The 70,898-nt window shown below is 48.9% G+C and overlaps 2 protein-coding genes and 1 pseudogene across 3 annotated transcripts; all 3 read right to left on the reverse strand.

Annotated features, from left to right (window-relative positions):
- Positions 1 to 12,732: 12,732 nt before the first annotated feature.
- Positions 12,733 to 15,037, reverse strand: LOC101685067 (putative MORF4 family-associated protein 1-like protein UPP). The gene is made up of 2 exons (XM_004770521.3): positions 14,147 to 15,037; positions 12,733 to 13,412 (listed from the first exon to the last, which is right to left on the reverse strand). The coding sequence occupies exon 1, from the start codon at positions 14,507 to 14,509 to the stop codon at positions 14,162 to 14,164; it is 348 nt and encodes a 115-aa protein (XP_004770578.1). The 5' UTR covers positions 14,510 to 15,037; the 3' UTR covers positions 12,733 to 13,412; positions 14,147 to 14,161.
- Positions 15,038 to 39,204: 24,167 nt separating this feature from the next.
- On the reverse strand, positions 39,205 to 41,257 carry MRFAP1 (Morf4 family associated protein 1). 2 transcript variants are annotated; one of them, XM_045075443.1, is made up of 3 exons: positions 41,156 to 41,257; positions 40,605 to 41,037; positions 39,205 to 40,216 (listed from the first exon to the last, which is right to left on the reverse strand). In XM_045075443.1, exon 2 carries the CDS (start codon positions 40,999 to 41,001, stop codon positions 40,618 to 40,620), a length of 384 nt encoding a protein of 127 aa, XP_044931378.1. In that variant the 5' UTR covers positions 41,002 to 41,037; positions 41,156 to 41,257; the 3' UTR covers positions 39,205 to 40,216; positions 40,605 to 40,617. The 2 variants fall into 2 exon arrangements, with proteins under 2 accessions (XP_044931378.1, XP_044931382.1); XM_045075447.1 differs by having other exon boundaries at positions 40,605 to 41,034; positions 41,156 to 41,244.
- Positions 41,258 to 53,520: 12,263 nt separating this feature from the next.
- LOC106003579 lies at positions 53,521 to 56,265 on the reverse strand (annotated as a pseudogene).
- Positions 56,266 to 70,898: the final 14,633 nt, after the last annotated feature.

The raw sequence follows: 70,898 nt of genomic DNA on the forward strand, positions 1-70,898 counted from the left end.
AGCCCCGTAAGATTTAGTGATGAGTGTGTGGTTTTTTCCCTCCCAACTTTGTCTTTTCAAACTTGTTGCAGAAGTCAAAGTAAGGCCACTCAAAGACCTCTCCTGGTGGAGATCTTTATAGGGATTAAAAAAAAAGTGGGGGTGCCTCGGTGGCTCAGGGCAGCATCCCTGGTCCTGTTAGGCTCCCTGCTGAGCGGGTAGTCTGCTTCTCCCTTTCCCTCCCCTTGTTCATTCTCTCTCTCAAATAAATAAAATCTTTAAAAAAAAAGGAGGGGGTTAGATGATCCCAGGTTGAGTGAGCACAGGAGAGAATGCCTGATTAAAGGTCACTAAGATCTTGATGTAGGTAACATGGGGGTAGGCAGCTAAATTCCCAGACCAGTTCTTAACTCTTAAACATTTAATAGAAACCTCTGTTAAAAAGGACTCAGTGGGTTAAGAGATCCTGGGATGGAGTCTCCCATTGGGCTTTCTGCCCAGCAGGAAGCCTGCTTACCCCGTCTCTCTGCCTGCCTCTCTGCCTACTTGTGATTTCTCTCTCTCTGTCAAATAAATAAATAAAATCTTAAAAAAAGAAAAAAAAGAAAAACTACCCACAGCCCACTGACTTCAAGTCCTGGAAACAGGCAGAGTGACATTCCTCTAGGGACTCAGCTGTCCCGTTGTTAATGCTTTACTAGAGCAAAAGGCAATCCTTTAGCCAGAGCCCCAGGATCCTGTGAGTCTACCTTAACCTATAAAAATTCCTTTGGAAACTTGCTTTATCTCTGCCCCCCAAGATATATGTTGGCAAACATTCCCCAAGCGTCTGACCCACCGATACCCATCTGAAGGGTCTCATGACTCAGGTTTTATTAGACTACCATGACCTTTTCCCAACAGCAGCTAGTCCCCTCAAAGTCTTGGAAGCCTTGCTTCCAAAATTCCTTAGAGACTTATGCTCTCACTAACCACCTCCCAACTTGAAAGTATATAATGGGTCCTCATGACCCCAGTGCAATTTGTTCTGCCTGTGGGTCGGTCCTGTCCTCCTGATTTAAAGATTTTTTAATTTATTTATTTGACAGAGAGAGATCACAGGTAGGCAGAGAGAGAGAGGAGGAAGCAGGCTCCCCACGGAGCAGAGAGCCAGATGCAGGCCAATCCCAGGACCCTGGGATCATGACCTGAGCCGAAGGCAGAGGCTTTAACCCACTGAGCCACCCAGGTGCCCCATGTCCTCCTGATTTAATAAAACCATTTTGCACTGAACATGTGTCAAGAGTTTTTTCTTGGCTGTCGGCTTCAAACCCTAACATTTCCTATATCAAAATCACAGGCCCAAATTGGTGTCACTGGCCGAGTCCACAACCTGGCCCTTCATAGCTAATCTAGCTACAGTTCCAACCGCCCCCAGAAACCCTAGTCCTAGCCCGTCAGGAATGCTCTGAGCAGCCCAATAAAGGAGCTGGGCTGTCGTCTAACTGGCACGAGACCCCTTGTCCTCCTCCTCCCAAAGTCAAGTGTGCTCATCTAGAAGAACCTTTACTTTTGCTAATAACATCTCCCTGTACCCTCTTTCGTAGGAAGACCTTTCATTTTGCACAGCTCCTGGGAGCTCCCCTCAGCTGGCTTGCTACCTGGGTGCTGTCTGGTTCCTGAATCATTTAACAAAGCCAGTTTGAGCTTCAAATGCACTGGGTTGGATTTTGTTTTTTAACCCTGCATTTATCTGGAAAGGTGAATTCCCAAAAGGAGATGGTGAGTTGCATCATGCAGAAACCCCCTTCTGACCCTGACCAGGTCAGGGTGATTTTTCTTCCCAGCCTCCAGACCCTACGCGCCCTAAGATCCCTGGTGCCTGGGCCTCCTTTACAGCATGGGGATTCGGTGGTGGAGGAGGGTAACAGGAATATCAGCAAGGAAGCAGACACCCAGGGATTATGGATCTGGGAGACTGCGTCTGTGTGGGGCCAGCCCCCAGCTTGCTGGGAAGGGACAAGCAGGTCTCTTCTGAGCCTCTGAGCCAGCTGAGCTGGGAGAGAAAAGCGTTCCTGCCTCAGCACAAATCCCCACCCACCACCCCCATGCCCTTCTCATGCTCCCCCATAATCTGCTGACAGTGGGGAAGGGTACTGGGTCGCCAGCCACCATCCACGGCCAGCCACCCACAGTTCACCACCCGGCAGGCTGGGCCAGACCTCTGCATGCATGTGGGCCCTCCCGCGTCCAGCACCGGAGGCCAGAAGAAGTGGAATTACGACCTTCCTACACGCCATGCAGGGCAAAGAGGAACCACCGAAAGACCAAGGGGCCCAGGTAACCATCACCAGGAAGCCGCCAGAAGCCCAGGACATTGCCCCAGTTCTAAGGCGGATGGGCAGTCAGGAAATGTCTCTGTGGGTTAGGGAGCTTTGGGTTGGGGAAGGCAAGGCGTGGTCTGCGGGTGGGAACAGTTTGCTAGACTCTGGAAGTCTGGATCACTCTGAGAAGGACGTCTGTGCTCAGCAAACACGACCAAGGCCCCTCCTGTGTGGCCCCAGGTCAGCACAGACCAGCCAGGCACAGGCCCCAGACCAAACCATGTTGGTGCAATGAGTTCTTCTGAGCAAACCCCTCACCCAAACCCGGGCCCTAGCCCCGGGAGGCAAACCCTGACCTCTGGAGTGCCTGGCCAGACAGGGGCCTTTGAGGGAGAGGCAGAGAGCACAGGGGCAAGGGGCCCCGGGCCAGGGAGCAGCCCGATGAGGAAGGGAAGTCTGCAGGTGGGACCAGAGGGAAGGGGAGTGCAACAAAGAACAGAGGCAGGAAGAACTGTGGCTCTGGAGAGCTGGGAAGTTTGTGGGGGGTGGTTGGAGGTTGGAGGGGCAGGAAAGGCTCTGCAGGCCCACCTCCTTGGGAGCGTGTCTCACAGCCCTTCAGGCACCGCAGAATTCCTGAGGGACTATAAAGGCCAGCTGTCAGGGCCCCACTTCCCCAGAGCTGCACTGGCCCAAAGCTTCCCAGCTGACCCTGCCCAGCAGCCGGCTGGAGACCACTGGTCCGGAGGGGTTTCCGCTGGGAAGAGACATGGTCGGATTTACCTTTTAGGCGACCCCAGCTGCTGGTAGGACAGTCAGATGAGGAGGGTGAGGCTGGAGGCAGGGAGGCGGGGGAGGAGGCTGCAGAGTAAGGAACCCTCCAGGCACACAGGCTCAGGGGTCCTACAGCCGTAGCCCAAAGCACACCTGGGGATGGGTGAAGGCCTCAACAGGGTGCAGAGATGAGAAGGAAGATGCTGGCCTCACCATCTGATCCATGCTTTGTAGAAGGGGAAATTGAGGCTTAGGGCGAGGACATGGGTGAGCAACCCCAGGTCCCCCTCCACTCTCATTGTTCAAACAGCTCCCAGGCTGAACTGATTTTGTCCTTGGTGATGTATCTGACAAATATTTGCTGAGGGAGGAGGTTGAGAGAGTGGAGGAAATGAGTTATTGTTTTGTTTTGTTTTGTTAAGATTTTGTTTCTTTGACAGAGAGAGATTGAGAGAGAGGGAACAAAAGCAGGGGGAGTGAGAGAGGGAGAAGCAGCCTTCCCCTTGAGCAGGAAGCCTGATGTGGGGCTAGATCCCAGGACCCAGGGATCATAACCTGAGCCGAAGGCACACACTTAAGGGCTGAGTCACCCAAGCGCCCCATGGAGGAAATGAGTTTCTCAGGAACCCCAGGTGTCAGGGGTCCTGTACCACATAGCTGTGGGGGCAGGGGCCTGGTCTCAAGCCTAGGCACGTGGCTCCTGGGGAAGGCGGTGACCAGCCCTGCGCCCCGGGCAGCTGCCTATAAACCCCCTTCTCCAGTCCAGAAAGCCAAACTCCATCTGCTATCCCTGCTTGCCTTCTTCTGAAGCCTGGAAGTGATGCCTGGAGCAGCGGCAGCCATACTGCCACCACGTGGATGAGGCTAGAATGGGTTCTTGGTGCTTGTTTTGTGGAGCTGCTGTGACCCACAACCACAGACAATAGAAACTGCCACTCTCACAGATCTGCGAGCCCAAAATCAAGGTGTGAGCAGGGCTGCTCCTTCTTGGGGCCTCTGAGGGAGACCATTGCCTGCCTCTTGCCTGGCTTTTGGCGACGGCTTGAAATCCTTGGCTTTCCTGGGTGTGCAGCCACCGAACCCTGCTCCTGCCTGTGTTAAATGCTGCCAAAGGGCCTTGATGGAGAGAAAAAATCCCACCCTCCTGGCCATCTCCGAGTGCCTGGAGACCCACAGCCTCCAGATCGGGGCATAGAGGGCTCCCCTCTGGTCTCCTCCAGAGCCACGCCTTAGGAAACTTGGCTGTTTTCTTCTGCGAGTCAAGACTTGCAGGTGATAGGTATGGGAAAACCCGTGACAGTCTGCTCAGAATCAAAGTCTAGGCTGGCGGTGGCAGAGGGGACTAGGGTCACGTTTCCATGTCTTCAAACCCAGGCCTGGCTGACTCAAATTAATGTGTTCATGTCCTTCAGATGGCTCTCCCAGGACCCCCTGATGCTAGTGTGAATTTTGCCCCGTGATCTGTCTTAAGCAGAAGCACTGGGGGTTCTGGGACATGTGTGAGGGGCGGCAGGAACCTGGCTCCCGCCCATGGCGAGGGGCTGCCTGGGGCAGGGCACCTGGGGCCTACCTGGCCTTGACCTTGCCGGGCCGCTGACCTGCTCAGTGACTCTGGTGAGTCCCTTCTCCTTTCAGGACTACTTTTCTCACCTGTAAAATGAGGGGTGCAGATTAGACCCGCTCCAGGACTCTGAGCTCCCGAATCTCATGTTCTCAGCCAAGGTGCCTGTTACCCTTGGGGTACAGTGTGTGCTGAGGGTACTCAGACCACCAGGATTTACAAAGTGTTTCTCTTGGGATGGAGAAACTCACAGAAATGTTCAAACTAAAGCAGGAGCCTTGTGGTGAACACCTGTGGTTTCCATCCCTGGGGCCCATTCAGCCTGTCCTAGTAGCCCTGCCAGCCAGCTGTGGGGTCGCGCCCCCTGACCCGTGTGAGCTGGGCTCCAGTCCCCTCCTCTAGCCGGGTCCTGAGTGACCACAGGGGAGTGCTGGTTTGAGCACACCAGGAAAAAGGAGCTGAGAGTCGGAGGAGGCTGTGATCTCACTGATGTGCCAGGGCACTTGAATCCGTAAGCCCTGCATTTCCAGGCTGTCTGTCCCCCACTCAGCACTTCCTAGCCCCACAGAGCTGAGTGTCCAGTTCTGGGCCAAGTCCTCTGGTGTGAGGTGGGGGAGCTAAGGCCTGGGTCAGACCGGGCTGGGTTTAAGTCTCAGGGAGAACGTTGCTGGGGGTTCCCAGCACACCCCTCTGTCCTCCAGCAAGCACTAGTGTTCCGTGCATGGGCACTGCAGGGGATCACATGAATGCCTGTTCTGTGTCTCATTGTGCCTTTCCCCTCTGTTAACCTGCCAACGGGTGAACCGCATTCCTGGACTGAGGCTGAGCACCTGGGAGGCCCCATGGTCTACTGAGCACAGCCGTCACCAAGGGCTGCCCTCCCGTGGGCAGAAGGGACGGTACGGATCTGCTGATGTGCTCTACACTGACACACTCTGCAGTGAACTCCAGACTGACCGTGGCACCTCTGGGTCAGTCCAGGGCTGACCTGCCTGCACATCTCACCAGCACAAGGCACCTGCTGGGTAGCATTCAGGGCAGGTCACAGCCTGAGCCTGCTGAATGCTGAATGATAAAGCCTCTGGACTGTCGGCAGAGCGCTGCCCAGGGGCTGGGGGTAGTGGAGTGGTGGTGAGCTCAGCACCACCACCAGGAACCAGGTGAGTGGCTGTTCCACCAGAAAGCCACAACCCTGCCATCTTGTGGTGGCTTTTCAGGTCACCTTCCCAGGAAAGCTGTAGGGAGAAAGGGCCTCTGGATCATCGTTCATAAACCCATTCTCACCCAACACAGAATTTCAGAATCACGTATATTGCTCCAGGAGGGGTCAGGGGGATAGGGCACAGTGACCTGGGGTACAAGGCCATGGAGGGGTCGGTGGTCCCAAGCACATGGAGTTCAGGACTCTCAGGGAGAAGCAGGGAGGCTGCTGGGGAAGGGGCATGTGGACTGTGGTTGGGGTGTTCCCCAAGGAAATGTTCCAGAAATGGAATGTCAGTGCTGATGCACTTCTTGCTGCTGGCCTGAGAAAGAACCGCAGGGAAGCTTACATTAACTCAACCAGAGGCTGGAGAACAGGAGAGAAGCACGGACCTGCCTATGAGAGCCAGAGGGGTAAGGGCCATGGTGTGCCCTGGGGGTCCCCGCAGCAGGTGCCTCTCTTCATGTCACCCATCATCAAAGAAAAGAGACCTTTCGTGAGCCACTCCCCAGTCACCTCATTCCTCTGCTCTGCTCCACAGCAGAATTCCTTCACAGCGCTCCCGTTCTTGCTCTCCATTCTTACCCCCTTTAAGTGTCCTACTCAGAGGCATTGGGCAAAGGCCCTGGGGCCATCACATGCTCACCCTGGCTAGGGAAGGGCTGGAGTGGTGAAATCGTAGAAGTCTGCCCACCCTGCCCTTTGCAGTCTATGGTGCTGACCTTGAATTTGGTTCCAAGTGATAACTGAAATCTCCAAGAGATGCCAGAAAGGTGCTGAAATATTATCTCAAAGGTGCCAAGGGAGAATGTGTGTCAACCTAAAATCACACACTCAGCAAGACTATCTTCCAAGAAGGAAACACAAAACCCGAGTAAGTCCACCATCGTTGCTCCTCACAAAATGCAATTCTAAAATATGAATTCCAGGGTGCAGACTGGCCACCTTGGAGGCAAGAAAAGAATGAGGAGCAAAGAAATTGGTAAATATGAGGGTAAATATAAATAAAAATGGATTATTAAATAGAACAATATTATTTCTAATGTGTGTTTAAAAAAACCCTAGCATATCATTAGTTTCTAGATCCTTGTGTATTTTAGGAGGATAGAGATGCCAATAAATTTAATTTTGGTAAGCTAATTATGCATGTACAGATTTTGAAGAAGATAATTAAAGAAATAGAAAAAGAGTACATGAGTTTTTTTTTTTTTAAGATTTTATTTACTTATTTTTTGAGAGAGATCACAGAGAAGAGGGAAAGGGAGCAGCAGATTCGCTGCTGATCAGGGAGCCCAATGCAGTGCTCGAACCCACGACCCCGAGATCATGACCTGAGTTGAAGGCAGATGCTTAGCTGACTAAGCCACCCAGCTACCCCAGGTATATGAGTTTTAAGCCAGTAAGGCAGGGGGTGGGGCAGAGGAAGAATAAATTCAAAAAATCTTAGTCCAGGGCTGCCTGGGTGGCTCAGTGGGTTGAGCCTCTGCCTTCAGCTCGGGTCATGATCTCAGGGTCCTGGGATCTTCCTCCTCTCTCTCTCTCTCTCTCTGCTTGCCTCTCTGCCTTCTTGTGATCTCCTGTCAAATAAATAAAATCTTAAAAAAAAAAAAATCTTAGTCCATAGTAAGGCAAGAAAAGAAATGAGAAAAGTGGAACAGTCAAAATAAGATGGTAAAAATAAATCTCAATATATTAGCAATTATAATAAATGTATGAGGGTGTGATTCTCAAGCCAAAAGACAAAGATTGTTGACCCGGATGAAAGAATCTGAACCAAACAAAATCAAGACACACACGGCTTACAAAAAACATCCTTAAAAAAATGTAAGGACACAGGGGTGCCTGGGTGGCTCAGTGGGTTAAGCATCTGCCTTCAACTCAGGTCCTGATCCCAGGGTCCTGGGATTGAGTCCTGCCTCAGGCTTCCTGGTTGGTGGGAAGCCTGCTTCTCTCTCTCCTTCTGCAGGATGTTCCCCCCTTTTGTGCCCTCTGTCATATAAATAAATAAAATGTTTTAAAAAATGTTAAGGACACAGAAAGATTGAAAATAAAATGGTAAACAATCCCAAGGCAAAGAGTGACCCACAGCAAGCTAGGGTAGCTTACAACAGCAGACAGAAATGGTTACTCAGTTCTTGGGTGTCTACCTTTAGCTTGGGTCGTGATCCTGGAGTCCTGGGATCGAGTCCCACATTGGGCTCCCTGCTCAGTGGGGAGTCTGCTTCTCTCTCTCCCTCTGCTGCTCACCCTGATTGTGCTCACACACTCTCTCAAATAAATAAAATATTAAAAAAAAAAAAGGAAAGAAACAGTTACTGACAGAGTATTGCTACAAAGGGATAAAAGCACCAATGCACTTATTCGCAGAGCATCCAACCGCCCAAAGAACCCACAGAACTCCAGGGAAACCCTGACAGTCTGCCAGCAGAGGGTGTTCTACAAGCCTCACCCCCACTGATCCCTCAATCAAGCCCCTAAGAGACCTGCTTTGTCAGGCAGGGGTTTTATGGGAGCACATTAAAAGAACTCCTCATCCATCCTTCTCTGTGCCGCGGGGTGTAGGTGTGTAAAATGCATACCACACACCTCTGCCTGTGGGGCTACGGAGTGTGGGTGGGCATGTGGGACTTAGAGGATACAGAGTAAGTGACCAGACAGGGCGCCCCAACCCTGGCTCAGGACGCCCTTGACTGCCCAAGTATTGCATTGTGGGTGTTGCCAGATGACCATAGGGATGAAGATCGAAGATGGAGTTCATCTCTTGGTACCTTTCCCCAGTGGGGGAGAGTGTCTCAGGGCCTGTCTGGAACCCAGAGATCTTCCACTGTCTAAGCAGACTCAGTCTACAAAGAGGACCCTCTTGTAAGTCCCGGCATAGTCGGAGCTCCCCCTGAATTCCCTGAGCCTAGGAAAAGGCCTGATGCACCTTGCCTTGAGGGCCAGCACTGAAATTGTCTAAGGGCTGAGTGGTTACTTGACATGAATTGGAGACAACTGGAATGTCAAGCCCCAAGGAAGCTCAAAGACAAGAGTGCAAAACTGTCATCTTCTGGAGGCCCAGGCAGAGTCGGCCGGAGCCACAGAGCCAGCTTCTTCTCCTGGGTGAGTTCCTGGGGACACCGCACCCACCATGTCCTCACCTAAACAATGAGGACGATAAAATGACCTCTCAAATTTGGGAAAATTAGATAATGACATGAAGGGGCAAACCCCAAGTAGATTTTTTTTAAAGATTTTATTTGACAGAGAGAGATCACAAGAAGAGAGAGAGGGCAGGTGGGGTGGGGGGAGGAGGAAGCAGGCTCCCCGCCAAGCAGAGAGGCCGATGCGGGGCTCGATCCCAGGACCCTGAGATCATGACCTGAGCTGAAGGCAGAGGCCTAACCCACTGAGCCACCCAGGCAGCCCCCCCAAGTAGATTTTTCTTTTTTCTTTTCTTTCTTTTTTTAAGATTTTATTTATTTATTTGACAGAGAGAGAGCTCACAAGTAGGCAGAGAGGCAGGCAGAGAGAGAAGGGGAAGCAGGCTCCCCACTGAGCAGAGCCCGATGTGGGGCTTGATCCCAAGACCCTGAGATCATGATCTGAACCGAAGGCAGAGGTTCAACCCACTCTGAGCCACCCAGGTGCCCCCCAAATAGATTTCTCTAATACAGCCTTTTATTTTCTCATTCCACACATCCAAAGCACTGTCACTGGACAGGCTATAGGAACTTGGCTGTGGGACAGCAAAAGCTGGATCCAGGGGCGCCTAGGTGGCTCAGTGGGTTAAAGCCTCTGCCTTTGGCTCAGGTCATGATCCCAGAGTCCTGGGATTGAGCCCCAAATCGGGCTCTCCGCTCTGCGGAGAGCCTGCTTCCTCCTCTCTCTGTCTGCCTCCCTCCCTACTTGTGATCTCTGTCAAATAAATAAATAAAATCTTAAAAAACAAAAAACAAAAAACTGGATCCAGGCACACTGCACTTTTGGTCTCTTGAGTGATTTTAGGGTTGGACCTTTCCATACCATTCACATCCTAGAGACTGACTTTATTCCTCATGAGTTCAATGCAAGCAAAGGTATTGATACCAACTACCACTGGTTAGAAAAGGAAGCAGATTTTAAAAATGGAAATAAAAGCACATTTGCCTTAATAGGGACAACACACTCAGACAGGGACTCCCCAAGAATTCCCCCTCCCATTTTCACCCCTGGCCGTCTCCATCTGACACTACTGCAGTCACCCACGGTCTTGCCTGAGGGGACAGCCAGGACATCGGCCTTGGAGGCTGGGGGTCCTGGGAGGGGTTATGCAGTCCTCATCCCTGACAACCCGGCCCTGCCCGGCTGCACACATAGCACTCCTGGCATCATTTGTGGCTGAACAGGAACCTTTCTCCCCCCGCTCCCCCCGCTGTGATGTCAATTATATTTTAGTTCAAAGACCACATAAAATGATTTCTATGTTCTCTACAGGCACCCTTCTAGCAAAGGACTACAGACTCGGGTGCTGGTGGGACGGAGTATCGGCTGCTGCAATTCCCACAATGACAAACTCCCGAGCTGCCAGAGGAAGTGGAGGCAGGGAGGTGAGCCAGGTCCCCAGTTCCCCTCTGTACAATCCCAGCAACGGGGTCTCTAACTTCACTCACAGCCCCGCTTCACCCATCTCCCACAACCACATGCCTATTTCCTAAACCCCAAACATAAGGTATTGTCTTCCTGCTCAAACCTTTCCATGGCTCACCATCGAATCCTCCTTAACCTACTCAAAATGCGGTCCCTTGACCAGCAGCACAGGCATGGGGTGGGGTGGGGCACTTGTTAGAAATGCACAATTTCAGGTCCTTAACCACAGGATCGGACCCTGCATTTTGTTAAGATCCCATGAGTTCCAACACACTTGAAGTTTTTTTTTTGTTTGTTTTTTAAAGATTTTATTTATTTATTTGACAGAGAGAGATCGCAAGTAGATGGAGAGGCAGGCAGAGAGAGAGAAAGAGAGGGAAGCAGGCTCCCTGCCGAGCAGAGGCCGATGAGGGACTCGATCCCAGGACCCTGAGATCATGACCTGAGCCGAAGGCAGCGGCTTAACCCACTGAGCCACCCAGGTGCCCTTTGTTGTTTTTTTTTTTTTTTTTAAGATTTTATTTATTTATCTGACAGACAGAGATCACAAGTAGGCAGAGGCAGGCAGAGAGAGGAAGAAGCTGTCTCCCTGTTGAGCAGAGAGCCTAATGTGGGGCTCGATCCCAGGATCCTGAGATCATGACCTGAGCCAAAGGTAGAGGCATTAACCCACTGAGCCACCCAGGCACCCCCACAATTGAAGTTTGAACAGCACTGCTTTAGGGGCCGGAAGCGGCCCCAGTTGTGACTCTAGTGAGTGGTAGGTCATTTTATTTTATTCACATTGTTTTGTTTTTAATATTTTATTTGCCAGAGAGAGAGAGAGCACAAGCAGGCAGAGCAGGAGGCAGAGGGAGAAGCAAGCTCCCCACTAAGCAAGCCTGATGCAGGACTCAATCCCAGGACCCTGAGGTCATGACCTGAACCAAAGGCAGACGCCTAACCAACTGAGCCCCCCAGATGCCCTGGGTAGGTCATTTAAAAAATTAAACAGTATCTTTCCTGTCACACATTCGGGAACCCTATTCCGAACACGGCGACATACGCCTTGGTACGAAGTACTTGATGGCACATGCGGGCGCAGCCAGGAGCACAAACACTGCAGAGGCAGAAGCAGGGACTCACAGGATCAAGTTTAACCTCTTCCAGGTCATACGCAGACCTTTACAACCATGCCCACCTCCCTTCCTGCCTCTCTGTGCCCTGCAGACACCCACAAACCCTATCATGTCCCATTTCGACCTCCTGAGAGACTCCAGAGTTTGTTCCGAGATGCCCATTCCCTGTGCCTGGGGTGCCGTTCAGGTGGTTGAGCTCAAGCTTCTGGGCCCAGACTAAGAGTCGCTCGGTCCGAAAAGCTTTCCCACACTCCCCAATGCTCAGTGGACTCCCTCTTTAGTGCTCCCACCGCAGTTCAAGCACAGGGTACCTATATCTCCTTGTCTGCCTACAGCAAGCCTGGGACCACAAACCAGATTACTACTAGGACCATCTTACCCTTTCAAAACTGTCCCCGTTTGACGAACAACACAGCTAGCCTCAATAGGTGCTCAGGCCATGAGCCTCAGGACCACAGCTAGATCCTCGCACACCAGTGTCATCCCTTAGCAACACCTTCAGAACGCAGTCCACACACCCGCCAGCACCTGCAGGGACCACTACCCCAAGCACCCCCAGCTGCTTGTGCCCTGCCTCCCCACCTCACCCTTGCTCCACCCCCAACTTCAATTCATTCCACACTTCTCTCTTTGCCCCAGTGTCGCCATATCAGGTATGTCACCCAACTACCCTATATAAAACAGCAACCTCTTCCTCCCCAATACTCCTTCTCTTTTTTCTACAGCACTTACCACTACCTGACACATACAGTTTTCTTCCTGCCTTAGCACGATGGGGCACTGCTCTAAGTTTACAAATGTCAGATCCAAGGGTCGCACTTTGCCCACCGATGCACTCCAGCCTTCCGCAGGCACCCAGCTTATGTGGCAAACCAAAGACCAGCACAGGGGGTGCTGTACTGTGATTTTACATCAACAGAGCTGTCTTAACCCACTGGATCATCTCTCCTGTAAATTCCTAGTGTCTTGGCAGACTCTGGAGGGGCCCATGGTCATGGTGAATGTTAAGTGACTGAATGAATTGCTCTGAAGGCAGAGGCCAGCCCAAATGCTTTCCTGAGGCTCCTTCCTGCTGTGTCTTCTCTCCTCTCCTATTACAGTCCCTACAGACCAAACCCTCCTCTGGCCTCAAGGCTTTTGAGCACATTCCCACTGGACATTCATTTGACAATAATGACAATCAAAGAGAAATTTTTACTCTGAAAAGAATTTATTCCTCTCACCTTTTCTTAGCCAAGTCAATGGCTTTGGTTATTTGCACAAGGATTCTAAAAACTGGCTTTCAGCATTTGTTTTTCCAGGTAACTGAACATTATCAAAGAAAGCTAGAGCTCTGGTCTCAGCCTGTGAGGACCAAGGCTGGATATCATCTCAGCCTGGAAGAAGCTACCTGCTATCATTCTGGGGCCTGCCAGGGTCAGACCCATGCTCCCCTCCCCAATCCCTCCAGGCCATGCACATGTCACAGGCAGCTGTGGCAGAGAAGCTCCTGAAATGCATGATTACATAAAAAAAGTGTGCCCCAAAGTCAGCCAATACACACAGTACCTAGAACTCATCCCTTATTCTAGGTTACTCACCAGACAGGTTACAAGATGTGCACCAGTTAACATGCCACAGAAAAACTACATTTCTGAAAAAAAGAAACAAGCAAACAAAAATGAAAAGAACACAACTCTCCTCCTTTGATCTGACAGACTACAGAATGTGAAAATGCAGACCCCACCGCTCTCCATGCCCAACAACCCTCCAGGGGCTTCTCAATCTGATCCAAAGCAGCGGCATCCACATCCTTGGCCGGTCTGGGCTCTCCTTTCAGCAGCTGCAGCCAGGCAATGTCTTCTGTCTTGCAGAACTCTGACCTCAAGCCTCTTCCAGGCATCCCCAGATTCCAGGAAGCATAAAAAAAAAAAAAAAGCAGCAAAGCACAAGAGTATACTTCGGAACTTCACATTAACAGAATAAAATCACAATAACGAATATGACCATAAAACAGCTTACAACCTAAGCCCTATTCCCTTAGGTAACAGTATTTATCTAAAAGCGGTCTTCTCAAAACTCAATGCACCTAATAATCGTAATCATATCCGCACACATAATACTGAAATCCTCTCCCCAGAATGATACTGGACATTTAGTATTTAACATGGTGAAAATGTAAGAACAGCATGGGAGAGAAAACGCTCTCGGTTTCAGCCTCTCCAGTCCGTCCTCTTTACCAGCGGAACGGAGTCCATCGGCAGATAAGCTGGCATACAAGTGGGGAAATTAACCACCACAATTTAAATCCTAAGACTCTCATATCCTGAAGTCAAACAGACCCAACCACCCGTGCAAAATGCTACCGCTAGTAGCTAGGTCATGGGCAACGCTCCATTCTCAGCACGTAGGATTCCCGTCCTGCACTTCTGTCTCACGCACCCTGTGCACCTGTTACCTTCACAGCCACGTACAAACCACTTGCTTCTAATTCCCAACCCAAGAGCGCCACCCTGTGTCTGCTCACTCCCCTCTCCCTCCGCCCAGCGGGGCGTGACAAGGCAGGGCATCACGAATCCCCGTCCAGCGCACCGCCCCCCGACGACCCCCGGCGCCCGGCACGTACCCGCCCCCGCATCCTTCAGGAGCACCCGCAGCGGTCTATCTGCCGGTGGAGCTCTACGATCCTCCGCCCCACCAGCGCGGCCTCGGCGGCCTTCCTCTCCGCCTTCTCGCACAGCTGCAGCACCCGCTCCTCCGCTTCGCCGGCCGCGCAGCGGCCGGGGCCCCGGACACCCTCGGCCGAAGTGTCCACCTCGCTCTGCAGCTCTTCCAGCAGGTTCGCCACCTCCAGCAGCGTCCGGCGGGCCCGCAGGTGCGCGCGCACGCGCTCGCGCTCGAGGGCGGCGACCTCCGGGCGCGCGGGGCTTGGGGTGCGGTCACAAGGCCTCTCGGGCTCCCGCCCCTCGTCCGCTTCCGCGGTTCGCATCGCGCCGCCCCCGCGGCCCGGTCACCGCCTCTGAGAGGCCGGCCGGCTGGCAGCGAACGCTAACCCGTGGGCCGAGCTCGCCGTGACGAGCAACAGGTTGGCCCCACTCCGCACCGCCGACACGGCGTCCGAGATGAGACCCCACCGTCCTCCCGAGCTGCGCCGCTCACGTACGGCCCTTTTACGACACGGCGGGGCTCCCTTGCGGCCGCGCCGCGCCAGCCCCGCGCCCGGCGCCGTCAGTACGTGCGGACCTCGCCCTGCCTGCGCTGGTGTGGGTTGTGTCCTGCTCCCTGGCTGGCGCTTACTGCCGGTTGCTCGAGCTACCTAACGTTCTGACTCCCAAGTCACCGGCTTGGTGGGTCCTGCTAGCATCCCTCTGGGCCGCGAGAAACCGAGGTGGCGAGCTCGGCGTCGGGCTTCGGGACGCGCCCTGGCTGCCCTCCAGCCCCCGCTGGCTCTGGGCTCGCGGGCGGTGGCTCTTCACAGAGGCATCCTTGCTCAGCGGGGAACGTGCTTCTCCTCTCCCTCTGCCTGCTGCTCCCCCTGCTTGTGCGCGCTCTCTTTCTCAAGCAAGCACGAATGGGGGGAGGGGCAGAGGGAGAGGAAGAAGGAGACTCCCCACTGAGCAAAGAAAGTCCAGTGCGTGTCTCCCTCCAAGGACCCTGAGGTCATGACCTGAGCCAAAAGCAGACGCTTTTAACTGACTGAGCCACCCAGGCATCCCTGGGTATTTTTCTTTAGAAACTCGGGCCAGGGGTGCCTGGCTGGCTCTGTAGTGATCTCAGGGTTGTGAGTTCATGCCCCACGCTGGGCATGGAGCCTATTTAAAAAACAAAAAAAGACAAACTTTAGAAACTTGGGCCTGGAGTATCTTCTTCAGGAAGTGGTACTCATTCCCTTTGGACATCCAAAGCTTCTTCCATATCCCATTTTCACCTTGAAACTGTCCTATTTTTCTGGATGTCATAGCATAAGACAGATTTTAGAATAATATATAAATCAGCCATCACTACAGCTACTTTTAATGTCACTGCCATATGCAAAAGTGATGTTCCCCAAAGTTGCACATTTTACAATCAAGATCACATTGCTATGACCAGCTGTGGACCACATTATACCACATGAAGGATTCTGGAGGAAAGGGATCTTTGTTACACAGCAGCAGAGAACCTGCAACCTGCAGAAAAGTGGAAAAAGAACATATACCTAATGGACTAGATAATCATGCTAAGGAGATGTGAAGGCAGTGTTGAAGGTCGCCTGGATTCTTCTAGTTGTTGGGAGTAGGATGTAAGAGGAAGAAACAAGTGTTGCATATAAAAGAGTGGGGATTTGCTGGGCATCTCATTCCCAGCCTCTCTGGATGGCAGATGATGCTAACATAAAGGGAGGGCTCTAGACAGAGATGAAGTCCACGTTGCTATCAGGAAAACATGGTTTAAATATGAGACCCAAAGGCATGACTAGAAATGCTCTGTTAAAACCTTAGGAGGACTTAACGGTGTTGCCTCATAGAGCCTTTGAAATACGTAAAAGGCTGGCTGAGGATCTCAAAGACATGCCTCGTAGATCTCTTGCAAAGAGCAGGATTGCTGGGGCGCCTGGGTGGCTCAGTGGGTTAAGCCGCTGCCTTCGGCTCAGGTCATGATCTCAGGGTCCTGGGATCGAGTCCCACATCGGGCTCTCTGCTCAGCAGGGTGCCTGCTTCCTCCTCTCTCTCTGCCTGCCTCTCTGCCTACTTGTGATCTCTCTCTGTCAAATAAATAAAATCTTTAAAAAAAAAAAAAAGAGCAGGATTGCTAAGAATCCAAAGAACACTGTCCTTACAAATATCACTAAAATCCTGGGATAGAGAAGGGCTTATCTCAATGAGTTTTGGGGGTATGGCTTTCATGGGTATATTAGTCAATTATGAATCAATAAGAAGCAGTGTTTCAAAAGGAACCATATCAGTTTGAATTAAGGGAGACAGAGACTAAACAAAATGAAAAGGGAATCTCAGAACCCCAAATTTCTGCAAGCAAGAAGCAGTCGGGAAAAACTCAGCTGCAATCCCAAGCTACATCTTCCGAAGAAAGGAAAGATAATTCAGAGGTTGGGGTAGAGAGTCCGGAGGCTGGAGCCAGATTCACAGAGAATTGTTCCCAGGCAGTAAGACTAGGCCCTGATGGAGGAACTGGAAACAGCCCAGCTGCGTCGCAGAAACTGCTACAGACTGGTGATTACCATATGCTTCCTCTTGCCTTCTTTTGGGTTGTGTCTGTAGCAGCTAGACGATGCTGGTCCCACCAGGGCCTGGGAGTGTATGGGGTGAATAGAGTATCTCACTAGTTCTCAGGTCCGCATATGGAGAAGCAGCACTGAGGAACTGACCTAGGGAGCCTCTTCCGTCCTTGGTTCTGATCCAGATGACAAGACCCTGGCCTCCCGACACAGTGTGGTAAGACTTGGGGCTCTTCAGGCAGGAAGAGTTTGAGTGTGAGTTTTCCCAGGTGTGGGGCGTGTGTGAACTGTTGTGGCCCGAGGAAGGACTGTATTCTCTGAAGATGGCCACCACAGTATTTCTAGTCCCATGAGCTCTTCCAGAACCTTGCCCCTTCCCTATCATGAGGAGGGATCTATGTCCCCTCTTCTGGAATCTGGATAGGACTTTGTGGCCACCTAAGAGAGGATGGCTCAGGTCGTGCTATGTGACTCCTGGAACATGCAGCTTTAGAGCCCCAAGGTCTCAAAAAAATCCAACTACCCAGAGCCACCACAGTGGACAGACCATAGAGAGTTACAGAGATGCCCAAGGGTCCCCAACTTTCCAGTTTTCTGAGCCCAATCACCAGATATGTGAAGTGAAGGAGCATTTGAGATGACTCCAGCTCTAGCCACACTTGACAGCAATTCCACCAGACCCTGAGCCCTAAATGTTGAACTGGATCTTCCAAATTCTTGACCTATTCAGTTTTTTTTTTTAAAGATTTATTTATTTATCTGACAGAGAGAAATCCCAAGTAGACAGAGAGGCAGCCAGAGAGAGAGAAAGAGAGAGGGAAGCAGGCTCCCTGCTGAGCAGAGAGCCCGATGCGGGACTCGATCCCAGGACCCTGAGATCATGACCTGAGCCGAAGGCAGTGGCCCAATCCACTGAGCCACCCAGGCGCCCCTCAGTTTTTTTTTTTTTTTTAAAGATTTTATTTATTTATTTGACAGACAGAGATCACAAGTAGGCAGAGAGGCAGGCAGAGAGAGAGGATGAATCAGGCTCCCGCCGAGCAGAGAGCCTGATGCGGGGCTTGATCCCAGGACCCTGGGATCATGACCTGAGCTGAAGGCAGAGGTTTTAACCCACTGAGCTACCCAGGTGCCCCTTGACCTATTCAGTTTTAGAGTGATCAATTATGTAACAAGAGATTATCAGAACAGAGTGCCAGAAACTGCTGTTTGGTGAAGGCTGATGTACCTTCTGCCACAAAGCTGACATTGTCTTCTGTGGCTGTGAAGCAGATTACCTACTTGGCAGCTTGGAAATAAAAACAAACCACCCACTTATTATCTCATGCTTTTAATGTCTGAAGTCCAGTGTGGCTAGAGTCTCTGCTCACTTAGACTGGGCTACCTTCCTTTCTGGAGGCCCTTGGAAGACATCATTCCCAAGCTCATTCAGGTTGGCAGACTCCAGTTGCTTGGGTCTGCAGGACTGGGATCCTGTTTCCTGGACATGGGGCTGCCTCCATTTTTAAGCCAGCAATGTGCGTGGGATGCTTTTTCTGCTTTGACTCTCTTAGAGTTCCTCTGAAGCTATAGCTCTCTGCTCTGAAAGGTCCACTGGAGGGGGCGCCTGGGTGGCTCAGTGGGTTAAAGCCTCTGCCTTCGACTCGGGTCATGATCCCGGGGTCCTGGGATCGAGCCCCACATTGGGCTCTCTGCTCAGTGGGGAGCCTGCTTCCTCCTCTCTCTGCCTGCCTCTCCCCCTACTTGTAATCCCTGTCTGTCAAATAAATAAATAAAATCTTTTTTTTTTTTAAAAAAAAGGTCCACTGGATTTTACATTGGACCCATCTGGATAATTACATCTGCAAAGTCCTTTTTGCCTTGCAACATAACATGTTTGTGGAAGTAACACCACGTGTACAGATCATGGGAGCCAAAATTCTGACAGAATCTCTGACAACGAAAGCTGAACCTGAAGAACCCCAGGCAATTAGGCCTTGGTTTTCCTCTGCCTATTTTGCTGGTGACCTGCCACCAATGTAACTCAAAAGTCATACATTATGGTGTGTGACCTCAAACAGAAGCACAGTGTAATTGGGGAAGCCACTTCTTTCCATAGCCTTGGGACATAAATGCCTCCATGTGGGAGTCTTTTAGATGCCCATGACTTCTTTTCAAGCAAATCTGGATTATTATTATTTTTAAAAGTGGGGGAGCGGCGTCTGGATGGCTCAGTCAGTTAAGTATCTAACTCTTGGTTTCAGCTCAGGTCACGATCTCAGGGTGGTGAGATCGACCCCCGCCCCCCCAGTCAGGCTCCGCACTCAGCATGGAGTCTGCTGGAGATTCTCCCTCTCCCTCTGCCCCTCCCCTCCCACACTCTATCTCTAAAGAAATAAATCTTTATTAAAAAAGCTAATCTGAAGTGATGGCACCTCTGTTCTACAGGTCTTACCGAGGCTCCCTTTTTCTCTTCATGTTTATTCACTATATTAAAAAGTTTTGTTACAGAAGAGATTTTCTTATCCCCTTGGCCTCCCATTGTCCCCCACTTTGGGTGGAGGAGGGTGACTTTGTTAAGACATTGTGAAGGAGCTCACTTTTCCTAGGGTTCAAGGAGAGTGGTGCTGGTGCAGAAGGATCAAGGAATCAAGGGGGCCACAAGCAGGAGTGACCAACAGAACGGAATCCTCGTGCCCACCTAGGACAGACTCGGTGAAGACAAGGTGCACCAGAGCCTCAGGACCTCTGGGGGGTCCACAGACAGCAGGGTTGTTGCTCTGGAGATGGGCTGCACTTTCCCACCCACTGGTTAACCTACAGGAGTAACTGAGCAGTGCCTGTCAGGCCTGGAGCTAAACCAAGTGCCTGGGAATTCTGCACTGTGAGGAAGGCTCTCTGGATGGGAGAGCCCGCCCTGCAAAAGCTCACTGAACCTGCTGTGGGAGCAGAAAGCAGGAAAATGGCAAATGGCTAATGCAACCAGAAAGCTGGGAGTCTGTCCTTATCTGTGTTTTGGGTCATTGTCCCAGGAAATACTGGGGAAGGGATTCTTAAGAACAGTGGTGCATAAACCTGTATCATTCCATCACGAATCTCACAGAAAAGCGGGATTGATCCAGGAGAAGGGAAGGGGGCATCCCACGAAGGGCTGACAAGAAGACACAGGGAGCCTAGAGGGTGGCAGAACCAAGAGTATGGAGTGGGGGCCACTGCATCCTAAGAAAGGCCGCAGCAGGCGCCCCTCAGCTGGTGTGGAGGTGGCCTGGCACAGGGGCTCAGGACTCTGGCTGAGGAGGGAAGGTGAGGAGGGGAGCTGGGGGGGATTGGGGCTGCAGACAGCCTGTGCTCCCCAGGGAAAGGATACAGTAGCGGGATGCTGGTGCTGTACCTTCCTGCTCACTGGCTTGAGAAACCTCAGGAGGTAGGAATTTTGGGGGAATCCCATGCTACTGATCTGTTACCAGAGGCCACAAAACCCCTTGGTTCCATGAAGGATGGAGGGAGGCTTTGGAGCAGTGAGTCCAGGGAAGGACTCGGGGCTGGCCATGCTTCCCATGGCCCGAGAGCACCATGCCCTGCATGCGGGGCCTCCCTAGCATAGGCCACGGCCTCATGTCACCCAGCTTAGGAAAAGAAGACCCTCCCTTGAACCTGTGCCTGTCCATCCCCATTTTTCAGGAGTTATACGTATGCACCATTTCCACTTCTTACCCCCTTCACGCTGGACTTGGTTGCACCTCTTGGTTGCACTGGAGTCTCTTGAGCAAGGACTGAAGCCCTCAACAAGCAACACAAGGCCGGTGTGACTGTAGAAAGCTCCAGCAAAGGCAGGAGGCGATCAGACAGGGCAGAGGCCAGAGCACACAGGTTTGGTTGGCTGTGGAAGGCTTTGGTGGGTCAAGGGCAGGAAGCAGCTCTCCTTCGTGCATCTCCCCTTCTCAGGGACCTGTACCACCACCAGGCTAGAAGAACCAGTGATGGATCCCTTTCCCTGCTGCCCGCAGGCAGTCCAACAGTACCCTCTCCCAGCTCTTCCTCCCTGTGACCCTCATATCTGCTGGGAGCTGGTGTTGGGTTTCTTAGGGACTCGGTGGGTTCTCTCCCCACAAAATCCTCCTGATATCCCGCTTGCCCAGGAACTCTCTCCACCCCGAAGTCTGCAGGACCCCCAAAGTACAAATCACATGTCTCCTTTCAAGTGTCTGTTTGGCTTGTCCTCACATCATTCAGTTCTGCCCCTTCCCCGACCTAAAGCAGCTCAAACCTCTGACCTCGCTTGACTTCTCATCAGAGTATCCAGTACAACCTGACAACATAGTGTAGATGTACTTGCTTGTCGTCCATCTCACCCCCTGGAAGGAGCTTAAGGGCAAGACATTCCCTCCTGCTCTGGTCTGTTCTATTTACTACTGCCTCCCTCACCAGTTTTGATGGATTCCCGGGGCCCAAGGAATGGAAAGGGGCCATGAAAGAGCCAAGAGTGTCCTTTTTCTACCAATGGGATGTAGGCTTATAATAAATCATAGGACCTTAGACCTTTTAGGGCCTGTTTCAAAAGGTTTGCTCTTCCTCTCTGGGCAGTAAAACAGGTTATTTACTCAACAAATACTCTAATCTCTGGAGATAAAGCAGCAAACAAAACAAAACAAAGTTCCCACACCCACGAAGTTTACATTTTAGTGGGACTCACTGACTTGGTTTCCTAAAACACCCTCCCCCTGAAAAAATTTTATAATACTAAATAAGCTATTTTACTATTTTTAAAAAAGATTTTTTTTTTATTGTAGAGAGAGACAGACCACTAGAGGGAGGGTAGAGAGAGGGAGAATCTCAAGCAGACTCCATGCTGAATGGGGAGCCTGATGCAGGGCTTGATCGCACAACCCTGAGATCATGACCTGAGCTGAAACCAAGGGTCAGACACTTAACTGACTGAGCCACCCAGGTGCCCCCAAATAATTTTATTTTTTTGAGGGGTGGATTGGAGGTACAGAGAGAGAGGGAGAGAGAGAATCCTAAGCAGGCTCCACACCCAGTGCAAAGTCTGATGTAGGGAACGATCCCATGATCCTAAGATCATGGCCTGAGCTGAAATCAAGAGTTGGATGCCCAATGAACTGAACCACTCAGGTACTGGCCCCCAAATAAATCTTTAAAATAAAGATCAGTTTAAATGCACTGTTGAGCTGGAAAACAAAGTGGACTTGTTAGAGGTCAAATGGAAAAGAAATAGCAGATGACTCAGGGAATGCAAACATCCAAGTTAGTCTTTGCACTGGAGGCATCTGCAAACCTTGGTGAGCTTGACCAGGGCAGTCTAGAGCCCAGTGAAGTTGGGAGGGGTGGGACTCATGGCTCGGATCCCCCTTCAGGAATGGAGATCTTATGATCCCAGCTACTGTAAGAGTTTCCTGGAGACAGCCCACACTGGTTCTCATCTTCATTTTTTTTTTTTAAGATTTTATTTATTTATTTGTCAGAGAGAGAGCGAGCGAAAGCGAGCACAGGCAGACAGAGTGGAAGGCAGAGTCAGAGGGAGAAGCAGGCTCCCCGTGGAGCAAGGAGCCCGATGTGGGACTCGATCCCAGGACGCTGGGATCATGACCTGAGCCGAAGGCAGCTGCTTAGCCACTGAGCCACCCAGGCGTCCCTGGTTCTCATCTTCAGATGCTGCCTCAGTAGAAGACGCTGCCTCCCTCGATGTCATGATACTTCTCCAGGGGCACCTGCATTCAGTGAGTGATTCATGAAGAGGTACAAAGCTTGGTCCTCTATCCCAACCTGTGGGAAGCCCTAGAGGACTATCAAACTTTTCCTAGTGATCACTTGCTGCATAACAAATCTGCACAGCATGTAGAAGCTTGAAACCACAAGCATTTGTCATGTTAGAGCTCCTGGAAATCTGGTTGAGAGCTCTCATGAGGTTGTAGTCAAGGTGTTGGCTGGGCTCCTTTGATCTCTCCTGGCCCACAGGAGAGGGTGGGTGACTGCTTCTAAGATGACTCCTTGTTGTCGCCTGGCCTCACTCCCCTGCAATATGGGCCTCACAACATGGCGCTAGCTCCACCCAGGATAATACAAAGAGACCATGTCCAAGATGGAATCTGTGGTCTTTCATAACTCAGACTGACACCCACCCCATGGCCCAGTCTAGCCCATATCTAGTCATTCTTAACAGTTTTACTGAAAACACAGCCAGGCCTATTTGTTTAGGAATCTCTAGGGTTGTTTTAGAGCTATAGTGCAGAATTGAGTAGTTAGGACAGAGACCACAGGGCCTAAAATCCTAAGGCCTACATCACCTGGCCTTTAACAGAAAGCTTGCTGATCCCTGGTTTAGTAGAAGCAGCCACAGCAAGCTGCTACCTCAAAGGCTACATAGGAAATATACTACTTTCCTGCCTAAAAGCCTCCCATTCTTATGCTCATGTAACTTTTACATCAAACAATTTTAGGGACAAAGGAGAGTAAAATAAAAATTCTGGGGAATGGGACACACAGAATTAGCCACTACAAAGAACAAGTCTCTGCAGTTCATGGTTTATGAGCCAATCTACCACACCAGTCCCCATGGCAGAAACTTACCATACTGGTTCTGAACCCCTGGCCTTTTCTCATGCTGTCCCCTATGCCCAGAGAAGCACTTCCTCTTTCCTCTGCCTTGGGAGAGTCTCACCCTCCTCTAAGAGCTCGGTTCAAGACACCTCTGTCTGATAGTCTTCCACATGTCTGCACCCCCGCAATGCTTCCTAATGCCACAACATTTATGGTCATGCTCTCAAGGCCGAAAACCTCAAAGTCATGGGTGAGTCCCTTTTTTTTCACACTTCATTTGCAGTAACAGCTCGTACTTGGGGGTTTCAGAATCAGGTACAGTTATTATTATGTATTTGTTCTCTGTTGCGAGTGGTTTACACACTTAGGTCATGTAACTCGCTCAAGAGTCTATGAGGCAGGTACTATCGGAATACATCTTATAGATGATGTGATGACACCGGAAGAGACCTGCAAAAGGTCACAGTCACTTAGCTGTGGACCTGAGATTCAGTTCTGTCCCCACTGTCCACCACTGTCCTGGACTTCACACACCTACCTGCACTGTGTAATTTTTTTATTCACAGAACATATTACCTTGTGACATATTTGTGTGTCCTTTCTTTCTATTCATCAGAGACAGAAAGGGAGGGAGGGAGGGAGGGAGAGGGAGCACAAGCAGGGGAGTGGCAGGCAGAGGGAGAAGCAGGCTCCCCTCTGAGCAGGGAGCCTGTTGCAGGACTTGATCCCAGGACCCTGAGATCATGACCTGAGCTCAAGGCAGACAACCGACTGAGGCACCGAGATGGCCCTACATGTCATGTTGTTGTTTTTTTTTAAGGTTTATTTATTTTTTTATTTGACAGAGAGATCACAAGTAGGCAGAGGCAGGCAGAGAGAGAGAGGGGGGAAGCAGGCTCCCCGCTGAGCAGAGAGCCTGATGCGGGGCTCGATCCCAGGACTCTGAGGCAGAGGCCTAACCCATTGAGCCACCCAGGTGCCCCCTTACATGTCGTGTTAATTTAACCTTGAATCCCTGTGGGTTGTGCTATTCAAATGAGTGTAACCAGACAACTGATGACTCATGATGATGATGTACCTGTTCACTTTAGGTCCATGGTTCTTTCCCCAGACCATCGGGCAGATTCCCCTACTTCTAGGCCTCAGAGTGGTGGAAACACACTGGGGACAGTGGTCAGTAATGCTGACTCTTAAATCAAACCACAAATGAAATAAAGAACACAACCATGTTCCAGGTTTCAAGTCAAATCAGATCTCACCAGGTTGTCCAAACTCTCCCAAGAGTTCACAGTATATGTGCCAAATAATGTGATTTAACTTCAGAGGGAAGCTTCTTTGTCTCCCAGAGAAATGACGAGTTCCAAACTGCCCTCTTCTAGTGGCATCTTCCAATGAAGCAGGCGGGATCCTTCAGCAACTCCACTCTTGGACAACTGACAGTGTATTGCTTGGCCCAGAGTTTCCAGCACTGATTAGGTCACATGGGAGACAGTAAAATACACAGTAACAGCCAAATTTAAAAACACTGAGAAATTCCAAGAATAAAAAATATGATCACCTCATCAATTTATAGTCTCAAATTGCCTTGAGAGTCTTTTTCAAGTAAAAATTCCTTCCAGAACAGAATACATTTGTCAATCTGTTATCCCTACAGTGGTCACCACATAAAGTACATTGCAGATTTAGTGGTATATGGAGAAAGAATGTGTCCAGAGAAACAACAAGGTGAAAATAAGAGGCTCTCAGGTTTCAGCTTTTCCAGGGTGTCAGCCGACCAGTCAACGAGAGTGATAGTGAACCTATTGGACAACTGGGAGAAATTTATTTTTAAGGTGTTACCCATGAGAATTATAGAACTCTGGTCCATACCTACTGTGTCCAAACCCTGGCGCTCAGAGACCTGACCAAACTCTAGCATGGCTTTCAGCATCTTTTTAAAATTTTTATTATTTATTTATGACAGAGAGAGTGAGAGAGGGAACACAAGCATTGGGGAGCTGGAGAGGGCGAAGTAGACTCCCAGCTGAGCAGGAAGCCCGATGTGGGGCTCGATGCCAGGACACTGGGACTGAGACCTGAGCCAAAGGCAGATGCGCAATGACTAAGCCACTCAGGTGCCCCAGCTTCCAGCATCTTAAGGCTGTGTCCCTAGAAAAATCCCAGCCCCCACTAGTTCCCCCAGCCCCATTAAAGAGCCAGAAGGGGTAAAGCTCAAAGTTGCTGGGAAAATTTACTGTTTGTTCTAACCAAAACCTAGTGATAGGCAGAGAAGCACCTGAGACCCCTGTTAGAGCAGCTACTTTAGAAAGCTTGCACTTATAAATCTTCTCTTTGCCCTCTGAAATCTAAGTCTTCTACTACCCAACACTGTCTTCTCAAGGACCTGAAGGCCATCTCTGTGGCCTCTCACTCTTGGTCTGTGAAGGAGGACAGGGTCTTACTTGGGTTGGTGCCTGGTCCAACTTGCACCCGCACCCCTGTCACAAAGACAGACGTTTGCTACTCTGGATATACTTCAATGAGCAAATCCGGATACTTGAGTCAACTGGACCAAACCCCACTTTTAACCCTTCAGTGCCTTCTCCCTAGCACTCCCAAGCTTTTAGTCTGCTGCCCCTCGTTTCGGGGGAGTTCAGTTCAGTTCACGCTGGATTCTCTGCCCTATTACAATAGTTGTAACTCAATAAGATCCAACCTTACAGTTTCAGGAGTGCCCAGCTTTATCTTTCACACCTGTGGGAATCCGTAGTCCTGGGGTATAAAGGTCAATTGTGCATGCAGAACGCTACCTACGGCAGAAAGGGTCAAGTGAAACGCTCCAAACTGCTGGCAAAATTTAGAAATGGTCAATAATGGCCTTCTGTTTCACACTTAAAAATTCTGCTCTGCTCCCCCGTATTCTGCTTGATAGCCTAGGGTTTTCTTCGGTTCAACCCCCTAACCAGTGGCAGCTCTACACCTCTTGCTTTTCTACCACTAGAAAACCAAATCCCTTCTCCTCTCGTCACCAACCAAAGAGCGCGACTCTGTGCGCTCCCGCCCCCTGAGGACCCCCCCCACCCCGCCCGCGCCGGCCGGTGGAGCTCCGCGGAGACCCGCACCTCGCTCAGCAACTCGCCCCGCAGGCTCGCGACCTCCCGCAGCTTCCGGCCGGGTGCGCGCGCACGTGCTCGCGCTCGAGGGCGGCGGCGTCCCGGCGCGCGGCCACGGCGGCGTGCGCGGGGCTTGAAGAGGTTGGGGGGTCCTGCAGCGCTTCCGCGTCCGGCCGTCCGCGAGCCCTGGGCGCGGGACCGAGCTCGGCGGGAGCGCCTCCCTGACGAGCAACGGGCGCAGGAGTTTTGTGTACTTTTAATAAAACTTTACAAAACTTCTCCCCTTAACGGAGCTCAAGTCCCATCCAAGATGGCCTCCCAGCCGTGCAGCGGCGCCCTGTTGCTTTGCAGCCCCTTTCGCGACAGCCCCGAGCCCCTTTACGGCCACGTCCCTGTGGGAGGCCCGAGTGGGGGGCACAGGGCGCTCGCGCCCGGTATTTGGTGTGGCGCGCGAGCGGGTGTGAACGCTTGTCCCAGGTCTTGGCTCCTCTCTGTCAAGGCCCTGGGGTGGATTCTCAGGGGGTGGCTTTGAACCCAGACTTGTAGAAGTGATCTCTCCACATTAGGAAACCCAGGGCTGCATCAGTTTCTCCCCTCGCTTTGCCCCCACATTTCTGCCCCAGCCTGCCATCCCCCAGGGCTTTAGTTTCTTTGCCTTACCGTGCTATTTGGGGGAGATAATTGGATAACTTTATGTTCTAGGCCTGTGGCCCCAGGCAGACGAAAAAGAAAGCTCGGGAGTCCTTCCTGTGCAAGTGCCGCAGATTTGGGACTGGGTTTACCGGGGCATCGAATGGAGCCAGTAGTCCCACTTCTGAATACCTGTCAGGACTTTTGAAACGATTAGCGGGGAAAACAGGCGTGAAGGCCCCTTGTAGAACTGATATAAGCACGAGGCAGGAGCAAATGGTGGTGGTGTTACTAGACCGTGTATCTGGTGGTTGAGGGCAAAGTGCTGGGATTGGATCTGGGATTTGGATCCTAGCTTCATAACATGCTGGCTGGGAGACTCGGGGCCAATCAGGTAGCAGCCTGCAGATGGCTCTCTGGGCATTGGTGTCCCCACCTGGACATAGTGGGGTTGGGTGCCAAGACCTCTAGGGAGAGGTAGTAGGCACAGTGGCTCCCAAAAAGAGATCTTTTCTCTGCTCATGAGCAACCCTGGTGTCTCTTCCTCTTCTTTGAGGTCCCCAGTTATATTGAATTAGAATTCCATCCGTATGACCTCTTTTAATTTTATTATTATTATATAATTATTACTTCTTTAAGGTTACTATGATCTAAATGTTGTGGCATCCTCCTCTTGTCAAATTCTTATGTTGAAATCTTAATGCCCAGTGTGTTGGTGTTAGGAGGTGGGCCTTTGGAGGAGCTTAGGCCATGGGGTAGACCCTGCTGAATGGGATCAATGTTTTTATAAAAGAGACCCCATAGAGCTTCCTGACACATCTGCCTTCACCTTGTGCCCTGTGAGAACTCAGAGAGAAATCACCTGCTAGGAACCAGGAAGAGAGCCCTCACCAGAGTTCAGCCATGCTTATGCCTTGATCTTGGACTTCCAGCCAATTTTGTTTCTAGAAAACTGCTAAACTCTACCACTAATGCTGATGATTTATCTTTAGATTATTTCAAATCCGTGAACTGTGAGAAATAGATTCTGTTGCTTATAAGCTACCCAGTCTATGGCATTTTGTTGCGATAGCTACAGCAGACTGAGACAAAGGCCCTGTTCCAAATGCAGTCATCTTGGGGGTTAGGACTTCCATGTATGAATTTGGGGGACACAATTCAGTCTATAACATCCTATAAAAGGGATCATAGAGGGACACCTGGCTGGCTCATTCAGTAGAGCATGCAACTCTCTCTCTCTCTTTTTTTAAAGATTTTATTTATTTATTTTAGAGAGAGAGCTTGTGTGTTTGTGCAATCTCAGGCACACACAAGTGAGGGAAGGGGCAGAGGGAGAGAAAATCCCAAGCAGACTCTGCACAGAGCCTAGAGCCCAACCTGGGGCTCCATCTCACAGTTCCAAGATCACAACCTGAGCCAAAATCAAGAGTCGGATGTTCAACTGAATGAGCCACTCAGGTGCCGTAGTAGACCATGCAACTCTTGACCTCAGGGTTGCGAGTTTGAATCCCATGTTGGGTGTAGAAATTATTAAAAAAAAATCTTAAAAATTATTTTATTTTAAAAAACTTTTTTCTAAAGATTTTTTTATTTATTTGACACAGAGAGAGAGCAAGAGAGCATGAGCACAAGCAGAGGGAGTGGCAGAGGAAGAGGGAGAAGAAGGGCCCCTGCTGAGCAGGGAGCCTGAGGAACTGGAGCACACCGGGACCTTGACCCCACCTGAAGGCAGATGCCCACTGACTGAGCGGCTCAGGCGCCCCTAAAAATTTTTTTTTAAAGAAAGGAATCTTATGGTACGTGGCCTTTTGTGTATGGCTTTTTTCACTTTGCATAATATTTTCAAGCTTTTATCCAGGCATGTATCAGTACTTCATTCCTTGTTATGGCTGAATACTGTTTCATGAATATACCACAATTTGTTTATCCATTCATCCATTAATGGCCATTTGGGTTGTCTCTACCCTTTGGCTATTATGAGTAATGATGCTCCAAACATTCTTGTACAAATTAATATTTTAGTATTTTTTTAAACAGTTTGCAAGTTTTTTTATTTTTATTATTATTTTTTAAAGATTTTATTTAGTTATTTGACAGACAGAGATCATAGGTAGGCAGAAAGGTAGGCAGAGAGAGAGGAAGGAAAGCAGGCTCCCCACTGAGCAGAGAGCCCAATGCGGGGCTCAATCCCAGGACCCTGGGATCATGACCTGAGCCGAAGGCAGAGGCTTTAACCCACTGAGCCACCGAGGCACCCCAAGTTTTTTTTTTTTTTTTAAGATTTTTATTTATTTATTTGACAGGCAGATCACAAGTAGGCAGAGAGGCAGGCAGAGAGAGAACAAAGGAAGCAGGCTCCCCACTGAGCAGAGAGCCCAATGCGGGGCTCAATCCCAGGACCCTGAGACCATGACCTGAGTCAAAGGCAGAGCCTTCAACCCACTGAGCCACCCAGGTGCCCCTAATATTTTAGTTTTGGTGAAGGCAAAATATCAAAGTTTCCTTTTATGTCCCTACCCCCGGTTTTATTTTAAGAAATTCTTAGCTACCCTAAGGTCATAAAAATGTTCCTTTATGTTCTTTTCTAAAAGACTTAGTGTTTTTTCATACTTGTGAGCAATCCATCTAGAAGTGAAGTTTGAGGCAGGTATCTCATTGCAGTCCTCCCCATGTGTGTACTTAGTTATCCCAGCCCTGCTTACTGAATATTTTATCCATTCCCTCTGGTCTGCAATGTAACATCTGTCAGCTGTCAAGTTTCTCTGTTTGCTTATGTCTGTATTCTGTTCCATTTGTCTCCATCTCTGGGCTTTTATTGTATTTACTTGATTACTAAATTAGATTTATGGTAAATATTGATATCTGGTTAAGTATGACAAGCCTCCCACCCCCTTCTCCTTCTTCAGGAATGTCCTGGCTTTTCTACCTTTTTTTTTTTTTTTTTTTTAAAGATCTTATTTATTTATGTGACACACAGAGAGATCACAAGAAAGCAGTCAGGCAGAGAGAGGGGGATGGGAAGCAGGCTCCCCGCCGAGCAAAGAGCCTGAAGAGGGCCCAATTCTAGGGGTTCAACCCTTTGAGCCACCAGGGCGCCCCTTTTCTGCTTGTTCTGACTTTCAGTTAGTTTTTAAAATTTTACCAAAACAAGCAGACCCACCTGATGAGATTTCTTTGGAATTGGATTGACTCAGTGGGCCAATTAGGAAAGGATTAGAATGCCGATTTTGTCAGTCTATTTAGTTGCTCTGTAATGTATTTCAATATAATTTTGTAGGTTTTCTTTTAAAGATTTTATTTATTTGTTTGACAGATGGAGATCACAAGTAGGCAGAAAAGCAGGCAGAGAAAGAGGAGGAAGCAGGCTCCCCGCTGAGCAGAGAGCCCGATGCAGGGCTTGATCCCAGGACCCTGGAATCATGACCTGAGCTGGAGGCAGAGGCTTTAACCCACTGAGCCACCCAAGTGACCCTAATTTTGTAGTTTTTTTTTTTTTTAAAGATTTTATTTATTTTACAGACAGAGATCACAAGTAGGCAGAGAGGCAGGCAGAGAGAGAGAGGAGGAAGCAGGCTCCCCGCTGAGCAGAGAGCCCGATTTGGGGCTTGATCCCAGGACCCTGAGATCATGACCCGAGCAGAAGGCAGAGGCTTTAACACACTGAGCCACCCAGGTGCCCCCCTAATTTTGTAGTTTTATACAGAAATATTTTCCATATGTTTTGTTAAAATTGTCCCAGTTACCATTTGTACTGGGTTGAATTATGTCTCCTTCAAATTCATGTGGACTTTGCCCCTCAGAATGTGATCTTATTGAAAATAGGGCCTTTATGGCATGCCTTGGTGACTTAGTTGGTTAAGTGTCTGCCTTCAGCTCAGGTCATGATCTCAGGGTCCTGGGATCAAGCCCAGAGTCAGGAACCCTGCTGAGTGGGGAGTCTTACTCTGCCCCTCCTTCCTGCTTATGCTCTTTCTCTCTCTCTGTCTCTCCCAAATAAATAAATAAATAAATAAGTAACTTCTTTAAAAAAAAAAAAAGAAAATAGAGTCTTTTATAGATGTAATTAGTTAATATGAGACCATACTGGATGAAGGTGAGCCCTAACTCCAAGGATAGGTATCCTTATGTGAAGCCCATGTGAAAACACAGAGGCACAGGGAAGGTGGCCATGTGACAAGAGGGCAGGGATTGAACTGATAGAAGGAGCACCAAAGATTGCCAATAGTCACCAGAAGCTGAAAGAGCCAAGGAAAGATTCTCTCCTAGACATTTAAGGGGGAGCATGGCCCTGCCAATACCTTGATTTCTGATTTCTACCCTCTTCAACTGTGAGAAAATGAATTTCTATTGCTTTAAGCCCCTTGGTCTGTGGCAATTACAGCATCCCTAGGAAAATAACACAGCATTAAAAAATAGTTTTGTCCTATTATAAATGACACCTTTTATTTTATTATTATTTTTGAGAGGTAGTTAGGTTTAATTGTTATTTATTTTTAAAATCCCAGTGTGAATAACATACAGTGTTACTTTTTTAAAAAAGATTTTATTTATTTGACAGAGAGAGACACAGTGAGAGAGGGAATACAACAGGGCATGTGAGAGAGGGAGAAACGGGCTTCCTGCCAAGTAGAGAGCCCAATGTGGGGCTCGATCCCAGGACCCTGGGATCATGACCTGAGCTGAAGGCAGACACTTAACAACTGAGCCAGGCAGGCAACCCTGAATAACATACAGTGCTATATTAATTTCAGGTGTACGATATAGTGATTCAACAATTCTGTGCGTTGCTCAGTGCTCATCATGGTAAGTGTGCTCTCAATCCCCTTCATGTAATTTATCCATCCCACCACCCCATTCCCCTCCCCTCTGGCAACCACCAGTTTGTTGTCAATAGTTAAGAGGTTGTTTTTTTGTTTATCTCCTTTTTTTCTTTGCTCATATGTTGTTTCTTAACTTCCACATATGAGAGAAATCACATGGTATTTGTCCTTCTCTGATTGACTTATTTCGTTTAACATTATACCCTCTGGGTCCACCCATGTTGTTGCAAATGGCAAGATTTCATTCCTTTTTTATGGTCGAGTAATATTCCATTGAATATATATATACTATATATTCTATATATATTACATATATATATATACACACACTATATATTCATATTCTTCTTTATCCACTCATCTATGGATGTACTAAATGATACCTCTTAGAAAATATATTTTCTCTTCCTGGTGAATAGAAACACTGCTGACTATCATGTATTGATTTTGTTTCTAGAAAGCTTGCTAAACTCTACTACTAATACTGATGATTTAGCTTTAGATTCTTTCAAAATGTATGATGTTTTAAAAATATCACTAGAATATAATGGTAATAGTTGTGATCATTTAAGAGACATGTCCATAGGGCACCTGGGTGGCTCAGTCGGTTAGCATCTGCCTTCAGCTCAAGTCATGATCCTAGGGTACTGGGATCAAGCTCCACACTGGGCTCCCTACTCAGTGGGGAGCCTGCTTCTCGCTTTCCCTCTGCCCCTCTGCCTGTTGGTATTCTCAATCACCCTCTCTCTGGTGTGCCTGGGTGGCTCAGATGGTTGGGTGTCTGCCTTTGGCTTGGGTCGTGATCCCAGGTTCCTGACATCAAGCCCTGCATCGGGCTCCCTGCTCCGTGGAGAGTCTGCTTTCTCCTCTGCCTCTCTCCCCTTCTCGTGCTTTCTCTCTCTCTCAAATGAATAAAAAAAATCTTTTTTTATTTACTTTTTAAAAGGTTTTATTTATTTATTTGACAGAGATCACAAGTAGGCAGAGAGGCAGGCAGAGAGAGAGGGGGAAGCAGGCTCACCACAGAGCAGAGAGCCTGATGTGGGGCTCGATCCCAGGACCCTGGAATCATGACCTGAGCCAAAGGCAGAGGCTTTAACCCACTGAGCCACCCAGGTGCCCCTGAATAAATAAAAATCTTAAAAAAAAAGAAACATGTCAATGAATTTTGTGCTTCTCTCTTCATGGTTCTGTTCCTTGTTAAGTTATAGACTCAGAGACTACTCTGGGGGAGTTGCCTCACAAGGTCATCTTTCTTTGTACAAATAAGAAGATCATGAGGAATAATCTCCAGATCCTTGACTCCCTAGTAGGGCTTGGGATGACTGTTCAGGCGGGATATTAACATTATAACGAAGCTGGTGTAACTGTGGGGCACTTCTGGCACGTTCTGATTCATCTGAACAGGAGTCTTCCTCAGATGTCTTTTTCTGTTCCAGCAGTCTGTTAGTTTGTTTCTAAAAGGTAAGACTGATGGCTAGGCAGAAGCTTCTACTAGAATTTTCCTGAGTTTGGGGGTCAGACTGGCGACAGAACTTGATTACCTTCCCTGGAGGGCAGACAGGACTTACTACTAATAAGCAGAACACAGCAGGGGTGATGGTATAGCACCCGAAACAGGGAGCTGTAGGACCACAGCTTTTACCTTTCATCAAGGAAGCCCCCTTTCTGCTGCTGAAGGTTCGGGGCTCACCTGTTCCTCTGGACTTGATTAATCACAGGATTTAGCACACCCTACTTGGAATTTCTCTGCCAATATAATTTCCTCAAAACCCTAGACTGTTTCCTGTTTACTTTCAGCCAGTTCCAATGTGTATGTATTTACAGCAAAAAATCTTACCAAGACAAGTTTTTTTGTTAACTGGTCTCTGTGCTCTGTCCTTCCCCGACTCTCTCAGCTTGTTCCATGGGGAATGAGTGGCTTTGATAGAAAGGTAACTGTTACAATCTGGTCTTTCTGCTTGGATGGCACCTACTATCTGGGGAAGAACCTTTCTACAACATGCTTGAGAAAGATCTTGAAGTCTGAAGCTCATCTCATCTCTAAGATGGCTTCTTCTGGAGCCATCTCTTTTAAAAAAAATTTTATACACATACACACACACACACATAATAAATAAAAATTTAAAAATATATATTTAAATAAGTTCTCTGCCCAATGCCCAATGTGAGGCTTAAACCCAGGACCCTGAGATCAAGAGTCATATGCTCCCCTGACTGAGCCAGCAAGGCGCCATCTGGAGCCACGTCTTACAAGTTTCAGTTTCGTATGCAGAAACTCTTGCCATTTTCAACCCCAAATGACCAGTGGTGGTGGCTTCTCACATCTCCTTCAAAGAAGCGACTGTAGGAAGCATAGTTGACAACCTCCAGCTGCCACTTCTTTGGCTCTGCCATAGTGGTCATGCCAAGGCCCTACCCATCTGCTCTCAGACGATGTTCAGGACTTAATTTACCACACTCATCACCCCTGTCTGTCCCATTGATGAACCAAGTAGAAATCTGCCTGGGGCACTTTTCTTAGGACAAATTTCCCATAATGCTCTCTACCCCAAAACCCTCTCCTGGCCCTAGAGGAATTGGTGAGCCATTGCCTGGCTCCCTGCCTTCCACCCCAACCTTGCCCCTTACTGGACTGTCCCCAGAGAATTGTGCCACATGGCCCTCAGGTCCATGAAGGGAAAGCAGCTGGTTTCCCCATGTTCCCTGTGCTTTGGTCAGGAGTTGGAGCAAGACTGTCCTCTGGTCATCGCTATACCTCCTCATCATCCTCCCTCTTTTCTAAGGCGGCACTCCTTTAGAGTGTGTGCTGCTCATCTCACTACCTTATCTCCCTCCCCACTGTTATCATCCTCTGTCCCCCTCCCCACGTTGGAGCTCCCTCATTCATGTATACTGTGGCACCCAGCTCCTGGCCTTCCTTTCCACCCCACGTCCTGTCATCATCTTGGATGAGTTCCATGGCCATCCCACACCTGGTCCCCAGGCCCCCAGCCTCCTCCCATTTGATGAGCTCCTCAATGTCCCTTGGCTGCTTATTCCCAATGGTGACTTGGGGCTTGTTATTGCCCCAAACCTGCTCAATACCTGCTCAGCCTTCCTCCTTTCTGACCATGTCCCTGTCCTCCTAGGTGACATTTGTGCTATAGTCACCCGTACCTTTTCTTTTTAACCTGAGCAATTTACTTTAACAGCTGCTTTCTCATGTAGCTCTCCTGCTTATTTCCCCATCCATCCTTTCAGTGTACACCATCCATCGCTATGACAATGTCCTTGTCAAAATCCTGACCTTTTACTTCTTGTTTCCTGTCAAAAATGCAGCCCTTGATCAGTTGCGTGCTGTGAGGGACCATCACCAATGAGACTCAGGAAAGCCCAGGGCTTGGGGGAGTCTATTTGAAGCTGTCACAGGTAGTAAAGAAACATACTTTTAAGAGGCAAAGAACAATATTGGTGAGTTTGGGAATAATGGAATGGAGGATTTTGTGAATGAAGGAAGAAGGAGTGGGGATGTAAACAGGAGAAAGGAACTACAGAGCACTATGGGGATCAGAAAAGAGGAAAATAGAACTAGGGGAAGCCCTCAGCTATTTTGGGCAGCAGTGAAGTAACCCCTGGATTTGTTTATTTATTTGGCCACAGTGTTAACAAGGTAACAAATCTCCATTTATTTTAAAAAGATGGTGGAAACTTAACCCATTCCATGTTTGTCTGCTGCCTGGAAGGAGGAAGTGTCCAGGACCAGGGACTTGAATTTGGGCTCTTTCACCTTGGAGTCTTTTGAGGGCAGAAGAAAGTAAACAGCTACGAATGAGTGAGAAAGAAGGTTGTTGCTTGAGGAAGAATGCCCTGGACAAGTGGGAGGGATGTGAGGACAAACAAGGCTCTAGGCCTAGAGAGAAGGACGGACAACCCTTTCATCAAATGCAAGGAGAGGAAGAAAGGATGAAATTATCAGTCACCTAAGTGGGGCTCACGTCATCATAACAATTCCCAAATCTCAGGGTCTTTTTTTTTTTTTTAAAGATTTTATTTATTTATTTGACAGACAGAGATCACAAGTAGGCAGAGAGGCAGGCAGAGAGTGAGAGGGGGAAGCAGGCTCCCCGCTGAGCAGAGAGCCCGATTTGGGGCTTGATCCCAGGACCCTGAGATCATCACCTGAGCCAAAGGCAGAGGCTTTAACCCACTAAGCCACCCAGGTACCCCCCCGCTTCCCCACTGCAAATCTCAGGGTCTTAAAGCAACTAAGGTCTTCCCTGTTTGTGCTATGTATTCATCATAGGTTGGCAAGGAAACTACACTTATCAAAGGAACATAGGCTGATGATCAACCACCATCTTGCATGTTGAATGGCTCCTGAGCCGCAGAGGACTCTGGAGGGTCTCCTGTTGGAGGTTCCAGCTTGGATGTGACACGTGCTACTTTCCTTCACAAGTCACTGGCTAGAATTCGTCTCTCTCATTCTCCCTCTCTCTTCCACCCACAACCACACCCACTTACGTAACCACGAGGGGGTGAGGAAGTGCAATATATACTAATGGCTTCTACAGCATTTTGTGCCAGGTGAGCTTTAGTTCTAGAAGTCACATGGAATGCCTGTGCTGGAAATAACCTCAGACAAGCCAATATCTGCCCAAGATCACACAGAGAGCAGTAGCAGGATGATTGGGAGTCAGATCTCCTGTTTCCCAGTCCCTCTGTTTAATGGCAGCCACGATACTAAAGTTTTATCTTCAGCAAGGTTAAGAACTCCGTGGAGTTCTCCCTTCACTTGGAGTAATTAAAAAAAAAAAATTACTTTCTACTTTAAGTAGCTCTACACCCAAAGTGGGGCTTGAACTCATGATCCCAAATCAAGAGTTGCATGCTCTACTGACTGAGCCAGCCGGGTGCTCCAGAATCATTTTTGTTAATGCTTGCCCCGCAAGTGTTGATTGTATCCTTGGTTATTGTCAGTCCTGCCATGTCCACTAGAATTACACTTGCTTTCTTCCCTGGGGTCATGTCAGCTGACTAGCTGCAGAAGCCTCTGTAGGAGCACTTTGTGGTCTTCCCAGCCTGATTCGTATTAAGCATGAGACCAGCAGATTGTGCACATTCTGCATACTTTTCCTCCATTTCCCATCAGAACTGTTACAAATTACTTTGTCTATCTTCTCTCAGATAGATGGCTTTCCAGAGCTCTATGCTCCCACAGCCCCCATGCTTCCTTCTGTAATAGCAGTTGATATAAAAGGACATTTGTTACGGGGCACCTGGGTCCTGGGTGGCTCAGTGAATTAAAGCCTCTTCCCTCAGCTCAGGTCACGATCCCAGTGTCCTGGGATCAAGCCCTGCATCGGGCTTTCTGCTCAACAGGGAGCCTACTTCCCCCTCTGTCTCTCTCTGCATGCCTCTCTACTTGTGATCCCTGTCAAATAAATAAAATCTTAAAAAAAAAAAAAAGGACACTCGTTACACCTGAAGCACCTGAGCAAAGATAGGGTCCAGCTCCGGGCAGGCTGTACAATGGAGAGAATCTGGCCAAGAACCCCAGCAGGCCTTTCTGCATAGCTGTACATAACTGGAACTCTGAAGGACAGCCATGAAAGGGACAGAGAACCTGGGGCTTATAAAGGACATATAGATATATAATAAAAAATTCTGGCAACCCTGGTCATACTCAATGACGTGATTGTACAGTCCCAGAAGACTACCTCTCAGAATGGTTCCTTAGGACATTCTTTGCTTAGAAAATGAAAGATTTGATTGCTCCAAACGCTAGAGCTCGATTGAGGGTAGACTTCAGAAGCTGGGGAAATTGGAGTTGGTGGTTTCTTACAAGAAGGAGGAACTAAGTAAGGAGTTACTGGATAGTAATTTAGAATGAAAATTCTCAAACCTGTAAGGATCATCTGACTACTTCACGGTTTATAGGACAACAAACAGTGAATGCCATGTAGCCACTGGAAAAAAGAATGCAGATCTTGATGTTTAAATAGGGTAAGATTTTCAAACCACAGTTTTAGGTGGGAAAAAAAAAAAGGACATTCACAGGTTATACAGTGTGCTACCATCACTGTAAAGACAAGAAACCCCAAAAATCCCAAGGTTGGGAGAGTATGTATGTATATACTCAAATATGGATATTTGGAAGGGTATAGGATACTGGTAAGTGGTTGTTTTCTTAGAGGGCAACGGGGAAGATTGGTGTAGGAAAGGGCCACCTTTTTTTTTTCTTTTGAATTTTGTGCCATTCCTCGTTTTAAAAGTCAACAAACCAAATGCAATGTGGTATCCTGAAACAGTAAAACAGGCATTACTGGGAAACTGGTGAAAGAATAAAGTCTGTAGTCTGGTTAGTAGTATTGTACCAATGTTAATTTCCTAGTTTTAGCAAATTACCAAATTTAACTTTTCTGGTGGCTGTTGTTTCCTTGTTCATAATTTCATCCTATCCAATTTTTACCATTAAGATGCTTAGAGAAAAATTTGCAACTTCTGGGATTTTCTCACATTGGTCCTGTGCTTGGACATCCCTCATTCTCTTGTTCTCAGAAGCTGTACTCATCCTCTAAGTTCACCAGTTCCTTGCTCTGAAATGCTTAACTCTCCCAGAGATAGGACATGTAGCTTGTGAGTTTCTTACTGTTTTACACTTACCAACTGGGCTTCCCAGGAAGCCGACTTGAAGATGAAAATACAGTGCAGGTTAAGTTTATTAGGGATTAGACCCTGTGAAAGGGGAGGTCCATTAGACTAGGCAGAGGAGTGGGGCTGTGAGGTTGTCCTAGCAAGAGCCTGAGGAGACCCACCAGGGAGTCGCACAGCTGCCCTTCAAAGTTGTCCCAACTTGTGGTGAGAAGAAAAGAGCCTTTAGACTCAGCCAGTTCGTCACTGGATACAGGCCACCTAGGAAAGGGGGCATGAACTTGGCAAAAGCAGCTCTCTTAAGCAGAGGGTCTTCTCAAGAGGGCTGACCAGCTGATGGCTATCTGTCAGCAATAATTCCAGCAGCTGGGGAGTAAGCCCTTAATTTCTGAAGGTGCTGGGAGTGGTGTGATCTACCACTGTTATAATTATGACTTATTAAAATACTCCCTATGTGAGGGCTAATGTTCTAGTTTTTTAGGTTAGGTGACTGAAAGTACTACTCTGGCTTGGCTCTCTAAAAGCAATGACCCAGACCACGGGATTTTAGGAGGTCCCCTCCTATGCTAAGAACCAAGTCTGTACTTCCCTTGACCAGCTCCTATAGCAGCATGCAGAGATAATTCTTTCCCACGACCAGAGGCTTTCTGAAAGCCTCAAAACCAGTAAGAAATTCATCTTCCATTTGGCAATGACAATCAAGGAGAAAGATTTCATTTTGAGAGAAATAAAATTTTAGTCAATAACTTTTTAGGTCTTTTGTTTTTTCAAGCAAATGAATACTTTTATTAACTTTTTTTTTCTTTTTTCTTTTTAATACACATGGTAGGGTTTTGACCTCAAATACTTGTCAGGTCTGCTACTCAAATGAACTTAGAGCAGGACGATTTATGAACTTCAAAAATACCTAGTCCCTGTCCAGTTTAGGGTCCAATGCAGACAGTCCTCCTTTCCTTTCCCAGCCCCTCAAGAGCCTTTGCAAATATCTCTTCCATTTTATGCCCAGAATCCCCTGAAATGCATCAGAGTATTACATCAATGTGTACAAAACCAAGATCTTGTCTCCTATTCTAGGTTCCACATCAAATAAAGCTGAGTTGGGTTGTCCAAACTGACCAGATAGGTTACATCAGATAGTGTGCCACATAAAATTTAAATTTTGAACAAAATACATCTCTTCTCCTTTGGTCTCACACAGAAATCAAAGTCCCAAAATACAGACACTACCATCGTCCCACTGCCTTCTGATTCATCAGTCCTAGCCAGATCAGCTCCATTCACATTGCCAGTTGACGTCTGGTCCCTTCTTCTTCAGCTTCTTCAGCAGCTGCTGCATGAAGTAATATTCTAGAAGTAACGCAGCTCCTTCAGCAGCTCCAAAGCTGGAAAACTCCAACTCTTGAGTCTCATGTGACACAGACTCAAAGTTCCAGGGAGCTATCAAGTCACACAAGAAAGCACAAAGCACCTCAAAATTTAGAAATAACCAAAGCCCAGGAACAAACGTGACTGCCGCAAGAGCTTACAATCTAGGCCCTAATTCTCGTGTGAGAGCACCTTCCAAATGAAAACTACTTCCCCAAACAAAAACATTGAACGGTCGGAACTTGTTTTGAGGTCATCCACCACAGACCATAGCAGAAACGTAGTGTAAGTGAGGACAAAGTGTAGACAGAGGAAAAAGGAGAAAACAAAAGGCTCTCTGGTTTCAGCTTCTCAAGGATGTCAGCCAATCTCCATCAGTTGACCAGAATCCGCTGGCTGGAAACCTGAAGCCCAGATGGGAGGAAATCATCGTTAAGAGGTTAAAATCCTGAAGAAAAACAGCAACCAACGCCCCTCACCAACCCGACCATGCGAGGTGCCCCCTCCCCCACTCCAGTCTTCCAGCAAATTCTGAGATCGTCCCGGAACGGCCTTCCCTCTCCACCCCCTTCCTCAGTGGCCCCTCGCGTGACTTAGTTTCCCAACAAGCCCGCACGACTGTCGTCCTCCAAGAAACCGTTACTCTGGGCCCCAACCGGACACACGCCCACCACCTTCTCTGCCAACTACCCTGGCGACCCACCCCGCCGACCCGGGTGCGAGCCGGGCTCGCGTTCACTTCCCCGCCCCGCCCCCAGTCCCCCCAGCCGCCCCGCCGCCGCCCCGCCTCACCGCCCGCGCTCCTTCAGGACGACTCGCTTCTCTCTATCCGCCGCACCAGCTCCACCAGCATCTCTGCCATCTTCGCGATCTCCTTGGCCTTCTCCTCGGCCTTCTCGCATCTCTTGGCCGCCCTGCCCTCCACGCCGTCGCCGGGGTTCTGCAGATGGTTGAGGGCGCTCTCCTCCGAGGCCTCCACCTGCGTTTTGATCTGGATGAGCATATTGTCCATCTCCCACAGCTTGCTTCTGTTCCGCAGGTAGGCTCTGCCGTGCTCCCGCGTGAGGGCCGCGATGTCCTCGCGCATCTCGTTGATGACGGGCAGGAGGAACTGCTCGAAGTCCTCCTCGGGCTCCAGCACTTCCACCTCCTCGGGCTCCGCCAGCTCGACGATGTCCAAGGGCCGCATTCTCGCCGCCTCTCCGAACCGCGCTGCCGACGTCTGCTGCGGAGAGAAAATGGAGACTCGCTAGGCTTACCGACAGACTTCCAGAATATTCTTTAAAACTTTTACCCTTTTTAAACTTTTCGCCTCACAGAAGCCACGGAAACGAGCGACTTACGAGCAGAGAAGCCGCGAACAAAATGGAGTCCCAGCCGTCAACCAGCGCCCTGCGCGTTGCGGCCCCTTTCACGACACGGCCCTGCCTCTTTACGGCCACGCCTCTCGTAGAACGAGGCGCGGGCCGCGCGCCCGTCAACGGGGCGGAGGGCGGGGCAATATGCCCCGTGGCCGCGAGCGCGCACGTATACGCGCACGCTCTTCATCCTTTCCCTCTTTACCTGTGTGGTTTGATCCTCTGTCACCCTGATTTTGGGGTGATTCCTTCTGGGTGTACCTTCCTCTTGGAGGGTTTCTGGAGCACTGAGTTACACATTTTTAGGTTATAAGTACGATCTTCCTACAATAAGCAAAGATAGAAAGGCTGTGGCATTTCCAGACTATCTCCAATAGCCCCTTCGGCTTTAGTAGGCAGCCAGACCCAGACCCGTCTCAGCTGGCTGAAAGGTTAGTTTTCCTTTTTCGAATTACAGTCGAAAATGTCTGGGTGTCATTTCCCCCAGGACCGGAGACTCCCCCACCCCCACCCCCCCCTCCAGGGTCCTAGGCCGTGTGTGGTACCTTCATCCTGAGGCCCCACCAGACCCAAAGCTCAGCGGAGGTGAAGAGAGTTTTTCGGGCTAGTCTTCACACCTTTTACCTAGTTGAGGGTTCCCCCGGAGTCGTCTTACTCAGCTCTGTGTCCCCGAAGCCCTGAGCAGAGTCCGGCACACAGTAAACTTGCTTTAACATTTGCTACAATTTTAATAAAAGAAGTTAATTTACTAGCCTGTTGACCCAGTCACAAAACAGCAAAAACGTGAGGAATCCAGCTTGCCCAAGTGCCTTTGGCTTCTGTTTTCCTGTCCATTAAATGGAACCAAATCCTAGTTATTGAGTATGGCACAGTTAAGAAGGAAATAGTCATAAAAATGCTTTGTAAATAGCAAACATACACACATGTGAAGTCCTTATATTTTAAACATTTCTCAGGATTTTAATATTTCGGCTGCTCTATTAAAAATCCAACTTTTGGTCTTCCTTGGTATATCAGAGGCAGCTAGCTCATAAGTGTTTTTGTATGCATAAAATAAGTGGTTCAAACAACAATGAGATACCACTACACCCTTGTTAAAAAGCCCCAAATGCAGAAGACAGACACCACTAAATGCTGGTGAGGAAGTGAAGCAACAGGAACCCTTTGTTCCTTGCTAGTGCAAATGCAAAATGGTACAGCATCACCTTGGAAGACAGTTTGGCAGTTTCTTACAAAACTAAGCATACTCTTCCTATATGGCCCAGCAGTTGTGCTCCTTGGTATTTCTACAAATGACCTGAAAACGGACATCCACACAAAAACTTTCGCATAGATGGGTATAGCCCCTCTATTCATACTTGCCGGAACAGGGGAGGATTGAAGGGATTTTTTAATAGATGAATGGAAAAATAAACTGGTAATTCAGAGAGTGGAGCATTATTTGGCTCCATGAAAATGAATAAGGGGAAACCTCACTAAAACTGAATCAGGAGGTTCTGCACAGGGAGATTTTATAGCCTCCAGTCAAGAGCAAATCCAACAGGAAGAGGCATAAGGAACCTTGCAGGTAGATACTACTTCAGTTACTACATGACTATCCTTAGCAAGAGGATGATGGGCTTACTACTTCTCTAGCAATAGTCCAGCCAATAAGGAGCTGCTGTACTTGGAGCACCTGGATGGCTGAGTGGTTTGAGCCTTTGCCTTTGGCTCAGGTCATGATCTCAGGGTCCTGGGATAGAGCCCCACATTGGGCTCTCTGCTTAGTGGGGAGCCTGCTTCCCCCTCTTTCACTGCTTGCCTCTCTGCCTACTTGTGATCTCTCCCTCTGTCAAATTACTAAGTAAAATCTTCAAAAAAAAAAAGCTGCTATACTTCAAACTCCTGGTTTATGCCAATGGACCTTCTGTTTTCAACAGCCCTCCTAACTTCCCCTTTCCTCTCTCTTTTCAGGGCATCCACACCTATGGTTTTGCTAGTGGTTGCTTGTCTTGGGTTGCAATTCTCTGTTGTTCTGGAATAAACTAATCTTTCGCTGGTTTTATTTTCAATGTTGACAAGGCTCTTCTTTCAGCTATCAATATGAGTTTCTGCTCTCACTTCCTTAAGATCTTTGTCCATTTGATAAATGAATGAAAAGAGAAGTTAATAGCATTTAAAATATTTTCAGTAACCTTGTTAATGTGTTGTTTGCTTGATCTCTCAATTATTTCATTATGTTGGTGGATTTGTTAACTTCTTGTAATGCTGTCACTTTTTCTGTACACACATACAACATATGCATATAGATATTTTATTCAGTGTACAGAGGCTAGAATCATGATATAATTCTTGCCAGTTGACGTTTCAGGAAGGTTTTTCTTTTTTCCCTCAAGTCTGCCTGGCCAATTTTCTCTTTCTCTTTTGCTTAATTAAAATTAATTAAATTTAATATTTTCACTGCAACTTGTTTTCACATTTAAATTCTCTGAAATTGTGCTACATCTTTCATTTGTTGTGATTTAATAACTTGATTCACACTTTGTAGTGTATTCACACTCACATTCACATTCTTAGCATTACCCGAAAGAGTGGCAAATCTCAAAAATTGATGGCTTTTTAGGTTTGACAACATCTCATCTTATTTCAAAATTTTCTGTGAGTTTTAAAAATTTTATTTATTTATTTGACACAGAGAGAGAGAGAGATCACAAGTAGGCAAAGAGGCAGTCAGAGAGAGAGGGGGAAGCAGGCTCCTGCTGAGCAGAGAGCCCGATGCAGGGCTTGATCCCAGGACCCTGAGATCATGACCAAAGCCGAAGGCAGAGGCTTTAACCCACTGAGCCTCCCAGGCACCCCAGATTGGAAGATTTTCAATGGCAGACTTAGTCTCCCATCCCCCATATTTCTGCTATTGGTTGCTCTGGATTTGATCCTTGTTCATGCATTTGGTTTTAGTATTCACTTCCCTCCTGGCCACCTTTGGGGATTTCTAATATATTCTTGCAAGTCCAGCAATGCATTTAAAGGAAAGTTTGTTGTAATTTATGCACCCTCTGAGTGTGGTAGAAGAGCATTTTAGAAAATCTTATCCACCATAACTCCAGAAGCAGATGGCCTCCTTCTAAACTGCCTTTCCTGCTCTTGCATCCCATCTAGCATGGCTGAGAAGTCACAAGGACATCAGGACTTTCAGGATGCTAGAACTCTACCCTTCCTGGAGCAATAAGAGAGGAGATACTCCAGGAACCCTAAGCTGTTTGCACTATGAGGACCTGGAGACCAGCAAGTTCCATCTTAAGAAGAAACATGGCAGAGATGGGTAATGAAATTAATTGGGCAGAAGCTTATGACCACCTCTTCACCCTCCTGATGGAGTACCTAGCATTTTTGACACTCAGAGGGGATAATTTTAATACCCTCACCTCTCTATGACAAATTATTTGCAGTAATAAATGGGAAATAAAACTATTTGTGACATTGTGGATATTTCATATTCCAGAATAGATCCAGATATTGCTTCAGTGCCTCCTCTTTTGCTTAAAAATTTTCTTTACTGAACTCCATGGGGGTCAATGTCTTTCAGAGTACCCCCTTCACATTTCTTAATAAAATTCAGAATCATTATGGGCCAGTTGTTGGTTTCACAACACAAGGGGGTTCAAGTTCCTCTAAGTTCCTAAAGGAAGGACAAGCACAACTATTTATTTAGTACCTTTGATAGCTACCCAACAGTTTGATCTTTGCTCTTATGATTTGTGAAATGATGGGAAATCTACATATCAGTCATTGCTCCAAAATATTCCAGTATTCCAGCTCCCAACAGGAGCTTCTGTCCCTGTGGTTTGGGGATGCATTATCTTCCACGTATAGTTGTGTTGACCAGCCCAGAAGCTCTCTCAACCCATAGGATTGAGATTTCTATGAAGGTTTCCTAATGTAGGCCTAATCAGTTATTAACCCCATTTCCAGTCCCTCTTCCCTCTCTGCAGAATATAGGGTGAGGCTGAAAATCCTGAAGTTCTAATCATGGGTCACTCTTTCTGGATGAGTGACTGGCCCCCCTCCAGGGGCCTTTGAATCAACTTCTATGTAGAATAAATGTTTACGAAAGGAAAAATCATTAAGATGAACTAATTGGAAGCTTACATATTGTATTCATCTCCTGTGGCTGCCGTAGCACATTATCACAACCGTGGTGTCTTAAACACACACACACACACACACACACACACACACACACACACATATTTATTTTAATACAGATCTGGGGTCAGAAGTCTAAATCAAGTCTGAGCCTGGGTGGCTCAGTCAGTTAAGTGTCTACCTTTGGCTGAGGTCATAATCCAAGGTCCTGGGATGGAGCTCCATATCAGACTCCCTGCTCAGGGGGGAGGCTGCTTCTCCCTTTCCCTCTGGCCTTCTCCCTCTTCATGCACTTTCTTTGTCTCTCAAATAAATAAATAAAATCTTAAAAAAGGAGAAGTCTAAATCAAGATGTCATCATGGCCTCTCCCTTCTCTGAAGCTTCGGGAGGAGAATCTGGTTCCTGGTCGCTTTTAGCTTCTAGAGGCATCTGGGTTCTTTGGCTTGCTGACCCTTCTTCCTCCCCAGCTTCTTGCTTCTGTGGTCACCTCGATTTCCCCTTCTTGAACTCTGATCCTCTCTCCTTTTTCTTATAGGACCTTATGGTTTCATGGGGTCTACCCAGATAATCAGGAATAACCTGGCCATCTCTAGATTGGTCATATAATCCCATCTGCAAATCTCTTTGGGCACTTCAGGTGACATCTAGGTTTAGGGGATTAGGACTTGACATTTTCGGAGGGCATAATTCAGCCTACCTCACATACATTCTCAACAATAATGGCAGTAGTTGTATTTTGAGGGAGTTTTTTTTTTTTTTTAAATCACTGACATTGTTTAGAATTGCTTGTTCATCATGATAACAAAAAGCAGACAGACTTAGTTGGTTTTACCCTTGTTTTTAAATCCCCTATAGACATTGCATTCTTTTTGCCTGTCCCCCAGTGCCCCATCCTTGGTCCTCTATTACCCTGTCCACATCCACCCCTGGTGCCCCTGGAAGAGTCTGTAACACTCTTCTTTTCGGCCTGTCCAGAGTAGCAAATTCAAGGATGCAGCTCTGAAAATAAGTTTTGCCACACATGGGCAGCTCCAAGGCTTATCGGCATAATGCCAGGCAGTTGCAGCTAGGTAGGTGATGTGAGGACTTGACTTTCTCCAAGTTGGAGACTGAAGAACAGTTGTCGTGGATCCAGCAAGGTGCAGCATGGCTATGGGGAGCAAAAGTTGGAACTCCCAGTCTTATGACTTGGGTCTGAACCCTGTGAAGGGGCAGAAAGAGGGATTTTTTTTGTCCCTTTTGATGCCCTTGTTGGGGGAGGTGATGCTGAGGGCCCAGTGGGAGAGCCTGGAGCACAGACTACCTTTATTGGGTCCTAGAGCCCTGGACAGCTGGGAGTCTGCTGGGGGTGAGCAGGGGAGAATAGGGTGTGGGAGAGTGGGGACCATAGCTGCTCGAACACCTGTGGTCCTAGGAGAGCTTGAATGGTATTGCTGGCCCTCAGCAGGTGCTCAGAGGCTGAGTCACTGCCCGTTTCCAGGGTGGGCAGAAGGCTGGTGTCTGCCTCTAAGGGCATGGAGATGGATAGGACTCCTTTCTTTTTGCCATTTGCACCCTGCTGGCCACAAGACTGCCATGCTTCTTTCAGCTTCTCTTTTGCTTGCTTCTCTGAGACCTGAACTAAAGCCTGAGGTTGTCAGAAATGGATGGGGAGAGCAGGGATGTTAACATGACTCACAGGATTTATCTTGCTTGGGAGGAAGAGGAAGGAGCATAGGGAACAAAGCCTTCTGGCTAGTGGCGAAGTATAATGATTATTGGGGAAGTATAATAATTATGGCGACGTATAATGATTATTATGACAAAAATCCCAGGAAGTATCTACCCATTAAATTGAAAGACCTTCTGCTGTGTTTCTTCTTAATCCAGTCCTTCTGCTACTCACCTCCCCAAAGGTAAACTTTTCTGTGACTTTTGGTTAGCTATTTCTTTGTTCTTCTTTATTGTTTTATTGGCTCTGAAAGCAATTATAAATAATAGAGTGGTTCCCCCCTATTTTTGAACTTTGTATAAATGGAATCATAATTACTCCTTTGTTGCTCGCTTCTTTTACTGTTTTATATATATGAGACTCACCTGTGTTGATGCAGGTAGATATAATTCACCCATTTTTAAAATTAAGTTTTAAATTTTAATTCCAACATAGTTAACATACAGTGTAATATTAGTTTCAGGTGTACAATATAGTGATTTAACACTTCCGTACATCACCCAGTGCTCATCACAAGTGCACTCCTTAACCCCATCTCCTATTTTGCCCATCCTTCCACTGACCTGTCCTATGGTAACATCAGTGTGTTCTCCATAGTTTAGAGTCTGTTTCTTGGTTTGTCTCTCTCTACTTTTTTCCCCTTTGCTTGTTTTGTTTCCTAAATTCCACATATGAGTAAAAGCATATGGTATTTGTCTTTCTCTGATTGACTTATTTCAGTTAGCATAACACCCTCTAGTTTCATCCATGTTGTTGTAAATGGCAAACTTTTATTCTTTTTTATGGTTTGATAATCCATATATCCATATCTATATATCACTTCTTCTTTATCCACTCATCGATCAATGGACATTTAGGTTGCTTCCATGTCTTGGCTACTATAAATAATGCAGCAGTAAACAGAGGGGTGCGTATATACCTTTGAATTAGTGTTTTTGTATTTTTTTAGATAAATACTCGGTAGTGTGATTGCTGGATTGTAGGGTAGTTCTATTTTTAACTTTTTGAGGAAACTTCTTACTGTTTTCCACAGTGGCTGTACTAATTTGCATTCCCACCAACAGGGCACAAGGGTTCTTTTTTCTCCACATTGTCACCAACACCTGCTGTTTTTTATGTTGTTGATTTTAGGCATTCTGAGAGGTGTGAGGTGATAGCTCATTGTAGTTTTGATTTGCATTTCCGTGATGATCAGTGATGTTGAGTATCTTTTCCTGTGTCTGTTGGCTGTCTGTATGTCTTAGAGAAATGTTATGTTCACATCTTCTGACCACTTTTAATTGGATTATTTGTTTTTTGGGGTGTTCAGTTATGATATGTAGTATTTGAAAATGATATGTCTGATGATAAAGGTTTAGTATTTTATACATTTGGGATACTGAACCTTTATCATCAGACATATCATTTGCAAATGCTACATATCATTTGCAAATTGTTACTTCTCCCATTCAGTAGGTTGTTTTTTGGCTAGTTGATGGTTTCCTTCACTGTGTAGAAACTTTTTATCTTGATGAAGTCCCAATAGTTTATTTTTGCTTTTGTTTCCCTTGCCTCAGGAGACATACCTAGAAAAATGTTGCTATGGCCAATGTCAGAAAATTATTGCCTGGGTTCTCCTCTAGGAAATTTATGGTTTCAGGCCTCTCATTTAGGTCCTTAATCCATTTTGAGTTTATATTTGTGAATGGTGAAGAACATGGTCTACTTTCACTCTTTTGCATGTGGCTCTCTGGTTTTCCCAGTAGCATTTGTTGAGTAGATTTTTCCCCATTACATATTCTTTCCTCCTATGTTGAAGATTAATTGACCATATAATTGTGGGTTTATTTCTGGGCTCTCTATTCAGTTCTGTTGATTTATGTGTCTATTTTTTTGTGCCAGTACCATACTGTTTTGGTCACAACAGCTTTGTAATATAACTTAAAATCTGGAATTGTGATGCCTCCAGCTTTGTTTTTCTTTTTTTTTTTAAATTTTAATTTTTAAAATTGATTTTCAGTGTAACATTATTCATTGTTTTTGCACCACACCCAGTGCTCCATGCAACCCGTGCCCTCTCTAATACCCACCACCTGGTTCCCCCAACCTCCCACCCCCTGCCCCTTCAAAACCCTCAGATTGTTTTTCAGAGTCCATAGTCTCTCATGGTTCACCTCCCCTTCCAATTTCCCTCAACTCCCTTCTCCTCTCTAACTCCCCTTGTCCTCCATGCTATTTGGTGGGAATGCAAGTTGGTGCAGCCACTTTGGAGAACAGTGTGGAGATTCCTCAAGAAATTAAAAATAGAGCTTCTCTATGACCCTGCAATTGCACTACTGGGTATTTACCCCAAAGATATAGATGTAGTGAAAAGAATGGCCATCTGTACCCCAATGTTTATAGCAGCAATGACCATGGTCGCCAAACCGTGGAAAGAACCAAGATGCCCTTCAACGGATGAATGGATAAGGAAGATGCGGTCCATATACACTATGGAGTATTATGCCTCCATCAGAAGGGATGAATACCCAACTTTTGTAGCAACATGGACGGGACTGGAAGAGATTATGCTAAGTGAAATAAGTCAAGCAGAGAGAGGCAATTATCATATGGTTTCAGCTTTGTTTTTCTTTTTCAAGATTGCTTTGGCCATTTGGGGTATTTTGTGATATCATAAACATTTTAGATTGTTTGTTCTAGCTCTGTGAAAAATGCTATTGGTATTTTGATAGGGATTGCATTGAATGTATAGATAGCTTCGGGTAGTATAGACATTTTACCAATATTTGTTCTTCCATCCATGAGCATGGAATGTTTTTTCTTTTTTTAAAAATTATTTTATTTATTTATTTGTCAGAGAGAGAGAGAGAGAGAGAATGAGAGAGCAGACAAGCATGGGAAACGGTGGGCAGAGGGAGAAGAAGCAGGTTCCCCGCTGAGCAGGGGCAGACGCTTAACCAACTGAGCCCCCCAGGGATCCTTGTCTTGCCATTTCTTTGTGTCATCTTTAATTTCTTTCATTAGTGTTTTATAGTTTTCAGAATACATGTGTTTCACTTCTTTGGTTAAGCTGATTCCTAGGTATTTTATTATTTTTGGTGCAATTGTAAATGGGATGGTTTTCTTAATATCTCTTTCTGCTGTTTTATTATTAGCATATTGAAATGCAACAGATTTCTGTACATTGACTTTGTCCTGCAAATTTACTGAATTCATTTATTAGTTCTAATAGATTTTTGGGAGTCTTTAGGGTTTTCTCTATATAGTGTCATGTCATCTGCAAATATAGTTCATTCATTTTGGTTGCTGTATGACAGTGGTTCTCAAATTTGAACATGCATCAGAATAACCTGGAAAATTTGTTAAAACACATATTGTTGGGCCCACCCTAAAGCTTCTGACTTATAATTCATATTTCTTTTTTTTAAAGTTTTATTTATTTTAAGTAATCTCTACACCCAATGTGGTGCTTAAAGTCATGACACTGAGATCAAGAAATGCATGCTCTTCCAACTGAGCCAGCCAGGTGCCTCTGATAATTCATATTTTTTTATTAAACATTAAAAAAAAACTGGACTCCATGCCCAGTGTGGAGCCCAATGCAGGGCTTGAACTCACAACCCTGAGATCAAGACCTGAGCTGAGATCAAGAGTTGGATGCCTAACTGACTGAGTCACCCAGGTGCCCAGATAATTTGTATTTCTAACCGCTTCCCAAGTAAACCTGTGTGGCAGGTGCCTTTCCTGTCACTCTGGGTATTTTCCTCTGCCTTGTTGATGATGATATTGATATTACTGGTCCTGGTATCAACAGTTGCCCAGGTGCCTCACTTCCCAGGGGAGAATGCCCAATAGCCTCTCTACTCAGCCATCCTTCTACTTCTTCAAGATAAACACCTCCTTGAGAAGGCTACAGTGGATATGCCATCCTGTGAGTAGCTGGTGTCTTCTCCTGGTCTGATCTTGGGAAGGACCTTCAGCCTGAGATAATAGCACAGCCACCTGGACAAGGAGCCAGGATCCTGGATGCTAATCCTGGGTGACACTGGCAGAGGGATTTCAGGGACCCAAATCATTGTTCCCATCAATAAAGTGCAGTCAAGAACCTGGATCATGCAGTGTGCCAGAGGCCCCCAGGTCCAGTTTGTCAGGTACCCAGGACTGAGCCTGGTACACACAGGGATGGCAATGAGGCAACATGGGAAAGGCCACTAAAGGCGTCTCCAATGACAATGGACAGCCTGGTTCCATTGCACCATCAGTTCCATGAGGCTTGGACCCTGTAGAGCTGAAGGTGTTGGTAATCCTCTTCAGGCTCTCACTCCCACACCAGGTCCCTGTCCTAGGAGAGCGTCACATGACATTAGGCACATGGAATATTTCCAACACAGCCCACGGAAGGCCACCCAGGAGCCCTGAAGTGAGAGCAGAAAGAAATACCCTAGCAGATCATGGCCCCTGCTCTCAGCACCCAGCCTGTCGGGGCTCAAGTCTTAGGGCATCTGCTCTTCCCACAAAGCCCACCTGGCCTGGGGGTCATCTTTCCATAGCTTTTTAAAATAGACCCCTCTGCCCCCCACAGGCTCAGAAGGCCCCCTGTCCTGGTAGGACCCCACCTGCACCCATCATTAGGCACACAGTAGGCCCGCACATCACACTGGTGGTCTGGGCAAGAGGGGGCGAGGCCTGCGTGGCAGGTGCCTTTCCTGTCACTCTGGGTATTTTCCTCTGCCTTATGGGAGCTTCCTGATGACTCCTGCATGGGCACGAGGAGTGCGTGTGTGTGCAGACATCATGCAAGCGGGAGGATAGAAGAGGCCAGCTCTAGAGCCCCAGGAGAACATGTGAAATGCAATTTATGTATGTATGTATGTATGTATGTATGTATGTATGTATGTATGTATTTGACAGAGAGAGATCACAAGTAGGCAGAGAGGCAGGCAGAGAGAGAGAGAGGAGGAAGAGGCTCCCCGCCGAGCAGAGAGCCCGATGCGGGACTCAATCCCAGGACCCTGAGATCATGACCCGAGCCGAAGGCAGCGGCCCAACCCACCGAGCCACCCAGGCGCCCGCAATTTTTATTTAAAGCAAAACAAACCCCCCAACCTGACCATTTTCTGCATCAGCCTATCAGGGGGGCAGCTAGTCCTCCGTCATCCTCCCATGCTGCTTTTCCATGTCCTCAGTCCTGTTCCTTTTTCTGTGGCCCCAGCCTCCCATTGAGGTCACAGGGTCAGCCAAGGGCAGACTCATTAAGGGATGTTGAGTGAGAGCTGGAGTTGCCTGGGGGAGCAGAGGTGGTCTGTCCTTAGAACCACCTGCTTCCCCGGGGCATTTTCACCCAGATCCCTCTCATACACTGCACCCACCTACACTCTAATGTGGCTCTTTGATGAAGGCCCTTGGCTGCCTGCATCCATGCAGGACTCCCACTGCCATGGGCCCCTTTCATTTTGGCCCTCCCATGAGCGTAATATATAGGTGGTCCTGGCCATACATGGCCTCATTTCCCATGGGGTGTAGCACTCAATTCCTAGAGTTTTCTTACTGAGGCCACCTGGTGGGGCTGCACTTTATATTACTGGGTTTGACTGAATTCAACCTTAAGAGGGAAATCACTTCATCCATTCTTCCACCCACACACCCGTCCATCCATCCATGCATGATCCATTAGTCCATTCATCAATCCATCCATCCAAACATTCACACTTCCATAGACTCAGCCATCCACCCATTCATTCATCCATCATCCATCCATCTATCCATCCATCATCCATCCATCCATCCATCCATCCATCCACTACCCATTCATCCGACCATCCATCATCCATTCATCCATCATCAGTCTACCAATCCATCCACCCATCCATCTATCCATCCACCCATCATCCATCTGTCCATCCATCATGCATCTTCCATCCACCAGCCATCCATCATCCATCCATCTATCCATCATTCATCTGCCATCCATCTATCCACCCATCCCCCATCTATCTATTCCCAAATGACTAAGTGTCCAGCTATGTAGAAAGCACTCTGCTGTGTGCAGTGGATAGAAAAGATCCATGGGAAAGAGTAAAGAGGGGGAGAGGGGGAGAGGAGAATGGAGAAGGAACCTGACCCAGCCCTGGACTCCACCAAAGCTTGAGTAGGAGCAGGCCAGAGAGAAGGGGACAAGGGTGATCCAGGCAGAGGGAACAGCATGGAAAGGACCAGGGGGCACGAAGCTGCCTGTAGTTTCCAGTTGCTGATGGTGTTGTGTGCAGTGTGAGACACAGCATGACAGATTTCAGACCCCCTGGGATATGCTTGCCAGTTCAGGAATCACCCGGGACAGAGGCTGGTGATGCGGTCTGCAGACATACACACAGGCATGCACACACACACTGATCCATGGTAGATTCTGGATGATACACAATCAGAGAAGCCAAGTAGCCTGCTCAAGGTCACACAGGCCTTTAGATCACACAAGTGATCTAAACAAGGTCTGGCCAGCTCCTGAGCCAGTCTGGGGGCAGGCTGGGATTCCCAGGCTCAGCCTGAACCAGGGGCTCCCAAACCTCTGCTGTGGGGACCATCCCGTGTCCTCCAGCTCCAGCAGTGCAGTGTACTCACATCCCAGGTCCCTGTGAGCGAGCACTCCTCCACTGCCACCACGGACCCCAGGCCCTGCAGCACGGCCTGAGGGACAGGAGCACAGGGAGGGTGAGCTACCCCTGAGGCCCCAGATCAGAGTAGAGGCAAAGCAGGAGCAGGGGTGGCACCCACCCTTGGGGCACAGCCCACCACCTCATGAATGCTCCCAGGAAATCCCCAGAGGGAACCGTGTGCCCATTTCACAGAGGAGGATACTGAGGCGAGGACCAGCATGGAACTGCACTGGATAAGCATACCCAGGGGAGGCAGGCACAGGAACTGCCTCCATCGTCCAGACCCCTTTTTCCCAGTATGGCTCAGGGGGTGGCCCAGGCTGAGACCAGGAGTAGCTATCCATCCCCTGTGCCAAGTCTTCTGTGTGAGGACAGAGGCAGGTGGCCCCTTCTGCCCTGATCAGGAAGGGAGGTCTGGCCGGAGATGAGAGGTTTCTGGGGAAGCTTCCCTGCACTGACACAGGGAGAAAGCACTCAGAAGCAAGACCCCATTTGCTGCTGCCTTCCTGCTTCTGCAGACCTATCTGCTTGTGAGGCTGTGCCTGCAGGTGACCACAGAGGATGAGCCAAAGAGAAAAGCCAGCATGCCATGAGGCCAGGTACGGGACGCAGTGACCCAGGAAGGGATCAGAGAAAGTGAAGCAGCAAGAATGCAGAGAGAGGAGGTTGGAGTGCCCACGTGCCCCCACAGCGCCCATTCCAGGGTGAGCGGGAGCGTCCCAGGCATCTCTGCCGAGGTCTTTGCCAGAGGGGATTTTCACACTGGGGTTTGCCTGCCTGCTGGGGGTTCAGGCCATGGCCAGGGAGACTGTCATAGGGGTCTGAGGGCTCTTAACCTCCAGGTTCACAACCACAGGCTGAGACAGGACCGGGTCCTCCCCCACCTCATGCAGGTGATGGAGCTAAAGCAGGACACGGCGGAGGTCCACCTTGGCCTTCCTTTCATGGCCTTCAGGGGCACAAGGACCCCCATCAGCGCCGATCCTCTAGGCTGGGCCCAGCACCCTATACCTGCCCTTCACTTCCTACCCTCAGCCTCTCTGGGAGGCATTGGCACAGTTCCTGTTTGATGTTACTGCTGCACACGGGATGTGAAAAATCCCTTCTACTTATTCAAAGGGGTGGTTATGGATTGGATCCCAAGGGTCAGGCAAGTCCTCTGTCTCCAGATGATGGTGGGGGTGAGGTAAGGACATGCTGATGTCCAGGACGACACACCTGCTTCATAAGGTGGCCCTGAGCTCAGGGATGCAGAGGAGGGGGTCCTAACTCTGTTCCTGAGACTCCCCTCGCACTGCCCCTCACTTGCTGTTCTCCAGGGAGGAGGGACCTTCATTCAGTGAGTCTGGGGAACTCCTAGGTGAGCTCCTTTTCCCTCCTATTTGGGAACCAGCTGTCTACAGGAGACCTATTCTCTTGCATCGGCCATGTACACCAGTGGGAAGGGAATGCTCTGCCTTGTAGGGGAGGCTCCCTACCCAGCATCTTCTGTGGCAGGGGGATTCCTATAATGGGATTCAGCGCTAGAAAGCCACTTGGCTGCAGACATGAGCCACGGTCCCCAAGATCTGCTTTATCAGATAAAAGTGTTATCTGGCCTGTTGCCTCTTCCTTTTCCTCCTTAGTTCTGCGGACTCCTACTGAGCCATCCTTGGTGACTGGCAGAACCTAGATGGGGCTTTGGGGACAAGAGGGTGGCTCAGCGGCAGCCAGCCCTGCCTTTGAGATGCTCACAGTGGAAAGGGGAAGAGAAGGTGCACTGGAGCTTTGGCAACAGGGTAAGTCATTTCACCATGACACCATGGCAGGTATCACTTCCACCAGGAAGTCCTCCATGAAACCCTGCTGGGGGCTTAATGTGAACATCAGCATCACTGGTGTCCTGGTGACTTGCCTGCTTCCCCCTCTAGATGGAGAGCTCTTTGAGTCAAGGGGCCTTGCCTACATTGGTCAGTGCTGATTATCCAGAGCCGGGCGCAAGAGATGTTTGTTCAGTGAATGAACGGAAGCTCTGGACAATCAGTCTTCCCAGGTTCAGAGGACAAGTGGGACTGGCTGTTCAGGGCTCCAGGAGTCCCTGAGGAGCAGGACTGCACTGCAGGCTGAGGTCTGGCAGATGGTGGGTGATGATTGGGAATTGGTGGTGGGGTGAGAGGGATCCATCAGAGAGTGGGTGTGGACAGGTCCTGGGCTGGGGTCCATGTCCACAGTGTACCCTGCTTGCTGAGTGACCCAGGTCCCCACAGCCTGTCTGTGGGCCTGGCCCTCCCCATTTGGTAGAGAAAGGGATCAGGTGACCAAGCAGAAGCAGAACAACTCTGAGAGGAGCCCAATTTATCTGGTGATGAATGTGGGGCCAGGTTGCCATGGGGAGGGTGCGATGCGTCTGGCTCCCTTGGACACCTGCCTCACCTTTCTGGAGATTCTGCATGTGCTCTCTGTGGTTGGAGCTGTAGTTCCAGCCTGGGATGCTGAGGATCGGAAGGTGAAGACTTGGGGGTAGGGTCATGGGCTCTTGCTGCTGGGGCCCTGGGAGATTCTGGGCAGTCTCTTCAGGGCAGACAAACAGAGCCAGGACAAGGATTGGGGCCAAGCTCCTCCTCCTGGCAGTGAGAGCTCTGCACACCATGTGCCCTCGTACAGGTGATCCAGTTCCTGCCCACGTGTGCCCCACAGGCAGGACAGCCTGAAGCATCTGCTGGTCCCAGTGCTTCAGGCATTCCCTTTCCTGCCTTTGCCCACAGACATCCTTCCACCTGGATGCCTTTCCTCCCATCTGTCCAAGGGCTCAGATCACAGAGTCTAACAGCTGGAAGGACCCTGAATCTCTAGTCCAGCCATTTCAAAGTACAGATGGGGAGTCTATCGCCCAGAGAGGTAATGGGGTTTGTTCCAGATCATAGGGCAGTTTCAGGCAGAGCCTCTATTTCAATGCAAGGTGTGGGATGCCAGCTCTTCTCTTGTTTTGTCATTCCTGGCCTTCATGCTAAGAAGGCACCTCAGCTCTCTCCTCCTTCCAGGAAAAGCCCTTTCAGCTCTGGGCTCCAGCTGGGGCACCACCTCCTCACAGTTCCCTGGCCACAGTGATTGGTCCAGTCTTGGACTATGAGCTTCTCCGTGCACCAATCAGAAGCTTTCCCTGGGACTTCTGCACTTGAGCTGGGAAGATTGAACTCAGTCCTTTTGCTGAGGTTGGGAGAGAGGAAGCATGACAGAGAAAATCAAGCAGGCTCTACCCCAGCCCCAGAGCCTAATGCTGGGCTTGATCCCATGAACCAGAGATCATGACATGAACTGAAACCAGGAGTTGGCTGCCTACCGACTGAGTCACCCAGGTGCCCCTAGGTGTTTCATTCGTTTATTGATGCTCCCCACAGACTCCTGGACCTGGGGCTGGGCTGGAGGAGCAGCTTGCTGGTGGCTGGCTTGCGGAGCTGCTGAGCCAGTGTTGGCTGTGGGCAGGATGGAGCTCCTCCTTGTGTGTCCTCTGCACAGAAGGCTGGCATGACCACAACATGGCTGCTGGCTTCCTCCAGACAAGGGTCTGGGGGAGAGCACTCCATGACCGCTGCCCTGGGGGCACATGGAATTTGGGACTCTGCTGAGAATTGGACAGCACTGTTTTCTCCTAAGCGAAATAAGTCAATCAGAGAACGACAATTACCATGGGATTTCACTCATATGTGGAATTTAAGAAAAACAAACAGGATCCTAGGGGAAGGGATGGAAAAATAAAAAAAAAGATGAAATCTGAGAGGAAGACAAACCAAAAGACTCTAGGAAAAACTCTAGGAACAAACTGAGGGTTGCTGGAGGAGAGGTGAGTGGAGAGATGGGTTTAACGGGGTGATGGGCATCAAGGTGGGCACATGATGTGATGATCACTGGGTGTGATATGCAACTGATGAGTCACTGAACTCCTCCTCTGAAACTGACAACACGTTATAGGTTAAATAATTGAATTTAAATAAAATAAATAAGAAAATTGACATCAATGCTCAGACACTGGCGATAGTGGCGGAGCACCGAATGGTGATGTCCAAGGGCCACCCCCTCTTCTGGCTCAGGTGACAGCACGGCTGCAGGTGTTGCTCCTCCTGCTCCTGTCCCCGCCTCCCTACATGTTGGTAGCACTGTACTCTGTTAGGGGACCAGTCGCCGGTGGACAGCAAGTGACAGTCAGCTGCAGCCCCTGCCCACCTGCTATTGGGATGCAGCTGCCTGGCTGGCTTCCCATGCTCACGCACCTGGTGCTGCTGCTGTTCCTGGTGGCACAGCCCGTGAGCCCCATCAGGGTCTTCATGGTTCCCCACAGTCACATGGACGTGGGCTGGATGTACATGGTACAGGCAGGTGTCATTTCACCATCCCCCAGAGCCTCCTGGGGCTTCCTTCTCCTTCCTTCTTTTTCCTCCCCCCTCAACTTCCTTCTCCCTGCCAGATCCCAGGGTGGGTCTGAAGCCCGGTTTTGGCTGACATCCTCAAGAGAGCAGCTTGGGTTATGACCTGACTCTGCTGGAGACTAGGAAGACTCACTTTGGCTGCTTGGCTCTAGTCTCTGGCCTCAGTTTCCTCATCCATGCTAGGTATAGTCAGGTGAAAAGACATGGGCCTGACTCAGGCCATGGTCACAGTCCACGACTGGGGCACCTTGGGTGGACTCTGTTCCCTTTCTGAGCCCCATGTCCCCCTTCTGTATGATGCCACAGGCCTCCAACACTTTGCACGGGCTGTTCCCTCTGCCCAGAGGCCTTCCTCCAACAAGCCGGCTGGTCCTAGTCCCTCCAGTCCTGTGTGTGGCTCCAGAAAAGACACTTTCTGGTGGGGCCTTCCTGGCATCCCTGTGTATGCCCCTATTCCCTTCCCTCCTCCCATCCGTGCACATTTGGTAGGGGGCTTGGTGTCGGTCCCCACCAGAAGGCTAGCTTCACAGGCCAAGGGCTTCATACGTTATATTTCCTGGCATGTTCTCACCACCCTGACAGACAGAAGAGGTGCACCAGTATTGCTGATTGAGTGAATGAATGCAGGAATGGATGAATGAATGCAGGAACAAATGATCAAATGAATGAATGAATGATCAAATGAATGAATGAATGAACACAGGAATGAATGAATGCAGGTATGAATAAGTACAAGAATGAGTGAAAGCAAGAAGGAATGAATGCAGGAAAAGGAGCAAGAGGAGACTGAGATATACTCAAGATCTTGGGTCAGGTGACTGCAAATTGTCACCTGGGCCACCTCCAGCTCTTTTGTGGGAACAGGAAGGAAACCCAGAAGAGAACAAACACTCTCTGGGATTAGGGATAGAGTAACTTTTCTGTGGACATTATTGAGGGGCAGCTGGACTTCAATGGGAGAGGGAAGCAGCAAGAGGATCTGATACTGGAGGTGGGGGCAGGAGTAGTTCAGTCCTGGGATGCACTGGGAAGCCTCTCCAGGGGACACTCTGCTGCCTGTGGAGATACCTTAATGGTGGGGGAGTATGCATGGTGCCCTCAGTTACAGAAGAGGAAACTGAAGCCCAGAGAGGGTTGGGGTCTTCCCTAAGGGAACCCAGGAATGATCCCTCTTTCTGAGATCTCGCTGCCAGGGATCTTTGCATTTCATTAAGGAGCCCCCTTGGGCACCATGTGCCAGCCTAGAGACACATATAGGAAGCAGCCACAGCTGGACCCGCAGAGCCTCCAGCCTGGGGGAGACAGGCTGGCAGATGCCCATGACCACCTGGGGGCCTGGGTGAAGCTCCTCTCAGCTTCAGTTCTCAACATTAGCTCCCCTCATCCCAGCCCAGACGGGCCCCATGGGGTCACTGGACCTCCTCCCTGTCACCCCGTGGCTTCACTGGGCTTCCTCTCTACTGTACCCTCAGGACCAACTACTGTGCCCCTCGTGGAAGCTGTCTGTGTCCTCTGGACATATTGTATGTCATGGTCTGGAATGTCAGGACCAGCTACTGTGCCCCCTCGGGGAAGGCATCCTTGTCCCCTGGGCACATCCTGTGTCATGGTCTGGAACATCACCTCTCTCCCTAGAACAGCAGGATCTCATCAGAGGCAGGGAGCCATGTCACTCACTGTCTCAGGACCAGCTGGCACTGTGTGTTCGGCAGAGAGCGGCCCCCATGTGCCTCTACTGGATGGCAAAGGAGGAAGAGAGGGAAGAGCCCAGGGCAGATGCCTGTAGGGAATGGTGGGGTCCAAGGACCCTGTGTCACTGGGGATTGTAGTACTGGATCCTTGGGGCCAAGCCTCTGGGAGCCTCCATGAGGTCTGGTGTGATGTGGTGCCCCCTCCACAGGAAAGCCTGCTGGCCTACGCGGCCAACATCTACACCTCCGTGGTACAGGAGCTTATTCTCCAGAAACATTGCTGCTTCATCACCGTGGAGCAGGAGTACTTCTTGCTGCAGTGGGACGGCATCACCTCAGACAGGCAGAAACGCCAGGTACTGCTGTCTGCAGGGGCCTCTGGGAGGGACTCCTGGGCAGGGAAGCCCATTGTCCGAGGCTGTGTGGCCTGAAGCTCCCAGAGCAGGTACACTGGGTGCTTCACATGGCTTGTTTAGCTCAGTTTGTGCTCAGACCCAGCCCACAAGGTGGGTTTGGTTTTATCCACCTTTGTGGCTGTTGGTGTGAAATGGTGCTCTGACTAGACAGCCGTGCACTCATCTGGTGCAGAATGGGGTCTCTTTGGACCCCCATCTCCCACTTCACCTATCATCTGCATGGGCTCATGACTTGCAGCTGACTGCCCTGCCCAGGGTGCCCCAGTGCTTGCGTTTAAAGTGGGTTGCAGAAGGCATCAAGGGGTGCAGGGTCAGAGAGGCCCTGGGAAGCAGGTCTCCACAGGAGGCAGCCTGGGACTCGGTTCAGCCTCAGGCAGGGGTGCATTCTGTGAGCTTCAGGTCCTGCCTGTGTAAATCAGAATGAATTCCCCCTCCACAGATCTGCTGGATTCAGATGAATGTGGGGTGTGTGCACTTGGGAGGACACTGTGGATCTGGTCTCCTCCCTGACATTCACCTTTCTTCAGAAAAGTCACTGAACATGAGGGTCAGGAAGATGAGAGACTTGCCCAAGTGGCAAAGCTGAGAAGGTGAAGGGAAGAGTTCACCGGATAGGTGTTTTGAACCTGCAGCCTGTGGAGTCGTGAGGAGTAGCCTTGCACAGTGTGAAGACTGGCCAAGTGCCAGGTGCTGGCATCTACTTCTTACAGTCTATGTCACCACTTCCTCCCAACAGGTTGTATGATGGGGATAGTTAGTGCATGCTGCACAGATAGTCCTGGTTCAAAGAGGGCAGGTGAATGGCCCATGGTAGCACAGCTGATACTGGATGGGTGGGACACTGAGTCAGGCAGGTCTGAGTGAAGTGGGTCTCTCAGGGTGTCCAGGGGGTGGGCTGGCCCCTAACTGGATACCCCCAAACCAACCCAACTGTCTCTCCTGATCCTTGAGGATGGATGTGACCCACCAGAGTCCCAGGCAGCTCACTCATGGCACAGTTCCCTGGAAGCAGGGAATTTTCTTTACTTGCTCCCATGAACTCTCAGTGCCTGGAAAGTGCCTGGGCTGTGGTAGGTGCTCCTGTAAAGCAGGAGCAGGAGCCCATTTAATCTTCCTGGAGTGAATAATCATGACCATGAAGGTCCTGAAAACAACTGCAAACTACAGTCTCCAAATAGCTCACTGGACTTATCAACACTGCCTCTCCCTACTGCCCATGTCTCCACCCCTCCATTCCTTCATTTATTTAAAAAAGACTTACCAGCCTAAAAAGGAAGACCCATTGATATGCTGTGTACAAAAGACTCATTTTAGACTGTAAGTCCCCTCCAGATTGAAAGCGAAAGGATAGAAAACCATTTATGTAATGGACATCAAAAGAAAGCTGGGGCGGCAATCCTTATATTTGACAAATTAGATTTTAAACCAAAGACTGTAATAAGAGATGGAGAAGAACACTATATTATAATTAAGGTGTCTGTCCAACAAGAAGATCTAACCCTTGTAAATATTTATGCTGCTAACATGGGAGCCTCCAATTATACAAACCAATTAAAAGAAAATGAAGGAAACACATATAATAATACTGTAATAGTGGGCAACTTGAACACCTCCTTCACTGTAATGGACAGATCATCTGCTGGATCAGATGGTTTTCACAGATACATTCAGAAACTTCCATTCTAAAGCAAGAGAATACACATTCTTCTTGACTGCACATGGAACATTCTCTAGAATAGATCACATACCAGGTCACAAATCAGGTTCTCAACTGGTACCAAAAGATTGGAATCATTCCCTGTGAGTTTTCAGAACACAATGCTTTGAAGCTGACACTCAGAAGAGGAAATTTGGAAAGAATTCAGAAATGTGGAGGGTAAAGAGCATCCTAGTGTATAATGAATGGGTCAACCAGGAAATTAAAGAAGAGTTTTTAAAAATTCATGGAAACAAATGAAAATGAAAACACAACTGTTCAAAGCCTTTGAGATGCAGGACACTTTGGTGGCTCAGAAGTTAAGCATCTGCCTTTGGCTCAGGTCATGATCCCAGAATCCCAAGATAGAGCCCCACATTAGGCTCCATGCTCCGTGGGAAGCCTTCTTCTCCTCTCCCTGTACCCCTGTTTGTATTCTCTCTTTCTCTCTCTGTCAAATAAATAAATAAAATCTTTAAAACCAAAACCAAAACCAAAAACCTTTGAGATGCAACAAAGGCGGTCCTAATGGGGCAGTATATAACACCAAGCCTTTCTCAAGAAATAAGAAAGGTCTCAAATACGCACACTAACCTTATACCTAAAGGAGCTGGAGAAAGAACAGAAATAAAGCCTAAACCCAGCAAAAGAGAATTAATAAAGAAGAGAGCAGAAATCAATGAGGTAGAAGCCAAAAGAACAGTAGAACAGATCAACAAAACTAGATGCTGATTCTTTGAAAGAATTAGTATTGATAAATTCCTGGGAAGACTTACCAAAAAGAAAAGAGAAAGGACCCAAATAAATAAAATCATGAATGAAAGAGGAGAGATCACAAGCAACACCAAAGAAATACAAACAATTATAAGAACATATTATGAGCAACTATATACCAACAAATTAGGCAATCAGGAAGAAATGGATGCATTTCTAGAAACATATGAACAATCAGAACAGAAACATAAAGAAATAGAAAACCTGAACAGACCCATAACTGACAAGGAAATTGAAGAAGCAATAAAAAATCTCCAATAAACAAGAGTCCAGGGCTGAACTGCTTCCCAGGGGAATTCCATCAAACATTTAAAGAAGAGTTAATACCTGTTCTTCTAAAGGTGTTTCAAAAAATAGAAATGAAAGGAAAACTTTCAGACTTGTTCTAAGAGGTCAGCATTACCTTGATCCCAAAACTAGACAAAGACCGACCAAAAACAAGAATTATAGACTAATAGCCCTCATGCACATGAATGAAAAATCCTCACCAATATCCTAGCCAATAGAAACCAATAGTACATTAAAAGAATTATTCACCAAGACCAAGTGAGATTTTTTTTAAAAGATTTTATTTATTTATTTGACAGACAGAGATCACAAGCAGGCAGAGAGGCAGGCAGAGAGAGAGAGAGAGAGGGAAGCAGGCTTCCCGCGGAGCAGGGAGCCCGATGAGGGGCTCGATCCCAGGACCCTGAGATCATGACCCGAGCCAAAGGCAGCAGCCTAAACCACTGAGCCACCCAGGTGCCCCAACCAAGTGAGATTTATCCTGGGCTGTATAAGTGGTTCAACATCCACAAATCAATTAGTATAATACACTGCATAACTAAAAGACAGGACAAGAACCATATAATCCTGTCAATAGATACAGTAAAAACATTTGACAAAGTAAAGCATCCTTTCTTGATAAAAAGTCTTCATGATGTAGGGATAGGGGGAACATATCTCAATAAAAGCCATATATAAAAAGTCCACAATGGGGAAAAACTGAGATCTTTCCCCCTAAGGTCAGGAACATTGTTGGGATGTCAGCTCTCACCACTGTTGTTCAACATAGTATTGGAAGTCCTAGTCTTGGCAATCAGACAACAAAAAGAAATAAAAGGCATCCAAATTGGCAAAGAAGAAATCAGACTCTCACTCTTTGCAGATGATATGATACTCTGTGTGGAAAATCTAAAAGACTCCACCCCAAAATTGTTAGAACTCATACAGGAATTCAGCAGAGTTGCAGGATATAAAATCAATGCACAGATATCAGGTGCATTTCTATACACTGAGACAAAAGAAAGAGAAATCCCATTTACAGTAGCGCCCCAAACCATAAAATACCCAGAAACAGACCTAACAAAGAGGCAAGGGATCTGTACTCAGAAAACTATAGAACACTCATGAAAGAATTTGAAGAAGACAGAAAGAAATGGAAAAATGGTGAGGATGTGGAGACAGGGAAGCCCTTTTACACTGTTAGTGGGAATGCAAGTTGGAGCAGCCACTTTGGAAAACAGTGTGGAGATTCCTTAAGAAATTAAAGTGAAAATGAACTTTTGGGACTTCATCAAGATCAAAAGCTTCTGCAGAGCAAAGGAAACAGTCAACAAAACAAAGAGGCAACCCGCGGAATGGGAGAAGGTATTTGCAAATGAAAGTACAGACAAAAGGTTGATATCCAGGATCTATAAAGAACTTCTCAAACTCAACACACATAAAACAGATAATCATGTCAAAAAATGGGCAGAAGACATGAACAGACACTTATCCAATGAAGATATACAAATGGCTGTCAGACACATGAAGAAATGTTCATCATCACTAGCCATCAGGGAGATTCAAATTAAAACCACATTGAGATACCACCTTGCACCACTTAGAATGGCCAAAATTAGCAAGACCAGAAACAACGTGTGTTGGAGGGGATGTGGAGAAAGGGGGACCCTCTTACACTGTTGGTGGGAGTGCAAGTTGGTGCAGCCACTTTGGAGAACAGTGTGGAGATTCCTCAAGAAATTAAAAATAGAGCTTCTCTATGACCCTGCAATTGCACTACTGGGTATTTACCCCAAAGATACAGCTGTAGTGAAAAGAAGGGCCATCTGTACCCCAATGTTTATAGCAGCAATGGCCACGGTCGCCAAACCATTGAAAGAACCAAGATGCCCTTCAACGGACGAATGGATAAGGAAGATGTGTTCCATATACATTATAGAGTATTATGCTTCCATCAGAAAGGATGAATGCCCAACTTTTGTAGCAACATGGACGGGACTGGAAGAGATTATGCTAAGTCAAATAAGTCAAGCAGAGAGAGTCAATTATCATATGGTTTCACTTATTTGTGGAGCATAACAAATAACATGGAGGACATGGGGAGATGGAGAGGAGAAAGGAGTTGAGGGAAATTGGAAGGGGAGGTGAATCATGAGAGACTATGGACTCTGAAAAACAATCTGAGGGTTTTGAAGGGGAGGGGGGTGGGAGGTTGGGGGAGCCAGGTGGTGGGTATTAAGGAGGGCACGTATTGCATGGAGCACTGGGTGTGGTGCAAAAACAATGAATACTGTTATGCTGAAAAGAAATTAAAAAAATGCAAAAAAAAAAAAAAGAATGTGGTTATAATTTCTCCTTGCCTCAGTTTTAGAGGAGGACCCTCCTCTAAGTCAAGAAGGCTGGTGCTCACTCTTGTATGAAGCACGTATGAGTGCCTGCTGTGTGCTGCACACTGGGGATGGGTACGGCCAGGCTTCTCCTGAAGGATTTGTCCTGAGCTCTCCACTGGGGAGCTGTGCTCATATACATCCAAGCTTCAGGGAGCATAGGGAGAGGTACTGGGTAAGAGTCTGCGACCTTGTGTGTTGGGGACCAAGAGCCTGGAGAAGATCAGTATCAACTTGGAAGGGGGTCATTGAGGTTCTCTTGTTCGGAGGTAACAGACACGGAAGGGGCTGCTGGTTGGGCATAGTGTGGACAAACTCCTGGATTCAGAGCAGCTGGACAAGAGGTGTGGGCAGGCGAAGTGGGGGCAGGGCAGCTGGGGGCCACTGGGGAGCAGGTGTTCACAATCATTCTTCCAGGATGCCATGAGTTGCCTGCCTCTGGGTCTCAGGTTCCCAATTCCCAGAGAGGAAATCTGATTGACCAGCAGGCTGGTGCTCCAGGATAGTCAGTTGTTCCTTCCAGGAAGCTGGGAGACTTTCCACAGAGGGGGATGGCCCTGTGTCTGAGGAAAGCCCATGGCTAGGTCAGGATCCCCACTGGTCCCACTATGATCTCTCCTGGTTGAAAGTGAGAGAAACTCAACATTCACTGGCTGAGCCCCCCAGCAGACTACCTGAGGTGCGTGCACATGACTGTGGGAAGGGCAGGGTGCAGTTGGTGCTCAGCAGTCTGGACCTTGACAAGGTCATCCCTCTCTGTCACTCTCAGCTGTGCTTCTCCTTGTCTGCAAACTTCTTTATCCCTCTTACTGGCATGAGGCTGTGAACTCCTGTGTCATGAATCCCCCCTTCCACCTTATCCCCTGCAGAAGGACTGAGCTCAATCTTCCCAGGCTCAGGTGCAGAAGTCCCAGGGAAATCTTCTGATTGGTGCAGAGAGGAGCTCATGGCCTGAGCCTGGAACAATCACTGTGGCCTGGGGACTGCAAGGAGATGGTGCCCCAGCTGGATCCCAGAGCTAAAAGGGCTTTCCTCAAAGGAGGAGTGGGCTGAGATGCCTTTTGAGCTGGGAGGCCATGGATGACAAAACAAGAGAGGAGCTGGCATCCCACACCTTGCATTGAAATCAGGGTTCTGCATGAACCTGCCCTGTGGTCTGGAACAAACCCCATCACCTCTCTGGGTAGTAGACTCTCCATCTGTACCTTGAAATGGTTGGACTAGAGATTCAGGGTCCTTCTGGCTCTTAGACTCTGTGATCTGAGCCCCTGGACAGGTGGGAGGAAAGGCATCCAGGTGGAAGGATGTCCATGGACAAAGGCAGGAAAGGGATGCCTGAGGCACTGGGACCAGCAGGTGCTTCAAGCTGTCCTCCCTGTGGGATTCACATGGGCAGGAGCCAGATTGCCTAAACAAGGGCACATGGTGTTCAGAGCTCTCACTGCCAGGAGGAGGAACCTGACCCCAGTGCTTGTCCTGGTTCTCTGTGTCCGCCCTGCAGAGACTGCTCAGACTCTTCCAGGCCCCCAGCAGCAAGAAGCCGTGACCCTGCCCCCAGGTCTTCACCTTCAGATCCTCAGCATCCCAGGCTGGAACTACAGCTCCAACCACAGAGAGCACATGCAGAATCTCCAGAAAGGTGAGGCAGGTGTCCAAGGGAGCCGGACACACAGCACCCTCCCCATGACAACCTGGTCCCACATCCATCACCAGACAAAGGTGCTATGGGGGCACGTGGGCACCCCAACCTCCTCTCTCTGCATTATTGCTGCTTCTCCTTCTCTGGTCCCTTCCTGTGTCACTGTGTCCTGAAGTTGGCCTCGCTAGCATCCTGGCTGTTTCTCTTTGGCTCATCCTCTATGGTCACCAGCAAGCACGGAGTCAGAAGTAGATGTCTGCAGAAGCGGGAAGGCAGTAGCAAATGTGTTCTAGCTTCTGAGTGCTTTCTCCCTGTGTCAGTGCAGGGAAGCTTCTCCGAAAACCTCTCACCTCCCGGCTAATGATCCCTTCCTGGTCAGGCCAGAAGGACCACCTGCCTCCATCCCTGCACAGGAGACTGGGTCCCTGCTTTCTAGGCACAGGGGATGGATAGCTACTCCTGGCCTCAGCCTGGGCTACCCCCTGAGCCATATTGGGGAGAAGGTGTCTGGACGATGGAGGCAGTTCCTGTGCCTGCCTCCCCTGGATATGCTTATCCAGTGTAGTTCCTGGGAAAGCCTGCTGGTCCTCGCCTCAGTATCCTCCTCTGTGAAATGGGCACACGGTTCCCTCTGGGGATTTCCTGGGAGCATTCATGAGGTGGTGGGCTGTGCCCCAAGGGTGGGTGCCACCCCTGCTCTTGCTTTGCCTCTACTCTGATCTGGGGCCTCAGGGGTAGCTCACCCTCCCTGTGCTCCTGTCCCTCAGGTCGTGCTGCAGGGCCTGGGGTCCGTGGTGGCAGTGGAGGAGTGCTCGCGCACAGGGACCTGGGATGTGAGTACGCTGCACCGCTGGAGCTGGAGGACACGGGATGGTCCCCACAGCAGAGGTTTGGGAGCTTCTGGTTCAGGCTGAGCCTGGGAATCCCAGCCCTACCACAGCCTGGCTCAGAAGCTGGCCAGACCTTTAGATCCTAGCTCTGCCCCTATGGCCTGTGTGATCTTGAGCGGGTTACTTGGCTTCTCTGATTCTGTACCATCCAGAATCTACCACGTGTCAGTGTGTGCATGTGTATGCCTGTGTGTGTGTCTACAGACCACACCCCTCCCTCTGTCCTGGGTGCATCCTGAACCGACAAGCATATCCCAGGGGGTCTGACATCTGTCTCACACTGCACACACCACCATCAGCTCCTGGGAACCACAGACAGCTTCATGCCCCCATCTTTCCCATGCTGTTCCCTCTGTCTGGATGACCCTTGCTCTCTTCCTTCCTGCCTGCTCCTACTCAAGCGAAGACTGTCCACTGCACACAGCAGAGTGCCCTCTTCATAGCTGGACACTTAGTCATTTATGAATAGATAGATGGGTGATGGATGGAGGGATGGATAGATGAATTACGGATAGATTTTTGATAGATAGATGGATGGCTGAGTCTATTGGAGTATGAATGTTTGAATGGATGAAAGGATGGATGGATTGATGGATGGACTAATGGATCATGGATGGATGGATGGTGGAAGAATGGATGAAGAGGTTTCCCTCCCAAGATTGAATTTAGTGGAACCCAGTAATATAAAGTGCAGCCCCACCAGGTGGCCTCAGTGAGAAAACTCTAGGAATTGAGTGCTACACCCCAATGAGGCCATGTATGGCCAGGACCACCTATATATTACGCTCATAGGAGGGCCAAAATGAAAGGGGCCCGTGGCAGTGGGAGTCCTGGATGGATGCGGGCAGCCAAGGGCCTTCATCAAAGAGCCACATTAGAGTGTAGGTGGGTGCAGTGTATGAGAGGGATCTGGGTGAAAATGCCCCGGGGAAGCAGGTGGTTCTAAGGACAGACCACCTCTGCTCCCCCAGGCAGCTCCAGCTCTCACTCGACATCCCTGCATGGCACGAAGGTCACCATTACCCGAAGGAAATCTGGACATTCTTCATCCACTTTCGTAGCAGTGAGCCCTTGGCTGACTCTGTGACTTCAAGGGGAGGCCGGGGGTCACAGAAAAAGGAACGGGACCGAGGACATGGAAAAGCAGCATGGGAGGATGAGGGAGGACCAGCTGCCCCCCTGATAGGCTGATGCAGAAAATGGCCAGGTTTGGGGGGGTTGTTTTGCTTTAAATAAAAATTGATTTCACATGTTCTCCTGGGGCTCTAGAGCTGGCCTCTTCTATCCTCCCGCTTGCATGATGTCTGCACAAACAGGCACTCCTCATGGCCATGCAGGAGTCATCAGGAAGCTCCCATAGGCAGAGGGAAATACCCAGAGTGACAGGAAAGGCACCTGCCACACAGGCCTCGCCCCCTCTTGCCCAGACCACCAGTGTGATATGCGGGCCTACTGTGTGCCTAGTGATGGGTGCAGGTGGGGTCCTGCCAGGACAGGGGGCCTTCAGAGTCCATGTTGGGGGGCATAAGGCTCCATCCAGGAAGGCAATGGAAAGATGACCCCCAGGCCAGGTGGGCTTTGTGGGAAGAGCAGATGCCCCGAGGCCTGAGCCCCGACAGGCTGGGTGCTGAGAGCAGGGTCCAGGATCTGCTGGGTGTTTCTTTCTGCTCTCACTTCAGGGCTCCTGGGTGGTCCTCTGTGGGCTGTGTTGGAAATCATCCAGGTACCCGGTGTCGTGTGATGCTCTCCTAGGACAGGGACTTGGGGTGGGAGTGGGAGCCTGAAGAGGATTCCCAGCACCCTCAGCTGTATGGGGTCCAAGCCTGCCTTGTGGGACTGATGGTGCATGGAATCAGTCTCTCCTCTGTCATCGAGGCAACTTTAGGGGCCCTCCTTGAGTCCCCTCAAAGCCATTCTTGTGTGTACCAGGCTCTGTCCTGGGCACCTGAATGACAGGATCTGGAAGCCTTTAGCACTTTGCATGGTCCACATTCTTGACTCTGTCAATGTGATCCAGAGTCCTTCCCTGCTGCCTGTGGGCTCCACTTTGCACTCCAGCCTTGGGTCCCATCCTTCTCTCTGTCGGTCACATCAGCCTTCTCCTAATGCCTCTGACACCCAAGCACTGTCTCACTCCAGGGCCTTGGTATGTGCCATCCCCTCTCCCCAGAAACTCCTACCAGTTGGCCTGCACTGCTCCCTCCCTGGCTCATTCATGTCCCTGCTCCAGGTCACCTCCTCTGACCACTCTATGGTGTCACCAACATTGCCCTCCCACCCCTGCTAGTCTCCTCCCCTTCCAGGCTTTCTCTTCCTTCACGGCCCTTCCATCTGCCCTTGTTCATTATGGCGGGGATAGGCTGTCTCCTGCCCCTGATCGTGTGCTTCACAGAGGAGGAAACTTCTGGCTTTTCCCCAGGCTGGAAGCAGACGTAGGCACACGTGGCCCTTGATCAATGTTTAATCCCTGGATCAAAGCTGCATCGATGAAGGTTGTCTGTGGCCTCTGTTCAGAGAAGAATGAAGTGGGGAAGATGGGGGTCACCCCGGCCCCCTTGGCCTCATGCATCCAGGACAGTTGGCCTGGGACTGCCCACCTCTTGCAAGGGCCCATTCCTCCAGGGACCCTCAACCTGGTCTCAGCCTCCCCCAGGAGGGACCCTGAGTGCATGTCAAGGCTCTGGGCGACCAGGTCGGTCATCTGATGAGAGTCCCACGGTGTGTTGGGGGTCTCACCCCATGTCCAGACTGGAGCTCCTGGGCCCCGCATGGCCCACGCCTTCTAGGCACCCAGGGTTGGTGGTTCAAAAGCAGGACATGGGGACAAATTGCTCTGATTCGAGGGTGATCTGAAATCCTGCAGGGACCGGAGGGTGTTGGGTGCTCATGGCAATACAAGCTGACGTGGGAGGATCGGCCACAGCAGCCGAGGCAGCCCCGAGGGTGTCACACCTGCTAGCTGGTCTGCCACAGCCCAGAACAGCTGAGATGCTGACATGGAGCTCCGGGACCTTTACAACTCTGGGGGAAGTAAGGGTGATCCAAAGCTTCCCTTAATTGGAAGCACAAACCATAAATTATTCAGCAATCTGGATGCTG

This window comes from Mustela putorius, unplaced genomic scaffold, assembly GCF_011764305.1.
Source record: "Mustela putorius furo isolate JIRA1106 unplaced genomic scaffold, ASM1176430v1.1 tig00000083_pilon_pilon_pilon, whole genome shotgun sequence".
Lineage (NCBI taxonomy): Eukaryota > Metazoa > Chordata > Mammalia > Carnivora > Mustelidae > Mustela > Mustela putorius.

Bases quoted from the DNA above. Each gene is read 5' to 3' on its own strand.
- LOC101685067 (XM_004770521.3), bottom strand. From the start codon at position 14,509: ATGCGAACCGCGGAAGCGGACGAGGGGCGGGAGCCCGAGAGGCCTTGT.
- MRFAP1 (XM_045075443.1), bottom strand. From the start codon at position 41,001: ATGCGGCCCTTGGACATCGTCGAGCTGGCGGAGCCCGAGGAGGTGGAA.